This window comes from Miscanthus floridulus, chromosome 8, assembly GCF_019320115.1.
Source record: "Miscanthus floridulus cultivar M001 chromosome 8, ASM1932011v1, whole genome shotgun sequence".
Lineage (NCBI taxonomy): Eukaryota > Viridiplantae > Streptophyta > Magnoliopsida > Poales > Poaceae > Miscanthus > Miscanthus floridulus.
Window position 1 is genome coordinate 5977269 of NC_089587.1, and position 70502 is coordinate 6047770.

Here is a 70502-nt window from a genome sequence, read left to right on the forward strand (position 1 = left end):
GGGGCGGCTTCCGCCGAAGGGGGTGGCGTGCTGGATTCGTCTGTGAGGCGTTCTTCGGGATGGAGCCATGTGTGGACTTTCTTCGGTGGATCTTCATCGGGCGAGCCTTGTCGGAGGGGAAGTTGCTCAGGATCGTGCCGGTGGACGGTTCCATGCCTGCAGCTGCTCAGGTTGGCCAGTTCATAAAGTTTGATGAGATTTCTTCCAGCCATGGCGGTCGTACCTCGGTAGCGGCGTCCCTGCCTAGGAGCTGCCTCGACAGCATGAGAAGGTCAGGAGCTCCATGCTCTTCTGCTGAGCATCTATGGGTATGACGTCCTTGAGGTACCTGTTGCGTTCGCCGAAGTCAAGGGGCGGAACCAGGCGGGTCCCTTGAGGTACCCGTTGCGCTCGCCGAAGTCGAGGGAACGGAACCGGGCGGGGCCCTGTAGCGGTTGCTACGTCTGGCGGCGTGTGCCGTGGTAGTATTTGGAGTAGTAGTAGAAAATATAATAGTTAAGTTCGTGGGTTAGTCCCCGTGTGAACAGTTTTTTGTATCAATGAATACATCAGTGCTGCTTTCGTGATAGAATCACTATCCGTTCCTTGTTTTTATCCTAGCATAGCTATTGTTTTTGTCCTTTCTTTTTCACACCTGCCCGTTAATTCCGTAGGCTGCAGCTTTTTAAGAACCTGGGCATGGCCCGTGGGGCTCGGCTGCTCATAACCGTAGGTCGTGGCGGGGTGCATTCGGTTAGGAGTAAGAACAAAATTACGTAGGACAATCAAAGGAAAAAGGAATGCGCTTCCATTCGGGGATGAAGTTGTTTACCATGTGATAGTAAAAAAGAGAGTAAAAAAGAGAGGTAGTATTTAGTATTGTACCCTCATGGAGCCCCCGAGCGACCCGGGCTGAAAGTGTTCGGGCTGGGGTGCTTTACAGGGGCAAGTTTGACTAAAAAGTGGTAAGACTAAATTTTAGGGGGGAAAACGACGTAGCTGTTCAATGTTCCAAATGTTGGTGAGAACGTTGGCGTTGTTGTCCTCCAGTCGGTAGGTGCCCGGTAGGATTACCTCGGTCACCGTATAGGGCCCTTCCCATGGTGGAGAGAGTTTGTGTTTTTCCTTCGTTGATTGGGTCCTCCGGAGTATGAGATTGCCGACTTCGAGTATCCTCCCCCTGATCTTCCTTTCGTGGTACCTACGTAGGGTTTGTTGGTAGCGAGCGGAACGGATGACGGTCGTCTCACGGGCCTCTTCGAGCAGGTCGACTGCGTCTTGCTGAGCCTCCGTGGCTCGGTTGCGGTCGAAAGCCTTTACTCTTGGGGCGTCGTGGTCGAGGTCGGAGGGTAGTACTGCCTTAGCTCCGTAAGCCAGGAAGAATGGTGTGAACCCTGTGGATCGGTTTGGGGTCGTTCTCATGCTCCAGAGGATTGCTGGGACCTCTGCAACCCATCGCCCAGCGTACTTGTTGAGTCGGTCGAAGATGCGTAACTTAAGTCCCTGGAGGACCATGCCATTGGCACGCTCGACCTGACCGTTAGTTCGTGGATGTCCGACCGAGGCCCAGTCGATCCTAATGCCGTATCCATCACTGAAGTCTAGGAGCTTCTTTCCGGTGAAGTTAGTCCCGTGGTCGATGATGATACAGTTAGGAACGTCGAACCGGTAAATGATGTCGAGGAAGAATTTGACTGTCTCTTCCGAGCGGATGTTGGTGATAGGCTTGGCCTCTATCCACTTGGTGAACTTGTCGACTGCTACGAGTAGGTGAGTGAAGCCGCCTGGGCCCTTTTTGAGGGGTCCCACCATGTCGAGGCCCCAGACCGTGAATGACCAGGTGATGGAGATGGTTTGGAGCTCCTGTGCCGGCAAGTGGGTTTGCCGAGCGTAGAACTGGCATCCTTCACACCTACGGACGACCTCCTCTGCATCTCGTAGCGTGGTGGGCTAGTAAAAACCTTGGCAAAAGGCTTTTTCGACCAGCGATCTTAGGGCCGCTGATGTCCGTAGATCCCAGCATGGACCTCGAGGAGGAGCTACTTCCCCTGGTTGGTGGGGATGCACTTCATGAGTACCCCCGATGGACTCCGTTTGTAGAGTTCGTCACCGAGCGTGACGAAGGTCTTGGCGCGTCGAGCGATCCGTCGGGCTTCAGTCCTTTTGGTTGGGAGAACCTCCTCGAGGAGGTAGGCGAGTAGCGGCGCTCGCCAGTCGATTTGATCGAGTGCCAATACGGCGATGTTTGCGGGCGACGTCGTCATGTAGGTACTAGGATCGGAGCCCCCGAGCGCTGGCTTGGCTTGGTGTCGGAGCCCCCGGCTGCTGGCTTGGCGTCGGGGTCGGAGCCCCCGAGTGCCGGTTGGGCGTCGGGGTGTGTCTAGATCGGACCTTCCAGGATGCGGGCGGATGGCTCGTGGACATCATTGATGAAGACCCCGCTTGGGGATGGATCCCGCCTGGCGGCCAACTTCGCAAGAAAATTGGCGCCATCGTTGTCCCTTTGAGGGACATGATGTAGCCTGATCCCCTAGAATTTGTCCTCGAGCTTGCGCACCTCTTGACAGTATGCTGCCATGAGGGGGCTTTTGTAGGAAGACTCCTTCATGACCTGATCAACGACTAGCTCTGAGTCTCCGCAAACGTAGAGTCGTGTAGCACCGAGCTCGATGGTGATGCGTAGTCTATTGATGAGGGCCTCGTACTCCGCGACATTGTTTGAGGCTGAAAAGTGGAGGCGGATGGCGTAGCGGAGCCTACTCCTGTCCGAGGAGATCAGAACCACTCCAGCCCCCGAGCCAGGCACCATTATGGACCCGTCGAAGTACATCGTCCAGTACTCGTAGGTGACGTCCGGAGTCGGTAGCTGCACCTTTGTCCATTCAGCGACAAAATCCACGAGAGCCTGAGATTTAATGGTGGTATGGGGGATGTACCTCATGTCGTGGCCCATGAGTTCGAGTGCCCACTTAGAGATCCGTCCCGCGGCGTCGCGGTTGCGGATGATGTCCCCGAGTGGGTATGAAGTGACGATCGCGACATCGTGGTCGGTGAAGTAATGCAGGAGCTTCCGGGTCGCCATCAGCACGGCATATAGGAGTTTCTACACTTGGGGGTACCGGACCTTGGGGTCGGTGAGTACTTCGCCGACGAAGTATACGGGCCGCTGGACCTTAAGTTGGTGTCCCGGCTCCGTGTTGCGTCATGAAGCGTGTAGTGAAATGCATCACAACACTCCATGTTGTGTCACGAAGCGGCAGTTGCCTCATTCGACATGAGCAACAACAGAGCTAGGGGAGAAAAACGTAGATGAGCCCCGTGCGGCCCTCGCCCAGTCTGACAGACAGGGTCATCTCAACCTTCTTGTTCGATCCTGAACCTCTTGCCAAGCCCACAGAATCTCCATCGAGGGAAGGCCGTTAGGCCACCCAGGTTGGTCTCCGGAACAACCCAGGCATCTGTCGGATTACAGATAAAGGAGTAGTGGAATGTCACAAAGAGGGCTATGCCGACCCGTCACGAACGACGAACCCGGATTCCACTTGATCATACCCGTTAGCGAACTCACCGAGCGCGTCACTCGAGCCCGAGCGATCGGGGCAAGCGACAAAACTCAGCCCCTCCGGTTGTGAGGAATCGAGGACGGGGTAACACACACAACTCACACCGACCCCTAGTAAGGCCCAACAGGGCTCAGGGGCTCAAGACACAAAACGTCTGGGTCTACGACCCCCGAACTCGCCCTATCCGGCTACGCTCCGACTACGCTCCAAAACTACCTAGGTCTGTGACCCCGAACTCGCCGCATCCAGCTACGCTCCGACTGCACTCCAAAACACCCGGGTCTGTGACCCCGAACTCGCCCCATCAGGATCTACGAGCTTCGGCTCGCCCGATCCCAAACTAACTAAACTAACTGCCTCAGTTGCGCGGGTCGTACCGAGGCCAGGATTCACGACTCTGACTCGTTCGATCCCACAACGTGCACCGATGCCAGGATCCGCAAGCTCTGTCTCGTTCGATCCCTAAAAAATTGCCTCACCCGATCCCACGGCGCGCATCGACGCCAGGATCCACGAGCTCTGTCTCACCCGATTCCTAAAAACAACTAACCGCCTCGGCTGCACAACGACGCCTTGGTTGACGACTCCATCTCGACTGAAAAACACGCACACATGCCCGCTAACAAACACCCCCCAGACGGTTCTGCCCGAACCGCCCGGGGGCTCAGGGGCTACACCCGCGGGTGCGCTCGCGCGCACCCGTTGACAAAACGAAAACCTCCCCCACTAACAACACGGAAAACCCCCAGACGGTTCTGCCCGAACCGCCCGGGGGGCTACACCCGCGGGTGCGCTCACGCGCACCCGCCGTCAAGACAAAAATCCCCCAGACGATTCTGCCCGAAGGCCCGAATCGCCCGGGGGCTCGGGGGCTCCTGTCGGGTTCATAAACCCAGGGTCCCTCGCAGACCGACTTCCCAACAAAAGGCTCGGCCCTAGCAGATAGCAAGCAACTTATGGGCCGACCCAAGTATCTGAACAAACAGGTCAGGAGGGCAATCCAATCACCGACCGGAGCGCTCGCTCCGACTCCAGCCGCCTCCAGACAGCCTCTCCGACCGGAAGGCCTGGCCCAAGCACTACTTCCGACTCTGACCCCGCGTCTCCGACCGGGGTACGTAGAAGCCCTGCTCACCACTCTTCTCCGACTGGCGCAACCAAGCCGACTGGGACCAACCGACCGGTGACGCCCGCCCGGAAAGGAGCAGGGAACGAACGGAGAAAGCAAGGCAAGGCGCTCAAAGTCAAAACCACGATACCAGGGACCATACCCTATACACATACAGGAACAGTACTCTGCAACTGCCCTGACACAAACAGTATTGTAGGCGCCGATATTTTCCTCTACAGTATTGTGGGCGCCAATTAAACTCTCATACGGTAAGGCACCCACATGCCTCTAGGCATCGATAGTGTTGTGGGCGCCGAGATTTACCGTACCGAACGAACATGGTGAAACTCCTCACATGCCTCTGGGCATCAACAGTATTTGTAGGTACCGACATCTGCCATACCCAAACAAAGACAACGTAACCTCCCACGTGCATCTGATATCCAACAGTGTTGTGGGCGCCTACCATCATTCTGTACCCACCGGCATGGGCAACAAGACTTAGAAGCATACGTACTCTCTCCCTCTCACTTGTAAGGCCATCTTCTTTATCTATAAAAGGGGATGCGCTTTCTCCCAAGTTCATCCAAGTTAATCCAGATTCATTAGATCGATCAAGTTCACTAGCTCACAACCACAGAACCGCTAGGTTTGGACCTCAAGCACACGCTTGAACACTTAGCTCATAGCAGAGCCCCTGTCGCTCTCGGCCCTTCCGACCGGAGCCGACTGGACCTCTTGTGCACCCATCTTTCTCCTTCTCGTTTGTAACCCTACTGCAAACTTCGAGCACCTGGGCTCAGGAATAAAGTCACCGACCGACTCAAACTGGACGTAGGGCACGTTGCCTGAACTAGTATAAATCATATGTCATTGAGTGCTAGGCCACCTCCGATCACAACGTAAGGCAAAACTAAAAATATTTACTTGTTGGTCACTTTCTGCACCGACAATACCTCTTATCATGATGTTGACTTGGTCAACTCCATGACACGTGGTTCGTTGTGAAAAGTTTTGAAGTTGCAAATTTTGAATTTGGGACAGAAAGGGAAAATATTTCACTTAAGTTTGTCCTAACAACTACATGCAACGTGCATCATAGGAAAAAATTTAAAATGTTGGTATTTTTGTATTACAAAAAACAAGGAATGTTACATTCATCATGTTGTCTACTGTATTCCGCAACTACACATACTTAATACCGAAATATCCATCAACTGAGCAATTTAGAATGATCTCTGGAATATTAAGCCCTACTCAACCAAGGTGCAATAAAACATGGGTAAAGCCATGATCAAGGACACCGGCCCTTTCCTCGAAATCCTGTGTACCATCCTATAGAAGGTGTCAATTATAAGATGTATAATTTTTTTCACCAGTTGCAAACTAGTACATTACTGATGTCATAATGGCCGATACCTTGTTTACCAGTTTAGGCCGAGCTATTGTGCCATAAAAAATCACCACAATGTAAGACCTGTTCAGAACAGTTTTGGATTCCGAAACTCTGTAAAATACATGCCCGGAACAAATTCACCCCGTTCAGCTGTACTACTTTTAACTTATTTCAACTTATTCTCTCACAGAATACTATTGAATCATCCGAAATAAACCAGCTGTCCACTGTTGAACCTACCAGCCGAACGAGACGTATGCAACATTGAGACTGCTGCTTGGATGATCAGTTTTTCTGTATCAAATTCTGTCCGCGGTCCCACCTGAGGCGTTGAGGTCTTGATGAATCGGGGATTCAGGACCTCAGGTGAGGAGACGAAACGGACATATTTTTATCCGGCTGTAAAGTGGCCAAGGCGTGTAGCCAGATTCATGATTTCGTTTGCAGTGTTATTTCTTATTATATAATCAAATCTATATCATAAGATCCATGTGGACGTAGTGAAAAAAATTAGCGACATATGGATCCACATAATTTGTTTATGGACAGTACTAGCGTTCCGACGTCCCGACAGACGCCGATGGCTGTTGCACACCCGCGCCAGGTGGGGACCGCCCGCGCCGCTCCCCGCGCTTCCCCTTTCGCTTCCCGCGCCCGCAGCCACGCCGCGCTCCATCCCTCCGCTTTCCACACACATGCACAGCACCCCAGCAGCTGCAGAAGCGCGGCTATGGAAGGTGAGTCACATTGCAATATGTACAACACCCGATCTACTTTTCGAAACATTTGCAACATGCTTCTGAAGACAAATGAAACACTTGAAACATGTGTCTAAAACACTTATAAAAACATCCGAAAACACTTGTAAAGTCATTGCAAAACATATGCAACATTCAGATAAAAACACTTACAACATATATGTGAAACATATGCAACATCCAAATAAAAACACTTGCAATATATGTCTGAAAAAACATATGAAACATCTGAAACAGACTCTTTCAACATACGTGTATAGCCATTACAACATATGCAACATCCCGATCTACTTTTGCAATATCCATATGAAACACTTGCAACATACATTTGAAACATCTGAAATAATTGAAACTTACGTTTGCAACATAGGGGGGAGAGGCCGGGGCTGGTCGATTCTAGGCGTCAGGGTGGGAGCCGGCGGCGAGAGGCGCGCAAGCACCACCAGCACCGACCGCGCTCATGAGTGCCCCTTGGCTCGACCGGGGATGACATGAGGCACCCCGCACGTGTGCCTAACCGCCATCGGCAGGGGCAGTGGCAGCGGCCCGCGGCGGTGAGGCATCCCGACGGCACTGGGTTGGGGTCCTTGGCGAAGAGTCCGGGAAGGCACGGCCGAACTGAGAGAGGAGGCAGTGTGGTTGGCTTGGGCTCTGCTGCTGCCAGCGAACGAGAGAGAGTTCGAGAGATGGGGAGGGCGAGACGAAGCGGGGAGATTTTTTTTCTTGAGAGAGGCGGGCGAGGCGGAGCGGGCGTCCGAAGGAACATGGGCAGACAGACGCTCGTGTCGAAGCATTTCCGTTCGTTTATGTCTTCTTGCAAACTTTAGCTTGAAAACAAAAACCAAACAGCTTGTTATTACCATGATTTTTTATTTTATGCCCAGAATTGGGCTTGGTCACAAGCCACATGACGGGTTTTCAGCCCTGATTTTGGCCATGGCCAATTTTCTTCGGTGAGGCTTCTTGGATCACCAACCAAACCGAAAGGGGCTGGTCAAACGAGAAGACCCATCTCGTCATCGTCAACGGCAAGGCCTAATGGGCCTATAGACTGATTGTATGGGCCTCGGCCCAGTTTGCACCCGTAGTAATGCAGTCATCACATCAGTAAACGAACAGACGCATTGCGCAAAAAGCTCGCGAAATCGCAAGCACAGAACCTTGGAGGCGAAGGAGTCGTCGACCCCGATGCCGGCGTCGTCGTCGCCGGCGATGGCGTCGCAGCATGCGCCGCCGCGGCGGGAGCTGGACCTCGACGCTTTCCTTCCGTCGTCTCCGACCTCCTCCGCGTCCTCCGACGCCGACGCGGCCGACCCCGACCACCGCCGCGCCGTCGACGACCTGCTCCGCCTCCTCTCCTCCTCAGACTCCGACTCCGACACCGAGGAGTCCAGCCGCATCCCTGGCACCAGAAGCCGGACGCCGTCCCGCGTCCAAGCCCCTGCGCCGCCTCCCGTTGAGCCCTCGCCGTTGCCTTCCCCGTCCCCGCCCCCGAGGAGATCCGCATCGGCCTCGCCGTCGGAGACCCTCTCCTCCCTCGTCGCGAGAACCTTCTCGAGCAACGGCGCTTCCTCGTCGTCCAAGCCCCTCCCCTCGCTCTTCCGGGGCGTCCGCCCCAGCCCCAAGCCCGGCGCCGCGCTTGCCGCTGCTGCCGCGGCGTCCCGCGCGGTCCTCACCCCACACGCGGCTGCCATCAAGTCCCGCCGATCAGTCTCGGCGCCCGTGGATAAAGTTCTGGAGGAAGAGGGGAGTGGCTCCGAAGACTCCAAGGAGCTCCCTCCCACTGGGAGCTTGGAAGCAGAGGTAGAAGAGAAGGGTAATTCGGAAGAAGTTGCTGAGGCGACCAATCAAACTGCAGGTGGGAGTGTGGGTGTGGAATTGGGAGAGGATATACAGGCAGAAGTGGCAGGTGCAGAGAATGCTGAGGCTATAAAGCTGGTGGAGGCAAGTTCTCTGGACTCTGTAAACTCTGTAGTTGCGGAGGATTCCAGTGGGCATGAGCAAGGTGATGATGTCAATTTGGCCGACCAAGTTGGGAATCAAATTGAGGCTGTCAATGAGGAAAATGAGGATGACCAAACTGGAGATGATAATCATGTGCAATCAGGTCAGGGTGTGGATCTTATTGTGGTTGCTTCAGAGGAAAGTTCTGATGATGAACATGAATTTGAAAGATCTGACAGTATCATGGAAGAACAAGTGGAATCTGGGAGCTTAATTGACAAAGTGATTGAAGAGAGGGTAGAGCAGCTGGAGGCCAGCAGGAAGGCTGAGAAGAACACAGAGAAGAAGCTGAAGGTGTCAATGAAGCCGTTGGAGTGGGCAGAGGAGCTTGAGAAGAGGCAGGCCTCGTTTGGTCAACACTGGGAGGAAGGAGCAGCTGCGCAGCCCATGCAACTAGAGGGAATCGGAAAGGGCCCACCAGCTATCGGTTACATGCAAATTGAGATGGACAACCCAGTAACTCGTGCCATGTCCTCACCGTCGTTTAGGTCAGACCATGGCTCTCCCCAGGTGCTGGCCGTTCATAGGAGCTATATAGCAATGGGCACATCTAAAGGTGCTGTCATTGTCATTCCAAGCAAATACTCCATTCATCAAGCTGATGATACAGATGCAAAGGTTAGTCATTAGTGCTGGAGCGAATAAGGCATGTTTGGTTCACAGTAATCGGTATTGTTGTATATTTTGACTTAAATATGGCGTATTTATTATGCATTATTTTTGTGAAGTTAAAGATTGTTCTTTCAAAAACATTTGTTGCTGGATATGACTATATCATTTGGTGTCAACTTACTGGAAGTCTTTACTTTCGTAATTTCTTGTCTTAATAAGGAATAAACAGGAAGGGACTGAAGTATTGTTACATTTCTGTTTCTGCAACAGCTCTATGTGCATTTGTCCGTAATTCTGTAGATGAGTTCTGGAGATCAGAATAGCACTTGCACCTCTAAGAATTAAGTCAAGCTTACTCTGATTTTGGTTTGCTGCCAAAAATGTAGTGTCCTTTACCACCAGAATCTGATACAAAGACAACATTTAGGTAGAGTTTGCAGAAGTATCTCAGATTCTAAATTTGGAGTAGAATATGCAACAAATTCTTGTGAGGAAGCTGCTTAGGGAAATTCTTTGTTTGTTGTGCCATTTAGTGGACACCATACATCAGTGTGTCATTGGAACACCGCATTGTTTTCTCTTTCTTTCTCACTGATTGAAATGCTTTTATTTTTTCTTCAAAGATAACACATTGATTTGAATCAATGGCTGCACATATAAATCTGAGAACCCCATATGCAAACTCTTGTTGGACGAACTTCGAGAAACCAATACCTGTTCTAGTTTGGTGGCTTAAAAGTTCTATAAATTATGTGAATCACTTTGAGGGTATAAATACTTTTCAAAAAAATTTCAGATGCTGTTCTTTTGGAACCAAGGCGAGAGGACTCAGTCACCAGTGACTGCCATGTGCTTTAACCAACAAGGGGATCTTCTGCTAGTAGGATATGGTGATGGTCATATGACAATTTGGGATGTACAGAAATCTGCAGCAGCAAAAGTTATATATGGCGAGCATACAGCACCAGTAGTGCATGCTTGTTTTATCCGCCAATCTAAAGCCATCACTGGGGATTCAAAGGGGGTAGTACTATTGCACACGTTTTCCATTATCCCCGTAATTAATCGTTTGACTGTCAAGGGAACTCAGGTATGGACAAACATCATTTTACTCTACTATGCTCACTAGTTTTCGTATTGAACTTGTGGTCTGACAAAACCTTGCTACAATGTGACAGCGCCTTTTTGATGGGAATACTGGAATTGTGCTCTCAGCCTGTCCTCTTGTTATGGATGAATCTTTTGGTTTTAGTAACTCATCTGCCCAGGGAAATCAGACAACTTCCTCCAGTGGTGGTCTTGGCAGCATGATGGGTGGTGTTGTTGGAGGTGTGGTTGGAGTAGATTCTGGATGGAAGTTTTTCAATGAAGGCTCTTCTCCAATGGAGGATGGTGTTGTAGTCATGTTTATTATGCATCAACATGCTCTTGTGGTATGAACCAGTCATAATTTTGGAAACATGTTCTGTGATTTTAGTAGCTATTATATGTGTCATGAATTCTTATAATGAGCGTAATATTATGTGTCATGAATTCTTATAATGAGCGTAATATTCTATTTTTTTCCTGTTAGGTTAGACTCCGTACCAATATTGACCATGTTGACCATATTGAGACCTTCTCTAGACCAGATGGAGCACGTGAGGGCTCCATCGCGTATGCTGCGTGGAAATACACGTCATCTTTGAATGAATCGTCATCAGTAGGTAAAGTAGGCCTTCTTTCATGAGCATTGGTGCTTTCTTTAATGTGTATTTCAATTTTTGGGGACTAACATGATGATGCTATAGATGAAGAACGAGTGTCATGGCTAGCGCTTGCATGGGACCGTCAAGTGCAAGTTGCAAAGTTTGTTAAATCAAAGATATTTAAACACAAGGAGTGGAAGCTTGATAGTGCAGCTGTTGGTGTTGCCTGGTTAGATGACCAGGTATGCAAAAGTTTCTTTTCCGCTGTTCATTTAATATCTTCTATACTTGGTAACAAATTAAATTACTCTCTTTTCTCTTCAGATGTTAGTTGTCCTTAATTTGAGAGGGCAGCTCTGTTTGTTCTCTAAAGATGGCAATGAACTTCGCAGAACTACCTTTGTTCCTGATGGCCTTCTTTTCGATGACACCATATTGCACCATGCACATTTTTTTAACAGGTTTGGTAACCCAGAGAGGCATTTTAATAGTTCAGTAGCGGTAAGAGGTGCTACAGTGTATATTCTTGGGCCATCTTTTCTCACGGTTTCCCGACTTCTTCCATGGAAAGAGCGAATTGAAGCACTAAAGAGGGCTGGTGATTGGATGGGTGCACTAGACATGGCAATGAGGCTTTATGATGGTCAAACACAGGGTGTTGTTGATCTCCCAAGAACAGTTGATTCAATTAGAGAAGCCATAATGCCTTACCTAGTTGAGTTGCTGCTATCATATATAAGTTATGTTTTTGAATATATTTCAATTGCACTGTCAAATCATACTGGAAAAGGGGGAGAATCAGATGTTGTAATAGAGGCAGATCGATCCCTGCTTACACAAAGAGATGAGCAGTATGCTCGTGTAGGAGGGGTTGCAGTTGAGTATTGTGTCCACATTGGACGTAACGATATCCTTTTCGATACAGTTTTCTCTAAGTTTGTCGCTGCACAAAGTGGAGGTAGGCTTATTCTAACTCTCTCAGTAGAATCTGTAACATTTCCTTTTGGTTAAGTTCTGAACTTTATTATTCATGCCTTGTGAAACACTAAACATGTAGTATGTCCGATAGATCATTCCATCATATGATCTTTGTTGAACTTTGCCCATGAAACACAGAACCATCGAAAGATATTTTCATGCTTCTAATCTAAGTTGTTCACTTACAATGAATCCCTTTTGAATTCTGAACCAATGCAGAAGGTTTTCCACATTCCGACTTGTGCTCTTATATTTTGTGGCCCATTAGTCTTCCTTGTTATTTTTTCCTGTCTTGGAATATTTTGACCCCCCTTGGAATATGCAGGAGAGCTGTGTATTATTTCATTAAGAAGAAGAAAGAGTGCAAAAAATTAAAGACAACACACAGCACACACTCACCGGCATATACGTGTGTGCGCGCACACTCACTCCCTTACACACTGGCTTAGGCTTAGAACATATATTTTGATTTATGTATTAAAATTTCATAGGATTATATGTATTTGTAGTCTCTATTAGATAAACATTGCATATGTAAACATACTTGCAGGCTTATGGGACGGTGCATGTACATGTATCTGTTGTTAAACTGTTGCTAACTTGAAAATTGGAAATAACATGATGACAGGTATGTTTCTGGAGGTGCTAGAGCCCTATATATTGAAGGATATGCTTGGTTCTCTTCCCCCTGAGGTGAGCAGCACCAGGATTTATACTAGTGCTAGAATAACAATCTGTAAATGAATATGCATATAATCCAATTGTACTTGTAGATCATGCAAGCACTAGTGGAGCATTATAGTGGCAAAGGATGGTTGCAGCGAGTTGAACAATGCATCCTTCACATGGATATTTCTTCATTGGACTTTAATCAGGTATAGGAAATATTTGTAATTTGTTTATGTGACTGTGTAATAAATCCGTATGTATCTGTTAGAGTATTTATTTCCTACCTGTACATGCCGCCTCCTCCAGGCTGGCCTGGCCCTTTGGGCTACCCTGTATCCTCTATTTATATGTAACCCTCTTGTAATCTCATCATTAAGTGAATCTAAGCCTGTTGGCATTCCTCTATCATGGTATCAGACTAATCACGTCTTGGGGGCCTTTCACCTCCAGCCCCCCCCCCTCTGCCCCCCCCCCCCCCCCCCCCCCCCCCCGTCCCCTCGGCCGCCGCTTGACGGCTGCAGCGCCGATGGCCCCCGTGGCCCCTTCGGCTGCCGCGCCCCACTCCGGCGGCTCAACCTCCGGCGCCTCGGCAGCTTCCACCGCGACTCAGCTTCACGACGAAGCCCACGCCGCTGCCAAGACGCTGGAAGAGGAGGCCGTCTCCTTGCGCATCACCAACTCCGAGCGCAGTCAGCAACTCCAGGAGGAGGCTGACCTTCTCAAGTCAGCCGCCGTTGCCCAGGAACACGTCCGTGCCGCCGCTGCTGCTCTTGACCAAGAGCGCGCGCAGGCTGACGTCTTGGAACAGCAGTCCGCTGCCCTCCATGAGCGTCTTCGCACGGAATCCCTCCGGGACGACGACACCGTGGACGGCGACGACGACCGCTCCGAAGCTGCGGCCATTGCTCATCTGCACAGCCAGGCCGCCGCTGTCCAGAACATCAAGAACTTGATCCCCATCGTTCTTGATCTGCAGTCTTCCAACTACTCCAAGTGGCGCGGCTACGTCCTTCTCATCCTCGGCCGATTCGCTCTGAAGGACCACGTCCTCAGTGACGATTCCCGCTTCGCCGACCCGACATGGTCGCGCATGGATTGTGTGGTCGTCTCCTGGCTCTTCAACACCATCTCCTCCGACCTCCTGGACGTCATCCACGAGCGTGACGGCATCACTGCTCGGGCGACCTGGCTCGGGATCGAACAGCAGTTCCTGAACAATCGTGAGTCCCGCGCCATGCTTCTCGACGCCGAGTTTCGCACCCTCTCCCAGGGCACCCTCTCCATCGACGATTACTGCCGCAAGATAAAGAGTATGGTTGATGCCCTTGCCGATCTTGGCGAGCCCATCAACGACCGTACTCTTGTGCTGAATGTTCTGCGTGGCCTCAACGAGCGCTTCCAGTTCATGTCGCAGCTCATCACCCGTCAGCGGCCGTTCCCTTCGTTTGCTGACGTTCGCGCCGACCTACGCCTGGCCGAGCTCAACATGGCGCCTCCCTCGGTGCCTCCCTCGGCTCTCATCGCCTCTTCGTCCAGCAAGCCGCCTGCCTCCTCGTCGACACGTGGGCCTGCATCCCCGCGCCCTCCACAGGCCGCCGGGGGGGTGTCATCTGGCAGCAGCCGTGGCCGGCGTCGTCGCGGCGGCCGTGGCCAAGGCGGTTCGCACAGTGGCTCGCCAGGCGGATCGCAGTGGCCCTCCCTCCTCAACCCATGGACCGGGTCCATCCATATGTGGCCCGGGTCCGCCCCCAGTGGTCCTCGCGGTCCACCGCCTCGCGTCGGCTCACCTTCGTCTCCGCAGCAAGCTCTGATGACGGGCATGCCTCTTCCTGGAGCATACTGTCCTCCGGCTCCTGCAGCGTACTACCAGGCGCCCACCCAGACGTCCCCTTCTGCATGGTCACCATGGGATCCCCAGTCCCTCGCCAACGCCTTCAGCACCGTCACCCTCACCCCGCCACCAAGTTCCTCGGACTGGGTTGTCGACTCGGGCGCTACTTCTCACATTGCTTCCAACCCTGGTATGGTCACCATGTCGCCATCCTCCTCTTTTCCTTCCTCCATTGTGGTGGGCAATGGTGCCACCTTACCGGTCGTTGGCACCGGCTACTCTACTCTTCCTGGTCCCTTTCATCTCAACAACGTTCTCATAGCCCCTGACATCATTAAAAACTTTCTTTCTGTTCGACAGTTCACCTCTGATAATCTCGTTTCTGTTGAGTTTGACCCTCTTGTTTCTGTGAAGGATCTCCGTACCAGGAACGTCCTCCTTCGGTGTAACAGCTCAGGGCCCCTCTACACCCTGCAGCTCCCGTCGTCGCCCTCCGGTTCCTGCGCTCTTGTGGCCACTCCCTCCCCGGCTACTTGGCATCGTCGCCTCGGCCACCCCGGCAAGGCAACTCTTCAGAGCCTCGCCCAGTCTTCTTCGATTATCTGCAGCAAGCCTGATGATGACTCCCTCTGCCATGCTTGTCAGCTTGGGCGCCATGTCCGCTTACCCTTTACTAGTTCCTTGTCGAGAGCACCTCATAATTTCGATTTGATCCATTGTGATCTGTGGACATCCCCAATTATCAGTGTATCTGGATTTAAATATTATCTAGTTATTATTGATGATTGCTCTCATTTTCTTTGGACTTTTCCTCTTCGCTTAAAGTCTGACACTTTTTCTGTCCTCTCTAATTTTTTCGCCTATGTGCTCACTCAGTTTGGTTGCACCATCAAATCCGTGCAATGTGACAACGACCGTGAGTTTGACAACTTTGCGTCTCGTGCTTTCTTTCTTGCTAAAGGTGTTTCTCTCCGCATGTCTTGCCCCTATACCTCACAACAAAATGGCAAAGCCGAGCGCATGCTTCGTACCACCAACAATGTCACCCGCACCTTGCTCTTCCAAGCTTCCATGCCCCCCTCCTATTGGGCTGATGCCCTTGCTACTGCCACCCACATCATCAATCGCCTCCCCACCAAGACTCTAAACATGAGCACCCCTTTCTTCGCGCTCTATGGCACTCATCCTTCCTATCATGACCTCTGGACCTTTGGGTGCACTTGTTACCCCAACCTCACCGCCACCACTCCTCAGAAACTCGCCCCGCGTTCTTCTCTGTGCGTTTTCATTGGCTATTCTCCCGATCACAAGGGCTACAGGTGCCTCGACCTCGCCACCAACCGTGTCATCATCCCTCGCCACGTTGTTTTCGACGAAACAACGTTTCCTTTCTCCCTTCGTTCAAGCTTGCCAACACATTTCATTATGCTTCTGTTGTGTGCAGGTAGTCAGGCTTTGTCGTGAACATGGGCTATACGGTGCACTAATTTATTTATTTAACCAAGGCCTAAATGATTTCCGTACACCTCTAGAGGAACTTCTATCAGTTGTTCAGAACACCAACAGTAAAGATGATACTTCTAGTGGGTATGTAATATTCTGGCTAGCAGTAGTTCTATGAAACAATACGATACAATATTTTATATTCTGATTCAGTGAACACCATTTCTACATATAAAATGAAACAATCTTTTATATTGTCCATTAGTTGTGGATTGTGAATCGACCATGATCTTGTTAATTCTGAAATTCCTGGTAAAAATGTATCTTCAGGTAAACTTTTATTAAACAGTGTTTATAGTGAATACCGTTGTTGTTCCTTATCTGGCTATCATTTTTATTTGAGAATAGAACAAATGAATCTTGATATTTTCCCTCATTCTTCTGGTGCATAGATGGATGTAATAGTAATACGATGTAAAAGTTTCTCAATTCTTGTGAATATAAAGGGATAAGATGTGGTTGTGCTTGTTTAATTTTTGTTAGAAATTCCTGAAGCTACACATATAACAATATATGTTTGCTAGGTTTTAGTATACTGCTAGAATCAGATAGAAATATACAGTAATATCTTAGCCTCTAACCTGTTCTTTGTTCAAACAGATACAGGATGCTTGTTTATCTGAAATATTGCTTTCAGGGCTTGGCATTTCCTCCAGGTTAGTTCCTCCATTTGTGTCATACGATTTATCATTTACCAGTTAATTATATCAATGGCAGATTAGTATGTAGTTAGACCACAATCCCTGTTTTCCATGTGGTATTGCTTTTTGGGTGGGCCTAGAATCCTGTGTATTTTGTTAGTAAAACTTTGTTGAAAGCTTGATTATCAAATTGGAGAGATTGAATCTACCATAAGATGCTTTGTAAGTCATCAGAATGTCTGCACCACTACCAGCAGATTCTTACTACCAGCAGATTCTTTTGTAGAACTAGAAACAGTAAATATTGTACTATGTTGATTTATTCTTTTTATTGTAAATAGAACTCAGGTAGATGTTCTGACATGACTTTATTTTTAAGGGCATGGGATAATTCCCCGATCCCGGCTTCATTCAGTGAGGGAAGAACTCCTGCAATTTCTGCTTGAAGAGTCTAAGCCACTCACTTCTGAAGTATTTAAGGGTTTCAATGCTTCTTGTGGAAAGTGCCTAAACATATGCTATCTGCTATGGATGGATACTGAAGCTACTTTGGAAGTTCTCAAATGTGCTTTTGTACAGGATAACTTTGAACCTAGAGATGAACTTCCGAGTACTGTCAGTACATCTGTCTCAGACAATGAAGATGGTATTGACGCTGGAAGCCCAGAGGGCCAAAATACTATGGTACAAAATGTAGTTGATGCCATCATTGACATTGTTAGTTTGGAAAATGATGTGATTCAGTCCGTTGTCATTGGTAAAACTGAATCAGAATTTTGGCCTTCGGAGAAGGATTTTGGCTATTTAATGGAGTTTGTGTCCTTTTTCGTTTCCCACAAAAGGGCTAATGCATCTAAGAGAGTTGTTGTGCACATTCTTACTTATCTCATTTCATCATATGATGACACAAGAACAAGGACTCAGAAAGAAAAAGAAGTTCTTCAACTCTTCAATGCGGTTCCCCGAAATGATTGGAATTCGGATTTTGTCTTGAACCTTTGTTCAGATGCTCATTTTTATCAGGTTTGCTACCATTGCTCTGTTAGATTCACTCCTATGAAATTTATGTAGCACTGCTACTCGAAATTGCCAGCTTATGAATGAAAACATTCTTGTCCTTGTGCAGGCCTGTGGCTTGATATTTACGACCAGGAATCAGAATTTGGCTGCTTTAGAGAGTTACATGAAGGATAAAGAGGAACCTTTCCATGCTTTTATCTTCATTGATAAAAAGTTACTAGAATTGGTTGATGATGAAGCTTTGTCGTTCCATACCACAGTAATATCTCGCTTTCCTGAGCTAGTCAAGCTAAGCAGGTAAAGTTTTCAACTATCTATCAACCAAATCATATTATTTTCTTTCGTTCTTCCTCTCATGTTTGTCTTTCAACTGAATGTGCTCATTCTCTCTCATGCCTGGACTCTCAGGGAGTGTGCATTTGTCTTGGCCATTGATCATTTCTGTGATAAGATACAGCAAATATTAGCAGAGCTTCGTTCTGACCGACACAGCCTCTTTCTTTTCTTGAAAACTGCTATTGAAGTACACTTGACTGGAAAACTTGACTTCAGTAAGCTTGAAGTAAGAAGCAAACAAACTGTTGAACTCCAGTACTCTTCTACTGACGTTGAGGATTATCAGCAGAGGCTATCAAATCTCTCCAAGTTATGCCACAATCCTGTTTACATCGACGACGAGTTAGTTGAACTTTATCTGGAGGTAGTGATAGATTTTTGAACTTTAGTACCTTTCAAATGGTATGGAGCATTTGATAATCACTGAACATTTAGTGCTAGCCGCTATACCGTACATGAACTTTGTAAGAACAAGCTACAAATATATTGGCAGCTACGGCAGTGAATCACCAGAAATAATTAGGCATCACATAGCAATTTTCCTTTGCGGATATAAAAAAAAGTTGCACGCTGTTAGCTGCAAGCTTTGAAGTAACTGTCACAATTTTTTTCTTTCTGAAAATACATAATAGGAAAACAAAATTATCGCTGCATATTTCTCATGATCTTAATCAAACACATCTTCCTTTACAGCTTTTATGTCAGTATGAGCGAAGGTCAGTTCTGAAGTTTCTGGAGACTTTTGACAGTTACAGATTGGAGCGGTGCTTGCATCTTTGCCTAGATTATGGAGTTACAGATGCTGCTGCATTCTTGCAAGAGAGGGTTGGTGATGTTGGGAGTGCCCTAGACCTTATTCTGTCTGGACTTGATGAGAAAATTAGCCTATTTATCTCTTCTGTGGAAAATACTTTCTCTGGTGTCGCATCAAAAAGTATCTCTGAGATTAAGCAACTAGACATCGTTCTAGAAATGAGTGAGGTTTATTTCTCTCACATTTGAATTCTTGTCTAGGTTTTTAACTTCTGCTGTGCAGGTATTAACATTTTCAACTTTTTTGTTTAAGGCTCATCCAGTGCTTGATGCATTGCATGCCTCCATTGGATTGTGCCAAAGGAATTCACAGCGCTTGGACCCAGAGGAATCTCAGTCCCTTTGGTTCCAATTGCTTGACTCGTAAGTCATGCTATAATACATGAATACATAATTGTGTTACAAAAAAAATTATTTGTACGATGAATCTATTGGCACAGTTTCCATCTGGTCAGTCAGTGTTGCTACTTATGATCATAGCTAGCTGAGTTGGTCGAGGGTGTGGATGTATGCCTAGACCATCCAGGTTCAAGTCCTTGTCGAGGCGAATTTGTGTGCCTATTTTTCTTAATAAAATGCCAGCTGGTTCCTCCTAGGTTGGTGTAGTTTTTAAAAAAATATATATATACAGAAAACACCAATGTGTCCCTTTTCTCGAAAATGGCATATGGAGTATTTATGAGCAGAATGATAGCACATATAGTTAATGCCTTAGTTATGGTTGTTAACTTTTGGTAAAAAGTCGAGCAATAAGCCAATAACAGAAATATTTTGTCAGGAAATTATCTATTAGATTCAATAGCACATCTAGAAAGACAATGCGAGCCTATTGCTGTGGGATAATTTGGGGAAGTTTTTCCAAACTGTTCTCAGCTTTGTCGTGCTCATGGTTTGCTGAAGTCATATTTACATATTTATCTTTTGTACTGATGTATACCATTACTATTGATTCAGCTTCTCAGAGCCATTAAAAAAATTGTATGGAATCAAGGATGTAAATGGAAAAGGTGCCAGGTCAAATTGGAGTGAAGCACCAATGGAACATCTGAAGGAAAAAAGACTATCTCAACAAATGAGGATTACCAAACAAAAGTGCCTAAATGTTCTGCGAAAAGTATTTTCACAATGTGTTGGAGAAATAATAGAGGCCATGGCTGGGTATATACCCCTACCAGCAATCATGGCAAAACTGTTATCCGATAATGGGAATCAAGAGTTTGGTGATTTCAAACTTGTGATACACAGAATGTTATCTATGTATCTTTACGAAAAAAGAATACTGGTATGGCTATTTGTCTATTTCTTGTAGGTAAAGGCTGTAATTACATACTCCATTTACTTCTTTGTGGAACACTGTAGAAGTTCATTGGTAAATTTTGAATCACATGACCTACTCATTGCAATAGAGCAAAGGTTTGAAAAGGTTGCTCTGTATGGTCCATGTATTCTTGTTACTTTGTTAGTAACTCGGACCAAGTATGAGACCAGTTCATTAATGCACCCTTGAATTTTGTTATTTGATAATGCTACTACCTCATAATGTCCTAAACTAGATATATTCGTCCATGATCTGATATATGTCCCTGCATTGACTCCTGGAATTGATTGTTTGTTTTGCTCATTTAAATCTACCTCATGATTCAAGTGTTGAGCTCTCTACCTAGTATGTACCAGTTGACTTAATGCCAAATGACTAACATCACTGCTTTTAGTTTCTGGTAATCTCCCATAATTTTGCTGATAGAAAATAATTCTTAGCTACTCTGCTCTGATACCTAACTCACCTATCTGTAGGAAACAGCTAAGTCAGTAATTGAGGATGACTCATTTTATACCTTGAGTTTATTAAAGAGAGGAGTTTGTCATGGGTTTGCTCCACAGACTTTTGTATGCTGCATATGCAACTGCTCACTTTCTAAAGAAGGTGCTATTTCAGCTGTACGGTTGTTCAGTTGTGGGCATGCAACACATCTTCAGTGTGAGTCTGAGCAGACCAGGTCATCCAATCGGGAATCCAAAGAGGGATGCCCTGTCTGTCTCTCGACAAGTGATACACAAGCTCGAAGCAAATCACCTATGTTTGAGAATGGGCTAATGAAGTATTCTGGGGCTGAACATGAAGTGTCACATGGCATCCATCAGATTCATGAAGTTGATCATGCTGAGAGATCTTGTGGGCTTCAACAGATGTCACGGGTATGACTATATGATCTGGTCTTACCTTTTTTTAGGTTGTATCATAAATCTCGCAACTAAAACTGGACGCCTTTCTGACAAGTGGAAAGTGAAACTGTACCTAGTTCTAATCTTCTATTGTATCTCTCCTAATCGATATGTGATAATGCGGATATCATTTCTTTTTGCAGTATGAAATACTGAATAATCTTCAGAAAGCGCAGAAGTCCTTTCATATAGAAACTTTACCTCCATTGAAACTTGCACCGCCAGCTATATATCATGAGAAGATACAGAAGAGGACCACTTCAGTCGGTGAAACTAGCAAACATTCAGTTAGAAGTCAGAAACCCCAGAAAATATGGCAAATGAAGGAGCAAAAATCAAAACAGACTGGGAGTCGTCATCCACAAAAGTCAAGTTTTCTACGTGAGTTCATATTCCAGTCACTGACATCATAAGAATTAATGTCACTGTGCTGATTCAGTTATGGCTTTCTGTTTGCGTGCTTACTTTCTTTGATCCTCTGCAGGTTAATAGAAGAAAAAAAATGCTGCTTTGTTAAGTATGGTATGTAGTTCAAGCTTTACGCCTCCAGTAATCTTGCTTGTATCGTGTTTCTTGTTTTAATATATGTGAGATCTATTGAAAATGTCTTTAAGATCAATACTAAAAGAAGGATATTAACACTCCAGCCTATATATGGCTGATGCACGATGAGGCTGAACTTATCACTGCAGTAGCTCTTTCAAAGTGATGCTAAACCTCCATCTTTTGAATCTTAGCGAAACACCTGATGGCACAGTCAAGCATGGCACAACAAAGTTAGATACTGTTTATGTGAGGTTTGTTTTGATCCCTTGCTGTGACCAAATGGCTTGCATTTACTTATGATCAAGACAAAAGCTGGCAGGACTAAAAGGAAAGCATGTGTATTTGAAATTTTGAATGGAGTTCAGAATTTGTACTGAAATTCACTTGCAATGATTGATTGTTGGATAGAGTGTCAGTTTAGCATATATTGCTATTTACACTCTCCATTGACAAACAGGCAAACAGCTAATTTCATGATGTTTCTCCTTTGCTGGTTAATTTCTTACCTGGTATTGCTTGCTCAATTAATAGTGCATAGTTTTTTCTCGTTTGGTGCAGAACCAGATTCAAACTGATTGTTAATTTCATTCATGCAATCACCACAATTGAATCTTCAAGGACCACTAATTTGTCAGCGTGATCGAGCTGCTCATCAGTACATAATTTTTTGTCTTGGGGATGCATCTTGCTGACGAGATCCTCTCTCCCTGTACCATGGTCAGTGGTAGAGTAGCTACTTCGAACCAGTTTGCTATTTGCCTGGGTGGAATTCATCTTTGTTGCTTACAAGTTATCATCTTAATTCCAAGTTTTGTGGAATTTGGAACCAGGGTGCTTTGGGCTAGGGAGGAGGTACACTAAGCACTGGCCAGAGTTAGAAAAAAACATGAGGCCGTAACCTGAAATAGAGTAAATTGTGAGAAGAAATTTTCTTGCAGTTCATCGTGATTAGTTTCTGTACAGAGCATACACGTGGTGACATGATCCTTGTACAGACACACATTCACAGTAAAGTGGGATGCTTCAATCAATTCATTGTAAAATACATACACAGGATTGCTGGCATGTGTCGCCCTAGAGTAACTATGGCTAATTGGTACATCATGCCAAATATCCTTGCAGTTCATCGTGATTAGTTTCTGTACAGAGCTGCTATACTGTCAGTTTTGATATCAATGCACATGATCGACGTTTATTTCTTACATTACAGAGGGAGATACAGAACGGAATATTCGTTGCATCTTGCAATTATACATCTGCTACAATTTGGTATCAGATATCAGAACAGTTTGAAATCTGGGCTAACAAAGTCGTCAGACTCCTGCTGCTGCTACGAACAAACAAAAGGATGTTGTACGATTGTACTCAAACTTTGGTTTGATTCCAAGATGAATCTAGGCTAACAAAGCCATGGCTGATAGGGTTTTACATGGGTCTGATCCGCAAGCAACATGCTGCTAATCGCTGTCGCTAGCCCTAAGCTCTAGACGACAAGAAGATGTGGTTCGGGGAAGTCGCCGCCGCAAGCTCTTCAGAACACGTCGGGCCCGTGGAATGCCTGGAAGCGGCAGCTGTCGGTGCCGAGCATCCGGGCGGCGAGCGCGTAGTTGGCCGCCTCGAGCTCCGCCACCTTCTTCCTCAGCTCCGCCGCCTCGCGCTTGGCCTCCTCCTCGCGCGCCTTCGACTCCGCCACGGCGCGCCGCGCCGCCTCCTCGCGCCGGTGGAGCGCCGCCACCCCGTGCTTCAGTACCCCGTTGTCGCGCTCCAGAGCCTCCTGCCGCCTGTGCTGCTCCGCCACGCCGCGCTTCAGCGCGCTGTTGTCGCGCTCCAGCGCCTCCGCGCGCGCCCTGAGCGTGCCGTTCTCCTCCCGCCGTAGCCACCGCCGCCGCCGCCAACGCCTGCTGCTGATGCGCGGCGAAGGCCGCGGGCGCGGGTGAGAAACGGCCTCGCTTCGCGAGGTGAGGCGGCGCCGGCACAGCGCTTGCGCGAGGACAAGATGGCCGCCATCTGTGCTCTTCTTCAAATCTGTGGAACAGGAAGGCTTCGCGCCCCAAATTTATGGGGCCGGGCGTGGCGTTGCCGTGTCCGACTCCGACTCCGCTCTCAACTCCCTCGTGAGTCCCCTCAAAAAAAAAAAAAAGACTCGTGAGTCAACTCCGTCGTGAGATGAGATGCTTAAATTCACAGTAAAGTGGAATGCTTCAATTCATATTCATTGTAAAATACACAAAATAGGCTTAACAAAGGAGCGCAGCATGTACTCCCTCTTCCCAAAATAAATACATATCTCATTTCTCGAGGAGTCAAAATATTTTAAATTTTACTAAAATATAAAAAAATATCAATATTTATGTCTTCAAATATATTTATTATGAAAGTATACTTCATACTCGATCTAATGATACTTATTATATATCATAATAAATATTAATATATTTTTATATATATTTGGTTAAATTTAAAAAAAATAACATCTCAGAAAATAAGATGTGCATTTATTTAGGACAAAGGAAGTATTGCGCTAGAGTAAGGGGGCGCAAAGGACCCGTTTGGTATAGTTTGTGCTTATTATCAGCTCTTCCTCCCGAATTGAGACCCATTGTTTATAGATCTAGGGATAAAGTAGTGACTTCAATATTAATAAATATTATAACAGAATTATCCGCCGAACAACAACCTTTGCCTGTCTATTAAAAAGAAGTGCAGCTGTCAAACAACTGTACCTATGGCTTCTTTGATAAAGCACCTCATTTAGCTTTGGCTTGTCTGAAAAGAAAAAAAAAACGTTTGGTAAAAAAGTGATTGAAAATGGCAAAATATCTATAATACCCTTGCCTCTTTTTATTTTTTCTTTTCTTTCTTTCTTTATTTTCTTCTCTCCCCTTATCTCTTTTCTCTTGTGTGAGTTTAGGTGTATAAGCTCCACATAATATGTTCATATATTCTGTGGACAATGTTTTTTTGTAAAAAAGCTCCTCGTGATTGAAAATGACAATATATCTACCCTTGCCTCTTTTTTTTCTTTTCTTTTTTTTTTCTTTATTTCTTTTCTTCTCTTCCCTTATCTCCCCTCTCTCCTCTGAGCCGCTCGATGATGTTGGTCATGTGGGTTTAGGTGTATAAGCTCCACAGAATATGAACCATATTCTGTGCACAACAATGAGTGCAGACGCATCCACGTGAAAAAAAGTAATTATGATCAATTTTTCAGCGCATTCTTATTATATTATAAAAAGAAAAGAAATCCTGAGCTACTGGCTGCTTGGAAACGGCTGGATTCAGTCCACACGTAACAGGCGGGGTTTCCGAGATTCATCCAAATCGAGTCCGTCCATATAGATTCAAATTCTCTATGTGGAAAGGCTATGGAAGCAGGAACGCCGTCCATATAGATTCAATATCCTCATATATCTGTATAAGTTTCCAAAAAAAATTCGAGCGTTAGCATATATGGATTCCAATAGTCTGACCATAGTGCCCCCTTACCAAGAACAGCTAAGCATAAGCTACACAGAAAAATGCTTGTTCTTCTCATCTGCATAGTCATCTTATCTGGTATGGTCTGAGATACAAGATTACATGAAACAAATTTATATATATAGTAGGAATTCCTTTTCCAAATGGGAAGTACATTGTTTGCCCTATTCCCTCTTCCTCATTATCCGACAGCCGGCAGCACATATGTACACCAAAATGCTCTTCATCTGCTCTCTTCCAGTCACAATGGAATTAATGCCAATAAACCAAGCCACTGAATCACCTCTTTCCTCCGCTCGTCAGCGAATCAGGGCGAGTCCAATCAGCACATGAGCCAAGCGGAGGACGCTGGGAAAGATCAGAGGTGCTACAATGTCTTCCTCTGCCCAACGAATTTCCGCGCGACACCGAAGATGAGAGCCTTCGTTAGGAGCCCTTGATCAAGAGTACAGGCCAGAGCAACTGCTCCTCCGAGTACAAGGAACCTTGCCACATGGTTCCTCGCAGGCTTCTCTTCTGCTTCCACGATTTCTGATTCGTCGCTGTTGGACTCCAATGACCGAATAAAATTGTCGCCGACCTTAGTATTGATTCGGGCCATCAAGGCACTCCGTGACGCTGGCTCCCCTGCAGCTCTGGCTTCCTGATAGGCCCGGAGTCCAGGCTCAATTTTCTTTACACATCCCCACATTCCCTGCCGAATACCAAGCTTTGCAATCTCATATGGGATACCCATGTCCTCATGGTGAAACAAGAGAACCTCACAGGCTGTCAACCCTCCGCTCCCTCTCTTGGATTCCACTGTTCCAACATCAGTTCAAAAGAAAATTCCTAGTTAGAGAAGTGCAACAGAAAGAAAAGGGATTTTTTGCTTATTCAACTTTTATTACTCCCCGACCTCTAAGTAAAGTAAGCAAGGAAAATTATTACCTGAACGGATGCACCAGCTTGAATAATACAAATCAACTCTTCGAGGTTTGTTACGCCGTGGAATGGATGAGCATGGTATACCCTGAATCATGTTATCAATACATTAATGGCTGGGCATGAGCGCATGATATGAGTAACCTAATAATCTCTATGATTACATACAAATTTAGTGATCTGATCAATGCAAGTGGAACTAGCCTCAAAACTACTAATTGCTAACAAGATCATTAACAACTTTTTTACTTTGCATTGATGTAAAAAAATATCTAGGATTAGAGAAACATCCTACAAACCACTGTATATGGAATAAATGCTCAAAAACAATGTCAATATATACTAACTTTGTAAGCTTCCACTGCTATTTGGACCTAAACGATTTTCTCTTAGGCATACAGCCATTATATATAGGCTCAAACAAGAACCCTGAGGGGAAACCATCACCTGTATTGACTGATAGAAGAAAAAAATAGTGACTCATTCATACTCCTATATCAACTAACTGAAAGTTGATGCAGAAAAATAGCAAAAATATTTATATTGACTGAGTAAAGAATGATGGCTTAGGAAGGAGTAAAACTAAGGCAGCAGAGAAGTATACAGGCAGTCAAGGAAAACAGTAGTGAGATACCATTTATTAAGTGAAGGCACAAGAACGGATATTCTAAAATGCAACAAAGTGACCTAGTTGCAGAGAGAAAAATTTGGGTGAAATAGAAGATTAAATAGAGATAGTATAACAGGAAATTATAAAAATCTGAACACAGAAGCATAGGAAAAGGAGAAATACTGCTTAACAGTGTACATAATTCTCTAAGAGTGAAAAAAAAGAGAAACCTTAAGAAAGCTGTTGCTGTTTCAGGAATGGAATTGGACCAGACTAAAAACATGTGTAGAAACACAGTCAAGATATTAATTTAAAGATATGCTCTTGTGGCTTCTTTCAACAACAACAACAACAAAGTCTTTAAGTCCCAAACAAGTTGGGGTAGGCTAGAGTTGAAACCCAACAGAAGCCATCAAGGTTCAGGCACGCGAATAGTTGTTTTCCAAGCACTCCTATCTAAGACTAAGTCTTTGGGTATATTCCATCCTTTCAAGTCTCCTTTTATTGCCTCTACCCAAGTCAACTTCGGTCTTCCTCTGCCTCTCTTCACGTTACTATCCTGGCTTAGGATTCCACTACGCACCGGTGCCTCTGGAGGTCTCCGTTGAACATGTCCAAACCATTTCAACCGGTATTGGACAAGCTTTTCTTCAATTGGTGCTACCCCTAATCTATCACGTATATCATCGTTCCGAACTCGATCCCTTCTTGTATGACCGCAAATCCAACGCAACATACGCATTTCCGCGACACTTATCTGTTGAACATGTCTTTTCATAGGCCAACATTCTGCACCATATAACATAGCAGGTCTAATCGCCGTCCTATAAAACTTTAGCTTCTGTGGTACCCTTTTGTCACATAGGACACCAGATGCTTGGCGCCACTTCATCCACCATGCTTTGATTCTATGGCTAACATCTTCATCAATATCACCGTCTCTCTGTAGCATTGATCCTAAATATCGAAAGGTATCCTTCCTAGGCACTACTTGACCTTCCAAACTAATATCTTCCTCCTCCCGAGTAGCACTGCCGAAGTCACATCTCATATACTCAGTTTTAGTTCTACTGAGTCTAAAACCTTTGGACTCCAAAGTCTCCCGCCATAACTCCAGTTTCTGATTCACTCATGTCCGGCTTTCATTAACTAGCACTACATCGTCCGTGAAAAGCATACACCAAGGGATGTCCCCTTGTATGTCCCTTGTGACCTCATCCATCACTAAGGCAAACAGATAAGGGCTCAAAGCTGACCCGTGATGTAGTCTTATCCTAATCGAGATGTCATCCGTGTCTCCATCACTTGTTCGAACACTAGTCACAACATTGTTGTACATGTCCTTAATGAGCCCGACGTACTTCGTTGGGACACTCATCAGGCATCTTGTTCGATCGAAAAATATGGTTGAACAGCTTGGTTAGCCATACTATAGCTATGTCCCCGAGGCATCTCCACACATCGATTGGGATACCATCCGGTCCCATCGCCTTACCTCCTTTCATCCTTTTCAACGCCTCTCTGACCTCATATTCTTGGATTCTCTGCACAAAGCGCCTATTGGTGTCATCAAAAGAGTTATCCAACTGAAAGGTTGTGTCCGTATTCTCACCATTGAACAATTTGTCAAAATACTCTTGCCATCGATGTCGGATTTCATCCTCCTTCACCAAGAGATGCTCCCTTTCATCCTTAATGCACTTAACTTGGTTGAAGTCCCTTGTCTTTGATGGATAAGTCTCTGTGTTCTGTTGTGTTGGCTGGTCTGATCTTTGTGGGGCTCCTTGACTGGCTAGGACAGCATCTTAGCATCTAGGACTAGCATCTAGGACAGCATCTAAGACTAGCATCTAGAACAGCATCTAGGACTAGCATCTTAGCATATGCTTGGCTGGATAGCAGCCTATAAATATGTATCCCCAACCCCTTAGGTTGGCATGGCATTGAGAAATAAACCAGAAAATTGTCCCAACTCCTAGTGTCATCCTCTCTCGATGAGAGTAAGAATTATGCTACTACCAAGAGTGAGAATTCAGCGACTAACAACTGGTATCGGAGCCGTACTATCCTGTAGCCTGAGCATCTCCTGCTCATCTTCGTTCCCAGCCTCGCAACAGCCCCAGCTAGGAGCAGCAGCAACTCCGGCCGCTCCTGCTCACTCCTCTCCCTCTGCGCAGACGAGCAGCAGCTCGTCTGAAGCAGCCCTCTCCCCACGCAGCAGCCCCCCGGTAGCACGTCATGTCCGCAGGGCAGTCTCAGCGCTCGGTCGCCTCGAGCACGCGGCGTCGGCAGGAGGCCGAACTTGCCGCGGCAGAGGAACGCGAGCGAGCGGCGGCAGAGACCGCTGCGGCGGCGGCAAGGGCGTCGAGGTTGGCAGCGGCGGAGCTGGCAGCAGCCAGAGTGGCGGCGGCGGATGCAGCGCGTGCGGCGGCAGCAGAGGTCGAGGCCCTACGCGGCAGCATCAGCAGCTCCGTTTCTGCTGACGACAGCGCCGACACGGACCTCGAGCTGCTGGGGAGGGAGGCAGGACGAACGCGGGCGGCGCAGTGGGCAGCCGCGCACGCCCACGAGCGCGGCGGCAGCCCAGACAGGCGCGGACGCGCCGGCGGCGCTCCTGGAGAGGCGCGCACGGCGGTGGCGCTCCTGGAGGAGGCGCGCACGGCGACGGTGGCGGACGAGTCGATGGAGTGCGCGGCCTTCACAGGTAGCGTGGCTCTCTCTCCCCGGATCGGTACCGTGGTTACCACAGGCTCCAGGCTGTCATCAGGGACGTCGGCCCCGGCGGTGGGTGGCCTACCCTCACTAAGACCAACTACGTCGAGTGGGCTGCGGTGATGAGGATAAAGCTCCAAGTGCGGCACATGTGGGAGGCAGTCCGGTACGGCGACATCGACTATGACCTAGATCGACGGGCGCTGGATGCCCTCATCGCTGCAGTCCCGCCCGAGATGCAGTTCTCGCTTACCAACAAGCGGACTGCCAAGGAGGCTTGGGACGCCATCGCTGCGGCACGCATCGGTAGCGACCGCGCCCACAAGTCCACACTGTAGGCACTTCGCAAGGAGTGGGAGAACCTGGCCTTCAAGCCAGGTGAGGACGTTGATGACTTTGCTCTCCGTCTCAACACTCTGTTGCAGAAGATGGTGCAGTTCGGCGATGACACCTACGGCGAGGAGAGAGCTGTCGAAAAGCTCTTTCGCTGCGTCCCCGAGAAGTACAAGCAGATGGCTCGCTCAATCGAGTCTCTGCTGGATCTCTCCACGATGTCGATCGAGGAGGCGATAGGTCGCCTCAAGGTCGTCGACAACGATGAGCCACAGTCTCTCTCGGGGCCCATCACCACTGGCGGGAAGCTCCTTCTCACTCGGGAGCAGTGGCTTGCCAGCCAAGGTGACTGGAAGAAGGGGGAGCCTTCTTCCGCGACAGGCGGCCGCAAGCGTGGCAAGACGCGCAAGGCGCGCAGAGACGCCCAGGCCGGGGCGCGAGGACGTGCCGAGGGTGATGCCCGCGGAGGCGCCGCCGGCAAGCACAAGCCGGCACGAGACGACACCTGCCGCAACTGTGGCCAGCTTGGCCATGGGCCAAGGACTGTCGACAGCAACGACGTGGCCAGGCCCACGTCGCACATGCGGAGGAGGAGGAGCCGGCTCTGTTCATGGCACATGCAAGCATCGAGCTACCTCCAGCGGCACCGGCCGCAGCGGCTCTCCTCACCTTGACGAGCCAAAAGCACACGCCCTCCTCGGCGACGGCTCCGGCAACGACAAGACTGACGGGTTGTGCCTCGACACCGGCGCCACCCATCACATGACCGGTCGACGGGAGTTCTTCACCGAGCTTGACTCTAGCGTCCGAGGCTCCGTCAAGTTTGGGGATGCCTCCGGCGTGGAGATCAAGGGCGTCGGCTCCGCCATCTTCACCGCCGTGTCTGGTGAGCACAGGCTGCTCACCGGAGTCTACTACATCCCCGCGTTGAGGAACTCTATCATCAGCTTGGGTCAGCTGGATGAGAACGGTTCGCGCGTGGTGGTTGAGGATGGAGTCATGAGGATTTGGGATCGCCGTCGTCGCCTTCTTGCCAAGGTGACCAGAAGCGCAAATCGACTCTACGTCCTTAACGTGCAGGTGGCACAACCCCTCTGTCTCGCTGCTTGTCGAGACGACGAAGCGTGGCAGTGGCACGAGCGCTTCGGGCACCTTCACTTCGAGGCCCTGAAGCGGCTCAGTGCCACGGAGATGGTGCGAGGCCTGCCGTGTCTCGACCATGTGGAGCAGCTCTGCGACGTCTACGTGTTGACGAAGCAGAGGCGACTCCCCTTTCCCCAGCGGGCGAGCTTTCGAGCCAAGAAGAGGCTCGAGCTTGTGCACGGGGACTTGTGTGGCTCGGTGACACCGGCAACACCGGGAGGACGACGCTACTTCCTGCTGCTCGTCGACGACCTCTCCCGCTACATGTGGGTGATGGTCCTCGGCATCAAGGGAGAGGCTGCGGACGCCATCAGGCGCGCGTAGGCTGCTGCGGAGGCGGAGTGTGGCCGCAAGCTGCGTGTGCTGCGCACCGACAACGGCGGCTGATTCGCGTCGTATTGCGCTGATGAGGGCATTCAGCGCCACTACTCCACGCCGTACAGCCCACAGCAGAACGACGTCGTCGAGCGGCGCAACCAGACGGTTGTGGGGATGGCTTGGGCCCTCAAGCAGAGGGGGATGCCGGCTGTCTTCTAGGGAGAGGTGGTGGTGACGGCCGTCTACATCCTCAACCGCTCGCCTACCAAGACGCTCGACGGCAGGACGCCGTACGAGGCTTGGCATGGGCGCAAGCCGGCGGTCTCCCACTTGCGGGTCTTCGGCTGCCTCGCGTTCGCCAAGGAGCTTGGCCACATCAGCAAGCTCGACGACAGGAGCACTCCGGGAGTGTTCATCGGCTACGCGGAGGGCTCGAAGGCCTACCGCATCCTCGACCCGAAGACAGCGTGTGCGCACGGCGCGCGACGTTGTGTTCGACGAAGGGCGAGGATGGGTGTGGGACAAGGCGGTGGATGACGGCTCGGCTCCGACGTACGACGACTTCACTGTCGAGTACGTCCACTTCGAGGGAGCTGGGGGAGTAGGCAGCTCTTCTTCGGCGAGCGCGTCTACCCCAGTCCCTGACCTTCATCGACCCGACGCCTGCTACTCTGACAGCACCACGCTCTCCAGCCAGGACCTCGGCTGCGATGAGTCCTTCGCCGGCTCCACCACAGCCGGCAACGCCACGCACTCCAGCACCGACAGGCACCTCTCCGGGCACGTCTACTCCAACACCAGCTCGTGTCGAGCACAGCCCGGTTGAGCTCGCTACTCCGCTCTCTCACGACGAGGAGCGCATCGACGCGTATCACGACGGCGAGCCGTTGCGGTACCGTACGATGGAGAACCTTCTCGGCGACCAGCCGGTGCCGGGACTGGTGCCTCACGACCTGGAGGACCTGGAGGCGCAGTTGCATCTTGCATGTGACGACGGCGAGCCTCGGTCGTTCGCAGAGGCCAAGAGACACGCGGCATGGCGCGCCGCGATGCAGTTGGAGATGGATGCGGTTGAGAAGAACCGCACCTGGGAGCTTCCTGACCTCCCTCGTGGTCACCGCGCGATCACCCTTAAGTGGGTGTACAAACTGAAGAGGGATGAAGTCGGCGCCATCGTCAAGCACAAGACTCGCTTGGTGGCATGAGGTTTCGTGCAGCAGGAGGGGTCGACTTCGACGACGCCTTCGCTCCCGTGGCACGGATGGAGTCCATGCGACTCCTCCTTGCGCTAGCTGCCCGTGGCACGGATGGAGTCGGTCAAGCAGCAGGTGGTGGCCCTGTCCAGCTGCGAGGCCGAGTACATAGCGGCCTCCACCGCTTCGACTCAGGCGCTTTGGCTCGCTCGACTGCTTGGTGATCTCCTCGACAGAGACACTAGAGCGGTGGAGCTCAGGGTGGACAGCAAGTCCGCTCTGGCCCTGGCAAAGAACCCCGTTTTCCATGAACGGAGTAAGCACATCCGGGTGAGATACCACTTCATCCGAGGCTGTTTGGAGGACGGGAGCATCAAGGCGAGCTACATCAACACCAAGGACCAGCTTGCGGACCTGCTTACCAAGCCTCTTGGGAGGATCAAGTTCCTTGAACTCTGCTCCAGGACCGGAATGGTTCAACTTTCCCACAAGACGACATACAAGACTTAGGGGGAGAATGATGGATAAGTCTCTGTGTTGTGTTGTGTTGTCTGGTCTGGTCTTTGTGAGGCTGCTGGCTGTTGCTGCCACAAGGACTGTTGCCACAAGGACTGCTGGCTGTTGCTGCCACAAGGACAACATCCTTGACTGGCTAGGACAGCATCTTAGCATCTAGGACTAGCATCTAGGACAGCATCTAGGACTAGCATCTAGGACAGCATCTAGGACTAGCATCTTAGCATATGCTTGGCTGGCTAGCAGCCTATAAATATGTATCCCCAACCCCTCAGGTTGGCATGGCATTGAGAAATAAACCAGAAAATTGTCCCAACTCCTAGTGTCGTCCTCTCTCGATGAGAGTAAGAATTCTGCTGCTACCAAGAGTGAGAATTCAGCGACTAACAGTCTTTCTCTCACGAACCCTAGCCATCCTATAAATGTCCTTCTCTCATTCCTTCGTACTCAAATGTTGGTAAAGATCCTCATACGCTCTACCGTTTGCCACACTTACAGCTCGCTTTGCAGTCTTCTTTGCCACCTTGTACTTCTCTATGTTGTCCACACTCCTGTCATGGTACGCTCTTGTGGCTTCTTTGTTTAATTAATTTTTGCCAATGCTTATGGCTTCTTTCTTGAGATAACAGAGAGTGGAAGAACACATTACGCAAAGAAATATAGCCAGAACTGACATATTTCTAAGTTCAACATTGATATATCGTTACTTCCTAGCTTCTCCTTACTGTAAAAGGCAGTTGCTATTCAATGGAGGTTCCCTCCATAGTTTGCTTTCGAAGGAATAATGATGAAAAGAAAGAATTGGAGACTTCGCTGTCAACAACTCAACATTAACATGTCTATGCCTATTCCAAACTGAGTTAGTTGAGGGGGCAACAACATTACTACAGTCCATATGAAGCGTAAGCTACAACCACTGAACTTCTGACTTCTGAGCCGTACATCTGTGCCTATTCCTAACTGAGTTAGTTGAGGAGCAACAACATAAATTGTCAACATTACAGTCCATATGTAGCGCATGCTATAATCAACAGGCTATGTAACAAAATTCAACCAAGAAAGTATATATTTTGGATTAGGGATCAAGCATAAGTCCCATTACCTCCTGGAATCAATCCCCAAATAAGGAAGTATTACAAAAGAACAACGTGCTGTAGTTTTTCAAGTCTATTTTACCTTGGTGACACAATAATAGGCGCCCCCCAGTTTCCATATCCGACGAGCAATAATGTACTCTCTGTCACTGCAGAAGAAGGGGAACTGCAACAAGAGCAAGAGATCAAAGCATAAGCTGATAAACATAAAATCAGTCAATCTGAGAGACCTTAAAGCAAATCCCATGACCTGCTTACCTTCCGGACCCAATGTACTTTAATCGTCCCAGTGGTCTGGCACTCCTCCAGCGTCTTATGATAAATAAGCATATCATCCCACTTGTTGGACATTCGGAACTCATCATCCCCGAAGAAGTCCCTCACTTCCTCCGGAGTAGCATTTTCAAAGATACTGCTACTCTGATATTGTGGAGGGCCGGTCTAAATTCATCCAAATAAAATTCAATCATTACATGAACATGAAGTTAAATAAATAAACAAGTAAGCACACGACACTTGACATCTGCAACCAAAAGCTCATGAAAATCCGTTCACCTGCGCATCCCTCCTCCACGCCTGGTAGGTCATGGTGGGCAGCGACTTCTCCATCATCTTGAGCCAGGCTGGGCCGCCGTCCCTGCCCTCCACCAACCTCCAGAGGTTCACCAGGTCATCCCTCCCCACCGCCAGCTCCTCGTTCGCCATCTCCGACGACCTGCCAAGCACCACCATTCCGTGATTCCGTCAAAGCCTCAAAGGTAGCTCCTTTGACACGCCAAATCACCACCAAAGAACTAAGCCTTTGACCACAACCCCGCACCAAGAACCATCTAGCGCATTTCTCCGGATAGCCTGTCAGCATAAACAGTTACATACCCTTGCACGGCGTCTTCGTCCTCCTCCCTCTGCTGCACGGGGGCGCCGGCGTAGCCGAGCGGGGCGCGGAGACGAGCGGGGAGCTGGGCCTTCCAGAAGTCGAGCGTGGCGAAGGGCGGCTGCGCCGGCGCCGGCGCAGCAGCAGCGGCGCTGCCGCCGTCGGCGGTGGGGACGACGAGGCCGGCTGCCCAGCGCGGGCGCCAGGCCCAGCCGAGCAGGAGGCCGAGTAGGGCCGCCGCCCAGAGGGGCCCCGCGAGGAGCGCCATCTCCCAGGCCGCCCCCCACGCCGTGGGCTGTTCCAGCACCCTCGCCACCGCCGACAGCACGTACCCCATCGGAGCCGACCGGCCGGGCAGCGACGGCGTGGGGGGACGGACGCGGCGGTGCGTGTGGGGGGTGGGAGGGAGGGAGGGAGGAAGGAATGGGGCTTTGCGGCCTATGGCGAGGATTAAAGATTCGATTTTTTTTGGATTTTTGCTTGTTTGTTTGGGGAAGGGGAAGGTGTGGTGCACGGGCAGCGATGGAGCTCACTGAGGTGTGGACATGGTGCATGGACTATCTCACTCTTGACCCCCCATTTTTCTATTTTTTCAAATCTTTTTTTTTTTTTTTTGCAATTTGGAGAGTTTTGGGACTTGACTACTTGATGAGAGTCTAAATAGTCTCTCCCTCAAGTTTATTTGGACTTTGCAGAGTTGTAGGGATGCTAGGTGATATGGTAAACAAAAGCAAGTAGTTGGGTGGGCAATTGTTTATTGGTTAGGAATTTTAGCATTTTTGTAAAAGGTGTGGGTTGCTCCTTTAGTGTTCTAACTCGGGTACTATAGACTATAGTGTGCTGTTATTGTGTGCTTACAGCATCATCTCATTAGCGCTGTTGGTTGTGAAGTCGTTTTCCTAAGAGTTTTATGTTCCCATGCTGTTCCTTAAAGGTGCAAAAGGCATATAGCTAAAGAAATGTGGTATGGCTCTGGGCTTGCCAAACTACACAAACGACCCTGTATTGGGATCAACAAAATGAAGGCATATTAAAAGGTCACTAGTCCCTAGTAATATGCCATTTAATTAGGAATGGAAAAGAAGAACTTTCATATAAGGCTACTCCCAATCAGTGATGGATTTAAAGACATAGTAGGAGAGGCTCCTTCTACTTTATTTTCTATATTTAGTTCCTTCTTCTAAACTTCAGTGATTCCGTACTTCTAATGGCGGTATGGGAGACTCGAGCCCCGGCTGACATGTTGCTAGATTTTTCCTAGCTCCCAATGGGCTACACATTTATTAGATGTCATGTAGAATGTTTTGCTTATGTGGCAAAGAAATAATTAAGAGTAAAGCTCTAACACTAATTTTTGCACGAAGTCCAATAATTGAACATTAATTTCAATTGTTTGAGCTCACTTTCATAGACACAACATATGAAATAATTAATTGCTATCATAACATTGGTTACAGTGACATGATATCATACAATAACATAGAGGTTCTTTCTTCCTATGAACCCAATACTTCTCTTGCAATGCAGTAGCGGATATACCAGGAATTGGGGTTAACCTAACACCTTCTCTAAACTATATTAAACCTGATGAGCATTGAACCCAATAATTAATGCATGAAACTTATTGTATAACATGGAGAGTGTTGTTTAAGCATGCGAGACATTCTATTTTGTTTGATGTGCGGTCAACTCAATGAACCCTTCTTGTGCGCCTACATCATGTTTGCGGCTAATTGACTAATCACCCCGTAGTGTATGTACTCTTTCTCTATTCCCCTTCTCTCTCATATTGGGTATAACAGTTCATGGGATAAGAAAAAGAAATAATGTGAGAAAGAGAGAAAAAAAACACTCTTTTCTTCTTTTTCTTTTTGTTTTTGATGAAAGGGGCACTCTTTTCTTTTGGCCGGCCGTACGAAGCAACGCCGACAGCCGTGTGTGCGCGCCCATGGACCGGGCGCATGCAGTGCAGCAACATGGGGTGGGTGGCTGCCTGCCTGCCCTTCGCTGCGTCCCAGCCCCAAAGCGATAAGGGGATTTGGGCGCTGAGGCTGCTGGTGGCGCGCGTCGATTCCGGTGGGGGCCCAAATCTCCCCTCCGACCAACGCCGCGCCGCCACGTCGGCTCGCGCCTCGCTTGGTGCCCTGCCTGCCCTGGTGGGTTCGGCTGGCCGTGGCCGGGCGGGCCGGCGACCCCCCGCCGGCGGCGTCACATCGCCTGATCGCCTCCACTAATCGGGTCGCCGTCGTGAGTGGAAGGCAGGCGGCAGCCGTGGCTTTTGCAGTTTTGCGTGCTCTGTGGGGCTGCAGCTGGAACTAGCTGTTGTCGTTCTTGGTTTCCCCAAGCTGCTATAGTGCTACTACTATATTTTTCTGTCAAAAAAAAGCCTGCAATTTTTTGTGTTTTTTCCTTGTGCCTACAACTATTTTTTGGTGTTGGTACTTCTCCAACATGTACAATTCCCTTGCTGCACGAGTTGACACGTGGCAGGTAGTTATCCAAGCACATCTAGCGTGGTCAACGGCCTTCCTTCCAGTGTGATATGTCAAACAGGTTTTTACAGGCTGGAGAGGTTGACGGTTGACCCCGTTTCTTCTTCTGCGGTTCTGCACATGCACGTACTCCCTCCCTTCACACACAAAAATGCAATTCTCGCTTCTCGATAACTCAATCAATTTGAACTTTAATCAAAATTATATAAAAAATACTAACATTCCTCATGCAAAACTAGTATTATTAGATTAGTCGTAGAATATATTTTCATAATAAATATATTTAGAGATATAAATATTAATACTATTTGCTATAAATTTAGTCAAACTTAAGCTATTTTGACTAGCACGGATCCTATAATTACATTCTTTTCTAGACAGAAGGAGTACTGTACTAGCTGTACCTGTCAGTAACAGTCCCTTTTGGATAATTGCTGTAGCAGTAGTTAACCAAGCACTTAAACACCGGTTTGGAATTTTTTCCAGACAATCTTTATTTACTGGTACCTATTATTCTCCCTCGTAAATACAAGCGAATCTTATTTGTTTTTTTTTTTTACAAATCATAGTGTAGGTGCATCTCCAAAAAGATTGAAACCGAGTTCGCACATCTCAAGATTCACAAAGTTACCATATGCGTCTCGTTGGTCGAGGGCATGCCACCTACCACTAAAAGAGCAATGCCTTTAGTCCTGAAATAATTCAAAGAAAAATGTGAGGACTCGTGCTAAGTCTAGAATTTAAACTCGGTTGGATAGGTTAAAAAAAACACAACCAGCTAAGTTAGGCTTAGTTTACGGCACATTTTGGTTTCTCGGAGTCCATTTTTAATTGCTTTGAGCCTTTGACACTCAGCTAATAATAATTGATCATGAAACTCATAAATAGATCGATGAGTTGATTGTCATGAACTACGAATATCACTCTTTGTCTATCTATAAACTAATAGACAGAGCCAAAGTGACACATTTGTGATGTACCAACGGATTTATCTTTATAGAAAGTAGGTATTCGAATGTTATCTCAGCTCCATATATAGTGGCTATGGTGCTTGAGATCCTCTAGGCCGGCTACAGGTGCTTTGCTTCCCCACCGCTCGAGATGGATTCGCATACTGCAACACATTGGAAGGCCGCGGCCTCTCCCTTTGCCAAAGGACAAGTACATGAGTGTAATGGCTCTACAGCCTCTACTTCCGGCCCTCCCTCTCCTTTTTCTTGTTTCTAATTAGTCTTTTCTCTCCAACGGTTAGTATAGTTTATATATATATATATATATATATATATATATATATATATATATATATAAATGAATTTATTAAGCCTAATAATCCATGATCAACATATGTTTACTGTAGCATCTTATTCGCTAAACATGGACTAATTAGGCTTAATAGACTCGTCTCGCGAATTAGTCAGGGCTTATGCAATGAGTTTTGTAATTAGTCTATGCTTGATACTTTTAATTAGTATCCAACATCTGATGTGCCAGAGACTAGAGTTTAGTCACCTGTATGCAAACAGTTAATAATAATGCTATTCTTCGATGATAGACGATGTGTCCATCGAAGGCGAGACGTCTTTTGATGACTTCATCAATAATCTTGAGATATGTCGGGCCAATCGTTCCAAAATGCTCTTAAGGGTAGGAAGGATATGTACATGCTGTGTTCATATATGGGAAAGTATACTTGCGTGTATGTGAACGTTTGTGTCTATATTGTTTTCTAAATAAATTGAATTAGAGGACCTTACGTAAGATCATAAGCATAAAAATAGTAGAAACGTAGACTCTATTGAGTATAGGGTCGCAGAGTCAGGCCCCTTAACTAAAATCGTAGATGTGAAAGGGGTTGTAGCCTGGTGGTTAGAAGAGCCTTAGTATCACCTCAAATCCTGTTTTCGACTCTCCGTGGGAGCGGATTTTCAAGGATTTGGGACGTTTGTGCATTCAGTAGTAGGCGACATTCCCGTCGACAGCTATGTGTCTATGGTGACTTATGCATGCGTTCATAGAGGTAAGTGTGTATGCGTTTTGAGCGTCTGTGTTGTCTCGGTAATTTTCAAAAAAAAACCCTAAAATCTTAGATTAACAAGAGAGCTGCCTATCATAAAGGTTGCATTTGTCAAGAGTTCTAAACGCAAGAAACATCTTTAGTTAACAAAGCTGGCCTCATGGGCGGATCTAAGGGTATTCCCCAGTATTCCTGAGAATACCCAACTTTTTTTTGATACTTTCATGTATATATGTGTATGTACTTATATATAAATGTATATGTTGCAATATTCTGCACTATTTTCGTTGATTGCAGCCCGAAACAATCAAATAAACGGCCTTTCGGCCTGCTTTCCAAACTTCCACCTTCCCAGGCTAGCCCACTTTGTGGATACCTATGGATTCAATTATTTCTACGTGGAAGTGGGAATACCCAAGTTTGAAATTCTGGCTCCGCCACTGGCTGGCCTCTTTATAACTTTTGACAAGTTGCAACTATCCTTGCAACAAAAACAAATTTATCATTATGTTGACAAGTTGGTGAGACGCGGATCTACATTTATATTGATGGATGCATGTCTCAGGTCAAGGGACAGCTGCAAAGCTTCGCTGTCTGGCCGGCGCTACTAGCTCTCTCCGTCATCCCACCTTCTTAAACTTAAAACTCCCTCATCAGGGCCAGTGCGGCCGTGTGTTAAACGTTGCATTGACATGAAACTGACGACCACTAATAAGCAAGTAAGCTTTTGGACCACCACCGTACCGTCTCCACTAAGCACTAATGCTTGCTTGCTTTTTATTTTCACCGAAAGCTAGCATGTGAGTGAGATATATATATGCACCTCTAATTTCATGATCGTACGCGTAGCAGCTACTAGCCAGTCAACCAAATAAAAGTGACCATGTGTTCAAAATAATAAACCATGTGCTCTTCTCTGTTCGCACTGACGTCGTAGTTAACCATATGTTGACCTAGAATTCCTAGTTTTTTTTAAAAAAAAAACATATAGACATAAACACTACTGGATAAAAGGCCACCGCGGCCCAGGCTTGGGCAACCGGCTTTGATTCTACACGCATGTTGAATAGAATTTCTCTGTCGGTACTGCGACGACCGACAAAGAAAGCACGACCTCATTGTCCGTTCTACAATAACACACAATAATTAGGTTCTTCTGTCGGTCATTCAATTTTCCTGTGTGTTTTATGTAACCGACAGGATAATTACAATTTTTCTGTCGATTTATCCCATACCGACAGGAATATTTGGGTTTCAATAGTGTAAGTGTAGATGTGCACACGGTCACCTCGTTGAACATTCGAAAGAGACCGACACAACCCACTGTCGACCGGTGTGTATTTGAAATACGAGCCAAAAACAATACGAGCACTTGCTGAGTCAGAGACTGAAACTCGGTAGGCCGACCAAAACAAACCTAGCTTATCAAATTGCACTTTTTTTTAAAGTTCTTTTACGATAAATAATCATCATACCAGTGCTCCAAGTTTAACTAGTCATTGCATATTATATGTACGATCTTTTTCTTTTTGTCAGACGTCGTTGATCAAGCATCTGTTCTAAACATATCTCTTCATCGGGAACGAACCAACGACAATATAATACACACATATCTTTCCCCCCTGAATACACAATTTCTTTGTTTCTTTGCCTTGGCACTGCTAGAGCCCAAACGCCCAGACGGGCGCTCGCGGCTGTAGTCGGTTTTCCCTTTGTTTCGGCGTCCACGTGTGGGCCCGCGCTGTCCAGACGTCGCTCGACCGTACCTGCATCACCCGCGCCCACGCAAGGGCCATGCCGCCCGAACGTCGCTCGCGCGTGGATCGCTTGCGCCCTCTCCAGCTTCCCAGGCGCATCCCATGTGCAACACCCGATCTACTTTTGAAACATCTAGATGCAATACTTGCAACATACAAAAAAAAGATATATGAAACATTCGAAACATGCATCTGAAACACTTGCAAAAAAATTGAAAACCATTGCAAACATACGTAACATCCAGATAAAATATTTGCAACATATGGGCAAAACATATGCAATATCCAGATTAACACGCTTGCAACATACATCTGAAAAAACAAATGAAACATTAGGGACAGACGCTTGCAACATATGTGTACTACCATTGTAACATATGGAACATTGCTATATACTTTTTGCAACATCCGTGTGAAACAGTTGAAACGTGACTCTAATACATCTGAAACATTTCAGATGTACACTTCCATCATATCCCGGTGTGGCCTCCTCCGCCGTCTGCATCAGGACGCTGCAGCCGTAGCAAGAGGCGAAGCCGGAGGGCTTCCGCGCCAAGGTCCAGCGCTTCTCCTTGCGCTGGTGGCACCTGTCGGCATCGTTGGGCGGAGCGAGCGGCGAAGCAGGAGCAACAACAGGAGCAGCAGGATGAGCACGCAAAGAACAGCGGGCGCGCGGAGGAGCGGCACGAGCAGCGGCCGAAGCAGCGGGGCGGGCGCGCGGAGCAGCGGCAAAAAGCAGTGGGTGTGGGAGCAGCGGCGGGCGCGGGCACGAGGGAGCAGCGGCAGGAGGAGCGTGGCAGGCGGATGAGTGAGAGATGGATGAATTGACTAGATATTGTGGAGTGGACGATGGATGAATTGATTGGATACATTAATTGTCTCACATGGCCCCACGCCCACGTCCGTGTGGAGTAAAGAGTCATATGCTCAGATCGAAGAATTACCGTTCCCCCATGGTTCAGGGGGAACATCATGATTTGGTGGGAGACAAGTTTGCCTTCCAAAAGAAACAAGTGAAGATATCAAATGCAATAATCCTATGCATACATATATAAGAGTTGAGTGGTGGCAACTAATAAAGGTGCTTTCTTTCTTGAAAGACATTAAAATCACAAACACATAGTATGTAATATAATGTACACGTAGCTTTCAATCATAACCACTCATCATCATGATTAACTACACACATGCGTACAAATCTGAGGTGTCGTCGTCTTCTGCTTCCCAGAGATGCTACTCCTGCATACATATCTGAAACTGAAAGCATATATACACCAGCCGATTGCCGATCTTATCCACTATGGCGATCCATTGTCTCAATTACTATATGCATAGAGGTTGGATGCTAATTTAGTTGCTAACTAACTAGCGCGAATTATTCAGATTTGCCAGTAGCCTTAAGAAAATAGTCAAAGCTACACCTACCCATTATTGAGCTTTCTTTTTCCTTATGAGTTTTAATAAATCACCTAACATGGATGGATATCAAGTGCAATCTACTCCTTTGTACTACTTCACAAAAGAAATTGAACTTTCTTTTTTCCTTATGAGTTTTTAATATTTCTAGTTCGATTTACTTCTCTGAACTTTAAACTTAGTCCGATTTACACTCTCTAACGTGGCGCCATATTAGCAAAACCACTCAAGATGCAAAAATAACCGGTTTTAAAAGTTGAAAGGTGTAAAAGAAATTGGTTTTGTAATTCAGGGAGCAGATGTTTCAAAAAAAGAAAATTCACCGAGCAAAATCGGCCGACCGCAATAATCGAGGGAGTTAAATTAGATTTTCCTTTTTTTAGGGGAGTTAAATTAGATTTTCCTAATAATACTAGAATAATGCCTGTGCGTTGCACACATATGACATCCGTGATTTTGGACCCAAACCCATTAGCCTTCAGGTATCTCGCAAGGCTATTGTTTTGGTTAGTAATCGGATCCGACGAAATTGAAGCCCGAAATTGAAGTTTCGAATAAAAAGCTATTAATTTTTTAAGTTTGAAGAATTTAAAATATTATCGAAATATGTTTTTTAGAAATCTTTTTGCACGTAAAACATTATTTTTGACGTCAGCATTAATATTTGTAGTGTATATGGGCCGGTGAATCTCGGCGGCTGATCAAACGACTCGTGTGCATTGATTTGTTGTATTTGTAGTGTATTTCAGATTTTCTTTTCCAAGGGAAAATATGGTATATGGCGTCATCTTATGTCATGCTGACATCAGGCTCAAAGAGAAGAGGACGACCCCGCTCGGCCGGCGTTGGGCGGGGCGTTGTTGCATGCACGCACGCGTGCGCGGAGACGGCGCAGCCGCACAAGAGTCTGCGCAAGGCTCCTGGCCGGGCTTAGGACCTGGAGGTCCCGGGAGCTACCAGCGGCGTAGCACCGGTTGTCTGGGTAAGGGTAATTGCGCTTGGCCGGCGGGCATCATCAGCATCATCCCGAGCAGGTTGAGCAGCTGCGGGTTGAGCTGATGACTTCGGCGCAAGTTCTTGGCGACGGTCATGGTGGTACTGCGGCTGAGCCAGCTTCACCAGAACGTTTCTTTCTCGCAGGATCGGTCGATTCGGCCTGGCGTTTCATTCCCTTCTCTGTGTCGCCCTGCGATTCAGGAGTGGCATCTCTGTTTCCTCCGGAGAAGCCGGCACCACCGACGCCGTGAGAACCGGCGCCAGACTCTGCACCACCGTCATTACTTGGTCCGCAGCCTTCAGAGTCATCACGGACTTCCTGACCGACCGCGCTCTGTTGGCGGCTTCTCATCTCGATAAGTGCTACTTGCTCAGAGACACGATTCCTTGCCGTTGCGGGACCACCAGACTCGCCCTGGCTCGTCGTGTCCGCGCCTGGACGCCCGCTACCCGCGGTGGCATTGGCGTCAGGGGTGCTGCTGGTGCTGGCAACGTCGCCGGTGCCACGGCTCCTCGCGGCGGACACGAGACCACCGGACCCGCGCCGGCTCGTCGGGTTGGTGCCTTGGCGCCTGCTGCTCGCGGTGGCGTCAGGAGTACTGCTGGTGCTCGCGACGTCACCGGACCCACGCGTCCCGGCCGACACGAGAACGAGATCACCGGAACCGTGCCGGCTGCTTGTCGCGTCGTTGGCCCATTGCCAGCTGGTCCCGACTATGTCGGAGTCGGGGTGCCGGACCTGCTGTTGCTCGCGACATGAGGAGGGGTCGGGGTGCTGTTGTGGGGGAGCCATCCCCGGCCCAGCTCCTTCCTTGGCTCTCAACTCAACGCTGTCTTAACTAACTCCCTCGCCAAGGGCATTGATGCTCGCCGGCGAGGGTATGTTCTAATCGACAAACTATCTTCGTGTTTGAGGAGGTACCTCGAGGACCACCGCATCCATGAAGTGAGGGAGAGGCGAGCCTCAACGACAATGACGGGTGGACCCCCCGCTGGGAATGCGCGGAGGTCCAATGCCCGCTTGGGAAGGGGACCACGCCAACAGAAGGGATGCCCTTGGTCAGAGAGGCGGGCCCGGGGAGTTGGTGGCCAAGAGGATGAAGACGATTCATCGCCGTGTTATGTTCTCCTTTTTGGGGCTTTGCCCTATTGTAATTTCACCATGTACCTGAGTGCGACCTATAAATACCCGGGTAACTCATGTAAGAACGGATGATCTTTTTTGGATGAATTAATGGACATTTAATCCGCATTTTCATTGCTCCCCTACCTTCGCTACCCGTCGCAAGTTATCCCACCCTCATCACTGCGGGAAACCCTCGGTCTCTCCCCGCGTGCTCAAGCGAGGGTGAGAGGCCAAGAGTGACCCCACAGTTGGCGCCGACCGTGGGGACCCCAGTCCACCACTTTCCAAAACCATGGCGACAACAAGAAGAAACACTCAACGGGATCCGCAACCGCCGCGAGGGTCCAAAACGGCCACGGGGACCTCCGCAGCTGGAGGAAGTGCAGCCCTGGTACTCCAACCTACCGCCCAAATAGCGGGAGACCAACATGGTCCAGATGAAACTCCGCCGGCTAGGGCCCGTGTCGACTATCAACCCAGGCAATCCAAGATGGACGGAGATGGCTATGTACCGCAAGAAGATGACGAGGACGCGGAGGCGAGGGGCCTTGAGGCCCTAAACCAGATGCACGAAGAACTCCAAGAGAAAAGGCGCAGGGTTGAAACTCACCAGAGGCAAGCACGCCTGCAAGTGATCAGGCAAAAGGCAGACGAAGCCAGGAAACAACTCAGACGAATGGATGAGTACCTGGCCACGATCGAAGCTGACCCAAACTACCTACCCGAGCAGCACAACTTGCCACCCCCGCTTCAGCCAAACCCACCCCCACTCCATCCTAATCCACCCCCCCCACCACCTCCATCACCACCCCTCGCCTCCACCAAATCTACCTAGAATACATTCCTCCAGTCATACAACCACACCGCAGAAATCAACCCCCGCCAAATGTCTTACGATCCAAAATCCCCGTTAACCCAAATTCTGCAAACCAAAAGCTGACCACTCGAATACAAACCACAAAACTTACCAAGGTACGATGGGAGTGTGGACCCTCGCCAGTTCATAAATGAGTTACGAAGCGACAGTAGCAGCGGCAGGGGGGACGAATACACCATGGCAAAATCCTTCATCATCATAGCGCGAGACATCGCCCAAAGCTGGTACAGCAACCTTCCCCCAGGTTTGATCGACTCCCGGGGCAGTCTGCGCAAAAAACTGTGCAACCACTTCAAAGGTGTTAGCTCCTCAGCAAACAACCCAATGGAACTCTTCGCTTGCACTCAAGCCGAGCGAGAACCTCTACGGGATTTCTGGCGGAGGTTCGTTCAACTCAGAGCCACAACCCAGATATAACAGACGATACAGTGATCCTCGCAGCCGTCAACGGGGTAAGGCCAGGGCCGTGCTCCTCTAGGCTCGCTAGAAAGCCACCGAAAACCATCGCAGAACTGCACGAAGTCATAGAGAAGTACATCAGATCAGACACAGTACATTGCAGCCCGGCCCGGCCCACAAAGCCCACCTCGTCATCTCCCCTCAAACTGTCGGATAAGCCGCGCGCGGCCGCGCCGGCGCCGCAGAAACAGAACGCCGACGCCGTCGCCATGGCGTCCTTCTCCACCGCGCTCCTCCCCCGCGCCGGCCTGTCCCTCCTCCGCCCGCCACCCGTGTTCCGCGTCACCGCCTCTTCCTCGGGCTCGGGGAGCAAGAAGAAGAGCAAGAAGCCCAAGAGCGGCAGCAAGGGCAAGGACACCAAGGCGCTGGAGCCTCCGGCGCCCGTGGTCCGCCGCGCGCCGGCGGGCAGCGCGTCCATCTTCCAGCAGCAGCAGGAGGCGGCGTCCAAGGCCGGGGGCGCCGGTGGGAAGGGGCCCACGGAGGAGGAGCTGCGGCAGCGGCAGGCCAACGAGAACGCCTTCCTCCTCGCCTGGCTGGGCCTCGGCATCATCATCCTTGTGGAGGGCATCGCGCTCGCCGCCTCCGGTAATATCTGCAGTCGCAATTTGGTCTCCAATTTACAATGCTGCTCTCTCATTTTGCTTATGGTGATGTGATGGACTGTTGGTGAATTCAGTTCAGTGTCACTGTAGTTCCCCGAAAGAGGAACTTTAGTGTTGAACTGTGTGAGTACATATAGCTACATCAATAGAGGATGGCGCTTTATCTGTGGCAATTATTGATGAATCGACGAAAATTGCCATGATGGTGACCCTGTGGTAGCTTTTCAGCCCACATGGCAAAAGATTTCAGATCATCGTATAACTTCCTATGGTAAATCACACACATTCAAACATGGAAACGACCGTAAGTTTTAACGGATACTGCACCTAACTAAAATCACATTATAGTACTCAAGACATGAGAAATCTTCAAATGGAAGATGTTGGGTGCAGCAATCATCACAACTCTGTAATTGCCAGGCATGATTCCTGAATCCTGAACCATGATACGTTGAAGTAATCAGTGATGTGGAACTGAATTTACGTGTAGTATGATGCACAAAACTACCAAAGAAAATATTTACCTTTGATCATCTAAATGAGAGAGAATGTCGAGCACCAGAAGCAGTAATACCTATTGTAAGGCACATATAGTTATGTACGGGTTACCTAACTACTAGTTGAGTTGTGAGTTTGACCCATCCAGAAAATTATATGCCAAAGCTTTTGGTACTGCAGAACTGTTGAGCCAAGTAGTCATTGTTTTGAACTTGTATGTCATGCAGGTTTTCTGCCAGAGGAATATGACAACTTCTTAGTCAAGTACCTTTATCCATCGTTCACTCCAACAGTTGTTCTGTTTCTGGCTGGTACGGTTGGATATGGTGTCCTCAAATACTTTGAAAGTGAGAAAAGCAAAACCTAGATGACAGCACAAAAGGTGAGACTAAATATAATCATCTTGTGAATCTCTGGACTTTACTTCTCCTAATTTTGTTCACACATTAGTCTATACTGTATAATCTATGCTTCCCTAGAAAGTCAAGATTGAATAATTTCACGATAGAGCTGCTGGTGGATAAGTGTATCTCTTATTCTAGACATCACAATAGAAATATTGATTGATGAGTGAATCTCAGCTTCACCATAGGTTATTTAAGTTGCTCTAAACAGTTTTGTTCCTAGCATTTGTTTTAATGCATGTAATAATGCATAAAGATGCTATTGTGGTATCTACAAATTATAAAATGCTGCAATGTTGCAGACTAGGTACAAGAAGAGGCAAAAGAGAGGTAACACTGAATAGTAAAGTGCTTCATAATTAGGTTCTAGATGGTACACCTTCAAGAGTTTCTTTTAACGAAAAAGAGGGTTCATAATCATTACTAAGCCTTTTTTGCGTGCATATTTGATTTTTCTGAAAGTTTCACATTACAATTATCTAGACTGGTAGATAATACTCAAATATCATTAGTTTTATCATGATGTTGACTTTCATGATAACATTTATGCACACTAGTAGCTTCTAGAATCTAGATGTTTCATGTTTTTCCATAGGTCTATGTATGTCTCTGCCATTCATTCCCTGCCTCTGATGTTGTTGCTAATTTTATCTTCTTTGATGCAGCATGTTTGGAGCAAAGATGAGGGTAGAGTTAGCAAATATGCTTGTTATGTATGAAGTAGCTTAAAGCAGGAGATGGGTGCCAGAGAAGAGGCTGGTGTGTTTTTTTTCCTTGTATCCTGCATCCCAAATTCCTAATATTCTTTTTTGTATGTAAATTAACGATCAATGGATACTTTCCTGAATATGTATTAAGTTGAGTTGTATATTGGTTTTTGGCGATTAAATGGCTTGTTGAGACCATTTTGACCACACAATTTGCATGGTATATTGCTGTCAGAGTTTATCCTGAATTGGTTTATCCATTGATAACCATGTAGGAGCGTTTTCATGACTATGCTCTCTTGATATGTAATATGTGTGGGTTCTTTGCATAATATAACTAAGTAGCTAAGGCATATATGAATGTTTTTTTGGGAGTTGAAAGGAATTTTTTGAGCACCGAATCAACATGAAAGTTACCCTAAAAATAAATTCATTTTGGATATTGAACCTGTTGTTCTAGTTGGCAAGCACTTTCACCATTTTTTTTGACTGTCCCTTTTGATACCCATATTACAACTTAATTAACATTAACGTCCTATCTCATGTTAAATTTCTGAATCACTCTAGCTTCATGATAAAAATTTGAACATACAAGACACATGCATATATAGACACAAATTTGAATATAATATATGGCCCAAAATTGGTGAACCCTTTATAAAAAGAAAAGAAAAAGAAAGGGCGTGGCTAGCACCTGGACGCCCACGCCTGCCCGGCCTGATGCGCTTGCCTACCCGCTCTGTGCCTGCTGCTTCGTCTACCTGATGTTGGCGCGCTCGTCGGGTAGGGTTTCCCCGCGTGAGCTCGAGCTGCCACATCGAGATGGAGGGAAGGAAAGGGAGGGGAGGGACTGGAGAGGGCGAGGCGCGCCGTGCGAGGTAGGAGCCGAAGCCCCGTGGCAGGCCGCTGCGCGCCAGCCACTGACGCCATTGAAACATGTGCAACACCAGATCTACTTTTGAAACATTCAGATGAAATATTTGCAACATACGTTTGAAGCAGATGAAACACTTGAAAGATGCGCTTGGAACATGCGTTTATAGCCATTGCAACATGTGCAACACCAAGACTACTTTTGAAACATCCAGATAAAACATTTGCAACATACGTCTGAAACACATGAAACATCCCAGATCTACTTTTACAACATCCAGATGAAATACTTGAAATAAAAGTCTGAAATGTCTGAAACACTTCAAACACAGCGTTCGCCGTGCGACCATGAGCTACCTAGGAGGAACTGTGGTAGATCGGTGCGGAGGACAGGGAGCGTAAGGAGGCCGCCCTGGCGGAGGCGCTAGAGCGTCAACGATGAGGCCCAGCCGAGGAGGGCCGCCACCCAAAGGGGCCAGCGAGGAGTGCCATCACCTAGGCCGCCCCAATGCCGTGGGCTACTCTAGCTCCCTCGCCACCACCGACAACACGTACCCCATCGGAGCCAGTCGATCGGGCAGCGATGGCATGGGGGGATGGACACGACGGTGCGTGTGTGGGTGGGGGTAGGGAAGGACGAAGATGGGGCGTGCAGCGCGACGCAGGATGCAGCGTGACGCAAGAATGGGTTGCCAACCGTCGCGGGCGGGAGTGAGTGGCGGGGAAAGGCAGCAGCAGCGAGGCAGTGTGGGGTGCGCGACGTCCGGAAGGACGGATGCCCGCGTCAGAGCATTATCGAAAAAGAAAAGCAACAATAGCATCAAACAGTAAAGTGTTCAACACATTTCTATCTATACACACACGCATTTTGTACTAGGCACATGTTTATACATTACAAGTGTTGATTGCAAACACAAAAAGAACATATACATGTATAGAAAACATCAGGAACAAACACATGCCCAAATTAATTACCCAACAATGCAAAGAGATCTTGTCCATGTTTTCTTTAAGATTTTGGTAGCATAGATCACAGGATGTCTCTAAATTAAATTTGGTCTTTACATAAGTGGATGGATACGTTGCCTATTGGCAGCAGTAGCATATCCAAAACCCCCAACCTTGTATACAAGTAGCCAGGATCAATTGGATGCATGTCATAACCATGTCGTCGCTGACATGTTGATATATGCACATTTACAAACATATCCATGAATGAATCTTTAGAATCCAAAGCAAGACAAAACAATTGACTATAATCAATTTGCTCGGAGATCACTGATCTAAGGTATATTTATAATTACAAAACATTCATTAAACTCACCATTGTCGTCTAGCGCTGGTGCCATGTTGACTATGATAATTGTTTGAGCACCGAACAACATGAAAGTTAACCTAAAAAATAAATTTATTCCCAGATGTTGTTTCAGTTGAACCCTGCTATTCTAATTTCCAAACACCACTACCATTTTTTCTGTCCCATTTTATACTGCATCAGTAACTTAATTAATATTAACACCTGTCTCATGTCAAATTTCTAAATCACTCTAGCTTCATGATAAAAATCTGAACATTCAAGATGTATAGGCACAAATTTGAATATAATACATTACCCATAATTACAGATCCTTATTAACAAAAAAGAAAAGGAAAGAAAAACAACAATAGCATCAAACATCATAGTGATCACCTAATTTTTACCTATGCACATACGCATTTTGTACTTGGCACACATTTATACATTACGAGTACTGATTATAATACAAAAGGAACATATACATATATAAAACATCATGAATGATGAATGTAAGCCCTAATTAATTACCCAACATTGCAAAGCGATTTTGGCCATGCATGCTTACTACATTTTTTAGCATACATCATGCGATGCCTTTGAATTAAATTTGCTCCTTACATGAGTGGGTGTATATGTTGCTAACTTCCAGAATATCCAAAACCCATGCCAAAAATATATATAAGTAGCCACGATAAAATCAGTTGAATGATGTCATAACCATGTCATCAGTGACATGTTGACATATACACGTTTACAAACATATCCATGAATGAATCATTAGAATCCAAAGTAAGAACAAATCATAGACTACAGTCAATTTGCTTGGATGTCATTGACCCAAGATATATATTTATATTTACAGAACATCCACAAACTCACCATCGTCGTCTAGTGTTGGTGTCATGCTGACTATGAAAGTAGTTGTTTGACCACCAAATCAACATGAAAATTATGTTAAAAGATAAATTTATTTCGGACAATGTTGTTTTAGTTGAAGATATTGTTCTACACTACCGGAATCCTGAAATTTGCCGAGTGTTTTTATGTTTGCCGAGTGTATTCCCTCGGGCACTCGGCGAATAAGTGATTTGCCGAGTGCTGCGCTAAAAACACTCGGCAAAAAAAAAAACACTCGGCAAAATAGGGGGTTTGCCAAGTGTAAAAAAAACACTTGGCAAAGAGCAGGTTTGCCGAGTGTAAAAAAAAAACACTCGGCAAAGAAATAAAATATTTTTTCTGGAAAAGAAGGAGAAGAAAAAAAATCTTTGCCGAGTGCTAGATCTACGACACTCGGCAAAGAAATATAAAATATTTTTTCTGGAAAAGAAAGAGAAGAAAAAAAATAAAAAAAAATCTTTGCCGAGTGCTAGATCTGCAACACTCGGTAAAGAAATATAAAATCTTTTTTCTGAAAAAAAGGAGAAGAAAAAAAATAAAAAAACCTTTGCCGAGTGCTAGATCTACAACACTCGCCAAATTTTTTTTCCTGGAAATAAAAGCCGCACACCGCCCCCTCGGTCACCCCGCACACCGCGCCCTCCGTCACCCCGCACGCCGCACCCCCCTCCCTCCCTCCCCTTCTAGCTCCCCTCTCCCTCCTCCTCCTGTGGCGCCCTCCCCTCCTCCCTCTCCGCCCCCTCCTCCTCCCTCTCCCTCTCCGGCGCCCTCTCTCCTCCCTTCAGTGGCGGCGTGGCGCGGGGAGGCCGGATCCGGTGGCGGAGCGGCGCGGGGAGGTCGGATCCGGCGGCACCCTTTCTTCCTCCGGCGGCACCCTCTCTTCTCTCTCCCTCCGGTGGTGGCGCGACGCGGGGAGGCTGGATCCGGTGGCGGGCCAGCGCCGGTGCGAGCGGGGTGGCCGGATCCGGCGGCGCCCTTTCTTCCTCCGGTGGCTGATGCTTTTTTTATTTTTTTTCAAAAAATGTTCGCCGAGTGTTTTTGGGGCACTCGGCAAAGTCTTCGCCGAGTGCCGACAAAAAACACTCGGCAAAACAGCATTTGCCGATAAACCAGTTGCCGAGTGTCGTTTACCGAGTGTAACACCCGGCAAATAGTTTGCCGAGTGTTTTTGGGCTTCGCCGAGTGCCCCTGACACTCGGCAAAGTTCCTGAATCCGGTAGTGCTAGATAGTTGCCAAGCACCATCACAATTTTTCCCTGTCCCATTTTATACCACATTTGCAACTTAATTAATATTAACACCCTATCTCATTTCAAATTTCTGGATCACTCTAGCTTCATGATAAAATTTTGAACATACAAGACATGCACATATAGCCACAAATTTGAATAAACACACTAACTATAATTGGCAAACCCTTGTAAACAAAAAAGAAAAGAAAAACAACAATAGCATCAAACATCATAGCCATCACCTGATTGTGGCTGATTTTTACCTATGCTCACATGCATTCTGTACTGGACACATGTTTATGTATTACAAGTATTGATTACAAACATAGAAGGAACATATACATATAGAAAACACCAAGATCGAATTGAAAGCCTGAAATAATTATCCAACATTGCAAAGAGATTTTGTCCATGCATATGCTTATGCGTATAAGATTTAATTTGGTAGCATACACACCAGAGGTGATGTTTCTGAATTAAATTTGCTTTTACATGAGTGGTATCCAATACCGCAACCAAAAGCATATAAGTAGCTATGATCAATTGGATGTAACCAATGTCGTCAACGACATGTTGATATATATACACATTTACAAACTTGTCCATGAATGAATCTTTAGAATCCAAAACAAGAATAAAATAATAGACTACAGTCAATTTGCTTGATATCACCGACCTGGTGAAACATATATTCACAAATGATCCATGAATTCACCACCGTCGCCCGGCGGCGCCGGTGGCATGCTGACCACCGTGTCTTTTGCGTTCCTCTCCCTTAGCTTGACCACCTTCCTATGGCGGTTCGAGTGCTGGTCGCTCTGGAAGCTGGGGCTCGTCGACGGCCGGTACTCCGGCAGCAGCTTGTTCAGGCTGTACCGTAAGCCACAAGCGTTGCACAGGGTGCCTGGCCCGTCCGGTCCCGCACGCCACTGCGGCGTCTCCGTGCTGTCGCAGTGGCTGCACGCCCTCTGAACTCGCCGCCTGTTCGTCGGCGGCCGCGGCACTAGGCCCTGCTGCCGGACGACTTCACTGCCGCCGCTGCTGCTAGGGTTAGCTGCGTGAGGTGTAGGGATGTTTGGCATGTCCAGCGACCACGGTCGCCTGCCGCGCACGACGGACCTGTCCCGTTTCCTCTTCGGCACGACGAGCCGCGAGACGGCCGGCGGTGACGGCGGCGGCGGCTCGGCCGCCAAACTGGACGTCCTATGCCATGTCGTCCATGAGCTGTTGCTGCCCGACGACAGCGGGGAGCGCACCGGCAGCCGTGGCGCGCCATCTCCGGAGGAAACGCCCTGGCACCAGTGCTCGGCGGCGGGCAGCAATAGTTCCGTTCCCGGCGGCAGCGAGGCGGCTATGGCAAGGTCCTCCAACAACTCCTCGTTGTTGATGAATTCTATGACGACGGTGTCGTCCAGCGAATCGGCGGGGCAGCAGAGCCCGCTGTGGAGGAGGCACGGGCCGCCGCCGTCGAGGACGCACGAGCCGTCGCAGTCCGCGACGCCGCCGGCCTCGAGAAAGCCGAGACTAGAGAGACACGAGAGTTGAAGCATGCTACGCGAAGCCGCCGCTAGTCTCCTGTTTAGGGTTTTTTTATTTGGCATGGATATGGACCGGGTGTACGTGTGAAACGGTGCAGTCTATACTGGACGGGAGAGATAACATCGTGCGCGTGAACTTAAAAGTCTCTTTTTTCTTCCTTGTTAGGGAAGGAGAAGAGATATTTACTGTTAGGATTGTGTGTACACATTACACGTCGATAAGATCTTTAGAGCATCTTCCGGAGTTTAAAAAAAATACTCTTTAAATTATTATTTGAAGAGGTATTTGAGTAAACATCATTTTCTATATCTCTATACCCTCCAATAACTTTTCTATTTTTATGCTCACTCTACAGAGTAGTCCTTTCACTTCTTGTCTTTGCCTAGCAAGAAATTTGAAATAGATAATGTCTATATCTAGAGATCCAATTAAAGGTTGTGGAGGATATTTTTTTAACCAAAATCTCTATTCTGATATAGAGAGTCTCTTAGAGCTGTTCTTACGATAGTTGGATTGGCATTACATGGGATTGGGTTGAGTATGAAGGAAAATAATAAATGAGTAAAATGCATGAACGACTCTTACACTTGGCTCGTGATACGTTGCTGAAGTTCCGGAAGTTCAAAATACATTTTAAATGGCCAAACTTATCTTGGGGTGTCATATAGGTCCAAAACTCTCAAATTTCTTTTTTTATGTCCTCAAACTTGTCACAGTGTGTCATCTAGGTCCAAACAAACTCCAACCAGCCCACATGTTGGTCTCTAGCGTTGCATCTACATGTTCTTCCTCTCTCTTGTACCTCCATCTCCATGCTCTTCCCCTCTCTTCGCGTTCCAATCTATCATAGTCACCAACTTGTCGTCCTCAATCCATGCCTTCATCTTCCACATCAAAGGCCATGACGTCTCCAGTAATGGTGTGCACGTGGCATGTGGTGTCATGATGCGGTAACACTATATGGCAGGTTCGGGAACGTGGATGGCACAATGAGACAAGTTCGGAGACCTAAAAATAACATTTCAAAAGTGTGAAATCTAGATGACACAAAAAAGACAAGTTTAGGACCTAAAAAGCATTTTAAGAGTTTTGTACCTTAATGACACCTTAGGACAAGTTTAGAGTCTGCTCATGCACTACGGGAAACGGGTTCTTTGCCGAGTGCAAACTGCTTTGCCGAGTGTCAAAAATCGGGCACTCGGCAAAGAATTCTTTGCCGAGTGCCGGGCACTCGGTAAAGAAGGGCACTCGGCAAAGGACTTCTTTGCCGAGTGCCAGGCTCTCGGCAAAAGAGCGGCACTCGGCATAGGCTGCCCCGCGTAATGGTGTTCGGCCACGTCCTTCTTTGCCGAGTGCCTACTGTTAGGCACTCGACAAAGATTTTTTTTTCAGAAAATACTTTGCCGAGTGCCCCTGACACGGCGCTCGGCAAAGTTTCAATATTTTTTTTGAAATGTCTTTGCCGAGTGCCTTATTCTTGGCACTCGGCAAAGACCCCCTTTGCCGAGTGCCATGCCCCGGCGCTCGGCAATTTTTTTTTTGTTTTTGGCCTCTAAATTTTTTGTGCAGCCCTTTTAAAGTACCAGAAACTCCTCGTTAGAATTTTGGGATTTTTTGTGGCTTTTTGATATATTTAGTTACTTTATTTCATTTACTTGAATGTTTTCGAAAAATATAAATTTGATCTGCACGTGGTACGAATAATGGAATTTAATGATTCAAAAAATGATAGTCATGTTACCGAGTGTAGTGTGAGGCCGTATCCAGGAACGGACCCGAAATTTCGGACATCTTGTTCACGAAACATGACCGCGAACTTGCGTGCGAAGTGTTTTTAAATTCTATAAAAAGAAAACGAAGTCCAAAAATTATGAAACTTGTTGAGATGTCGTGATATCGTATGTGGAGGCTATGATAAAAATTTCAGAAGATTTCGTGCACGTTGTCATGTACGATGCTTACAAACCAAGACATCTCCCGCGCCGCCGCCCGACCGCGCCCACGCCGCCCGCACGCCCGCCAGCCATCGGGCCGCCGCCGCCGCCACGCGCTGTCGCCCTTCCCCACGCCGTGCGCCGGCCGCCGCAGCCCCTCCCTGCACCGCGCGCCGGCGTCTGCCCCCGCCCTCGCGCCCGCATGTGGCCGAGCGTGGTCAGCTCACCCACGTCGGCCCGCCAACGCCGGCGGGTGGTGGTGGTGGAGGAGGAGGAGTAGGAGCCGGCCCTGCCCTCGGCCGCGCCCTGTGGACCACCTGCCCCGACGCCGCCCGTGCCCGACCCCGTTCCTGACTCCGGCGACCCCAACCCCGACCCCAACGCCGCCCGACCTCGACCCTCGACGCCCGTCAGGTATGGCCTCTCTCTTGTTGTTGTCGTGGTAGTGATAGTTGTAGTAGTATTAGTTGTAGTAGTAGTACTAGTGGTAGTAGTAGTATTAGAAGTAGTGGTAGTAGTAGTAGAACTAGTGGTAGTAGTAGTAGCAATAGTGGAAGTAGTAGTAGAAGTAGTGGTACTACTTGGATATATTCTTCTGTATGGATTGATATCCAAACTACATGGCTTCTGTTGAGACATATGTGCTTGTCGGCCATCGTGCCGTTGTTGTTTGCAGGTTTTGGAAACCTCACCGTGCAGGGGAGGTTCTGCCGATTTTTTTGAAAATGACAGTATTTTGTTCCATTTTTGTAGAGAAGAGCCCATCGGAGATGAGTCGGAGTTCCCGTCGCCGTGCCGGTCTGCCTGCACCACGTCGCCTTGTCATGGCCCCGCTAGCCTGACTCCACCGCCACCCTAGGTATAACCCCTCTTTCCGTATCATGGTTGTAGATCACGTAACCCAGTTAGGCGTCTCCCGTTCGAAAGAGATACGGTTGGAGATATGCAGATCTTTGCATATCTATGACCGTATCTGTTTCGGATTGTCCATGTTTTTTGGATAGCCCGTGGATGCGTAGATGGGTTAGTTTCCATGGTCTGCTTTGGTCTGAGATAGAGTTTCGGCATCACCTCCCTGTTGTTCTCCGGATACACACTCTTCTTTGGCAGGACGTGTATCTGGAGAACAGCGGGGAGGTGCTACCAAAATTCTGTCTCGGATAGGAGTAGAGCATGGAAACTAACCTCATCTACGCATCCGCGGGTGGGATTAGGACCTATCCTCACCTATTAGACAGTAGGAACACCATGTAGATGCAATTGATGGTTACATTACTCGCTGATACATATGTTAGAGGATGGATGACCATCAGTGAATGTACATGGACCGGAGAAGTCAGAGTGATTACACCACGGAATGGATGAACAAGACCGATGCTTTCTTGAACAGTGCATTTGGCAAGGCTGCTAAAGGACATTGCCTAGTTTTGTGTCCCTGCAGCAAATGTGGAAACAGGAGAAGGGTAAACAAGGTGGAAATGGGTAAACATCTTATGAAGAATGGATTTACGCCGGACTACACTCGGTGGGTCCACCATGGTGAAGCCCATCGTATGAGAGAGGAGGTGGTGAGACCACGGGTGGAGGCTTTTGATGCTGATGCCAGGGTAGCAGACATGTTAGATGACTTTCACCAAGGACAGTTCGATGAGGGACATGAGAAGGAGGAGATGGAGGCAGCCACACAGGCGTTCTACGACATGATGGACTCGGCACAGAAACCCCTTCACGATCGATCAATGGGATGCCATTGGACGCTTAATGGGGTTGAAGTCCGAGTTAAACTTGAGTCGAGAAGGCTTCGATAAGATGTTGGCCGTGATTGGCACCCTGCTTCCAAAGGGCCACATTCTGCCAAAGAGCATGTACGAGTCACAAAAACTCCTTCGTGCATTGAAGATGCCATATGAGTAGATACATGCTTGTTCGAAGGGGTGCGTCCTATTTAGGAAAGAACACGAGCATACAAAGTTCTATCCAAAGTGTAAATCCTCCAGGTACCTAGAGGAAGACTCTGATGATGGCCAGAAGAGGCAACTTACGATCCCCGTGAAAATCCTACAGTACCTTCCGTTCTTACCGAGGATCCAACGGCTATACATGACCGAGGAATCCGCGAAATAGATGACATGGCACAAAAATGGCAAATGGTACAATCCTGATAAGATGGTACATCCATCCGATGGTGAAGCTTTGATCCGCTTTAATGACAAACATTGTGACAAAGCAGATGAGGCTCGTAATGTACGTGTCGCGCTGGCAACAGATGGGTTCAATCCTTATGGAATGATGGCTGCCCCATACACATGTTGGCCTATCTTCGTTATCCCCCTTAATCTCCCCCTCGGTGTCTCCTTTCAATGACATAACGTATTCTTATCGTTGATAATTCCTGGACACCTAGGGAGTAATATGGGTGTGTTCATGGAGCCCGTGTTTGATGAATTGGTCCGTGCTTGGGATAAAGGGGTATGGACATACGATCGAGCTATAAAGACAACCTTCAAAATGCACGTTTGGTACCACTACTCCCTGCATGACTTCCTAGCGTATGGGATATTCTATGCCTGGTGTGTTCATGGGAAGTTCCCATGCCTAATATGCAAGGAAGGTGTGAGGTTCATTTGGTTGTAGAAGGGTGGCAAGTATTCATCGTTCGACAGACATAGTCAATTCCTACCTCTTGACCATCCATTCAGACAAGACATCAAGAACTTTACGAAAGGTGTCAAAGTGACAAACCCTGCACCGCGGATGATGACTGGTGCCGAGGTTCATGCTCAGATAGATGCTCTCGTGCCCAATGAAGAAGGTGGTTTTGTGGGATATGGTGAGCAACATATGTGGACTCATATCTCGGGCATGACGAGGCTCCCCTATTTCGACGACCTTCTTTTGCCACATAACATTGATGTAATGCACACTGAAAAGAATGTTGCCGAGGCACTTTGGGCAACACTCATGGACACTAAAAAGTCTAAGGACAACCCTAAGGCTAGAGTGGACCTGGCAATGTTGTGCGATAGACCAAATCAAGAGATGTAGCCTCCTAGTCGTGGCAAGACCTGGAGAAGGCCTAAGGCTGATTTTGCCTTGAAAAAGGACCAAAGGAGGGAAGTACTTGAATGGATCTAGACGCTAATGTTCCCTGATGGGTATGCAACAAATCTAAAGAGGGGAGTGAACTTAGGCACTCTGCGGGTCAACGGGATGAAGAGTCATGACTACCACATATGGATTGAGCGGCTTCTTCCGGCGATGGTTCGAGGCTATGTCCCGGAGCATGTCTGGCAAGTGCTGGTAGAGTTGAGCTACTTATTCCGCCAGCTTTGTGCCAAGGAGCTCTCTCGAACCGTCATTGATGACTTAGAAAAAGCGGCACCCATGTTGCTCTATAAGTTGGAGAAGATCTTTCCACCCGGCTGCTTCTTGCCGATGTAGCATTTGATTGTGCACCTCCCGTATGAGGCATGGATGGGGGGGGGGCATGCAGGACCGTTGGTGCTATCCAATCGAGAGATGTCTGTAGACTCTTTGCAAAAATGTAGAAATAAAGCCAAAATTGAGGCTTCCATTGCAGAGGCATACATTCTAGAGGAGGTGTTGAACTTCACAGAGAAATACTACACTGAGAACATTCTTAGCGTTTATAATCCACCCCCTTGTTACAATGCTGGCAAAAATGAATCGAACCTCAGCCTTTTCCAAGGGCAACTCGGAAGCGCAAGTGCATCGACCACTAAGCAATTGAAAAATGAAGAGTGGCGCAGTATCATGCTATATGTGTTGACCAACCTTGTCGGGGTGCAGCCGTTCATTGGGTAAGTTCTGAACAAACTTGTTTCATTTCGCCGTATGTCCTTGTTTCTTCGTCCAACCCCCTTGTTTCTTGTTGGTACATGGAATTTCTTCGTCAATCCTGGCATGGATCAAGGCAACCTACCCCGCAAGAAAATGATACCCTTCTTTCACAGGGTGCGGGACCAGAGAGCCCTGATTTCATTTGTTGGTTCAAACAGGAAGCCCAAACTGATGCGCCTATAAGTGACGAGCTAAGACAGGTTGCAAACGGCTGTGCCGTTAGGGTCAAGTCATTTACAGGTTATGACGTGAATGGATATCATTTTTACACAGCAAGCTATGAGCAGAGTCGGCCCAATCGAAAACCACAAACAGCGGAGTTGTTACGCCCGGCACTGATGGACTCGACTATTATGGAAGAATTGAAGAAATCTACGAACTATCATTCTATGGTTCCAAACCTCTTACTCCTGTCATATTAAAATGCCACTGGTTTCATCCTGGAGTAACAAGACGGACCCCTAAGCTTGGGCTGGTCGAGATTCGACAGGATTCCGTCTATCCAGGAAAAGATGTCTACATTGTGGCTCAACAGGCCATCTAGGTTTATTATATGTCATATGCGTGCAAAGATGCCGAGCATCTTAAGGGTTGGTCTATTATGCACAAGGTATCGCCACACGGTAAACTACCTGTCCCAAACGATGAAGATTACAACTTCAACCCAAACACATATGATGGAGAGTTCTATCAAGAAGAGGGGCTACAAGGGAGGTTTGACATAGACTTAACCAAAGAGATAGGAATAGAAGTAGACAATGAAAGGGATGATGACGAGGACGCTGGAGACGAGGTGCGAAATCTGAAGAACATACAAATGCTTGAGCGATTACATTTAGGCAATGACAATGAAGACAACATTCCTCCTTCGGATAGTGTTGATGAGTTGGACAATGTTGATAGTGATGACGAGACCTATGATCCAGCTAATCTCAATCATGAAGATTATTTCTAATACATGTAATACTATGTTTTTTGTAATTATGTTTTGTTCATTTTTGCACCTATTTCTAATTATGTCTTGTTTTTCTTTTTTATTGTAGGTGATTGAACAAAGATGGCGGGCGACCGTCATAGGTCTGTGAACTCGATTTACCAAAAACCACGCCGGCTGCAGGAGGAGGCGGAGGGGGCGGCAGAGGGATCGGACAAGAGGAGGAGGACCGCCAGCCATAGGAGGAGGCCGTCTCCTCCCATGCCGCACAAGGAGGAGGTGGCGCCCGTGGACGAGTCGGACGAGGAGCTGGTTCGACAGACGGACAAGGAGGAGGGGCCGCACAAGGATGATGAGTGCGAGGCGGCAGGCACGGGTTCCGCTTCCTCCGACTCCTCTTCGAGTGTCTACTTGCGAGGTCCCGCGAGCCTCCCACAGGTTCCGCTTCCTCACCAACGCCTAGTGATTCACCCCGAAGGGCAAAAGTAAGTAACTTTATATGTTATCACCACTACTTCATATGACATGATGAAAAAACTAATAATTTTTCTTAATCACTTGTGCAGGAACTGGGTGGTTGTGTTGGGTGGTAGCGCACGGCTAGTCAACGGCATCCTGGGTCTTTTGTGCATGCAACACTTCCCTAGCATTGTCACGTACGCATCGAAGACAGAGCCGGCCTACTCGTTTGACCACTACGCCGTCACCATCGATGCGGAGTACCCCAACAAGGCGGCGTGGGTGAAGGCAGAGTTTTGGGTAAGTCTCCCTCGCACAATATTGCTCAACACGTCGCATTCATTGGACTTTTCTTGAAATAATGAATTGATACTTCGATTTTTGTATGCAGACTTATTACAGATGCGAGGAGGGATTTGAGGCTAGGGCGGAGCAGGTGACTACCAAAGCCAGTAAAAAACTCGTCACCGACATGCATCACGAGGCGCACATCCAGGCCATCGTAACCTACTACGGGTCGAAGCTTGGAGAGAGGAAAACTAAGAAAGACACAAGAGAGATGCAGCTAACCCGGTGTAGGGTCGAGATGGCGGACTAGAGGGGGGGTGAATAGTCCTTTCTAAAATTAATTGCGTCGGCTAACCGAAACAAGTGCGGAATTAGAACTATCGGTCTAGCCAAGACTACACCTCTCTTTCTATGTTCTCTAGCACCTTCCAAAGATACTAATTAAGCAACAAAGGTGCCGGGCTAGCTAGAGCTCACCTAACCAATTCTAGGAGCAAGGTCACACAAACCTATGCCACTAGTACTTTAAGCAACAAGGGAGCTCCTACACATGCTAGTAAGCAAAAGCACAAAGCCAACTAAGCTCACTAGCAATGCTCAATAACAAGGCAACCAATGCCAAATTAGAGAGCACAAATACTTAGCTACACAAAATAAGCAAAGTGACTAATAAGGTTACACAAACCAAACTAGCCACGCAAGGGAGCTACTTCTATGCTACACAAGCAAGAAGGTAACTAGTAAGCTACACAAGCTAACTAATTACAAGAGCAACTACACAAGCACAATGTATATGAAAGTAATTACAAGCTTGTGTAACGAGGATGCAAACCAACGGGAAGAACAAGGTTGACACGGAGATTTTCTCCAGAGGTTCACGTGCTTGCCAACACGCTACGTCCCCGTTGTGTCGACCGCTCACTTGGTGGTTCGACAACTAATTGGCATCACCCGCCAAGCCCGCACGTCGGGCACCGCAAGAACCTACCCCAAAAGTGAGGGTAGCTCAATGACACGCTCAACTAGAGTTGCTCTTTGCGGCTCCCGTGGGGCGAGCACAATGCCCCTCACAAAGCTCTTCTCCGGAGCACCGCACAAGCTTCTTGCGGGCTTCAATGGAGACCACCACCAAGCCGTCTAGGAGGTGGCAACCTCCAAGAGTAACAAGCACCACCGGCTTGCAACTCGATCACCTAGTGCCACTCGATGCAACCTCACGATGCAATCGCACTAGAATCGCTCTCTCACACAATCGAATGATCACTATCAAGTATATGTGAGATGGACGGCTCCCAAGCACTACTACACAAACCACCAAGGCTCTAGTGTGCTCAGCTACCGACCCAAGGCCAACCATGGCTTCTATTTATAACCCCATGAACAAATAGAGTCGTTACCCCTTCACTGGGCAAAAGTCGGGACGACCGGACGCTCCGGTCCGATCGACCGGACACTGGACTTTAGCGTCCGGTCGTGCGATGCACGCCACATGTCCCCTGCTTCAAATACTGTTCCCCCGATCTCAACGGTCATCTGTCGACCGGACGCTCCAGCTTGAACTGACCGAACGCAGCAACCCTAGCGTCCGGTCATTTCCAGTAAGGTACCGGACATGATCGGACACGTCCGGTCGATCGCGATCAGATGCAGCACTAGCGTCCAGTCACTCTCTGGCCTTTCTGCTCTGCCTGCGTCACCACACGTCTCCCTGACCGGCACACACAGTCAGCGTCCGATCACTTCTAGCGCCAGCGTCCGGTCGATGACCGACGCCTGCACGCTGTCTGCCATCACTGACCGGACGCTGGAACCCAGCGTCCGGTCACTGCGTGACCAGAGTCCGGTCCACTCTGTGGGACCTCTCTTTTTAGTATAGGGCGCCGGTGGCACCATCGGACTATCCGCACTCTACGGGCGGACACTCCGCCGGTCGAGTTCCTAACCCTTCTCGCCACCGTTCCATCGCCGAGTTGATCCACATCAACTCCAACTTCATCTCCTTTGTAAATGTGTCAACACCACCATGTGTACACCACTATGTGTATGTGTGTTAGCATTTTCACAATCATTTTTCAAAGGATTAGCCACTCAACTTGCCACGCCACTCAATCCTAGCGACGATGCAAAGTTAGATCACTCGAGTGGCACTAGATGACCGATATGCAAACAAGTTTGCCCCTCTTGATAGTACAACCATCTATCCTAAACATGGTCACAAACTTCTCTACACACCTATGACCGGTGAAATGAAATGCCCTAGGTTATACCTTTGCCTTGCGCATTCCATTCCATCTCCTCCAATGTTGATGCAACACATGCACCAACATGATCAACAATGATATGATCCACTTCATATCATCACGTGATCATATTGGTTCATCGATCTTGACATCACTTGCTTTTTACCGTTGCCTTCATCCATCAGCACCAAGTCTTGCTCAAGCTTCACCGCCACGCGGTCCATCGCTCCAAAGCCTCCGACTTGCCCTTCACGCTTGCAACTAGTCCATCAAGCCAAGTCTTGTCTTGATCTTCTCCACCTTGATCACATGACTCAATGTCATGTCTCATGTGCAATGAGCTCATTCATCATCACATGTGTGAGCTTTGCAACATCTCCAAGCCATTTTCACCTTCATGGCATATGTTGCTCACACACATGTACCTATGGACTAATTACATGTGTATCTCATATAAACACAATTAGTCCACCTAGGTTGTCACCCAATTACCAAAACCACACGAGGACCTTTCAATCTCCCTCTTTTTGGTAATTAATGAGAACTCTACAAAGATATGGAAATTAAGCTCTTTTGGATTCATGTTGCTTGCCCAAGCAATTTTACCATGTGAAAATGATTTTGGACAAGTACCACAAACCCGAAATGGTAGTATTAGCTCCCCCTACATATGTGCTAGAGTGTTTGATTTGAAGGTCGCACATATGCATAGATTAAAATTGTGGGAGAGTAATTACTACCAAATGATGCTAAGGTGTATAGAATAAACCTTTGAAGCGTGTACCAATCGGAGTTGCACCTTTAAGTTCATCCTTAGCATCATGGTTAGCTAGATATCACTTGGAAATAAAAGTACTAGATACCTTGTGAGATCAACATTAAAAGCAAGGTACTAGCATTACTTGAAAAGCATACAAAGTGTCTAGCTATCATCCTATGCATGCTAGTTATCAAATCATCATTCAAGTTCTACAACTATCATACACCACACAAGCATGCATATTGAATTTGAAAGCTTATGCAATGCAAGCAAGCACATGAATATGCACATATCAAATGCAATCAATCAAAGTTCATGAGCTTGTTCCCCCTACTTGTGTGCTTCTCTTGTCCAAGAAATTTTGATCTATCTCTTTTCTTCAATGTTGCTCCCTCTTTGTCCATATCCATGTCCAACCTCTACTTCTTTGAGCTTTTATATCTTATCTCTCCCCCTTGTATAATCTCAATCTCAAAGCTTTCATATCTTTGTACAATCTCTCCCCCTTTGTCATCAATTTCCATAAAAGGTGAGCTTCTCATTGATGCAAAGGTATACGTTTGGGGTAGATTGTTGAGGCTTGAATCTTGCATTTTTTATGGACATCACTTGATTGTTGGAATGACACCACTTATAGATACCACTTGTAACTCATACCACTTGTATCTTGTGTAAGGCTTCTTGAGATACAACACATAGGATCTTTGATCTTGATACCAATTTGTGTGACACCTCCCCCTATGTGATAGCATGGGTCATCCATTTGATACACTTGAGCTCTTGTAGGTGAGGGATGCATTCTTCATTTGATGATCACTTAAAGTTGAGGATCACTTGTGGAACCATTTTTTTGCATGATTGATATTATGTGTAGATGTAATATCACTTGAAAGAATCTTCTAGTATGGAACCACTTGTTGGATTTTTCAATAAAAACCATTTCTTGAACATTTGCTATTTTCATGAGTGCCACTTATAGGATATCACTTGTGAGTTGATCTAGACATCATTTGTAGATTCTTGATAAAATACTTGAGTCTAGATACCATTTGAAACAAACAAACTAGATATCCATTTGTATTGTTGTCTTGTGCTTGTACTCTTATCACTATCATGAGCTTCTATGATTGACTTGAACTAAATTGTTTTGCCTAAGCTTACAAGTCCGGTTTGAATCAATGACAAGCTTCTTCACACCTCTTGTAAGGGTTATCTTGCCAATGTTGTACTTGTCACTTGTTAGCAATCCAAATTGAGTCAAGTACTTGGGTTCACTAGCTCATGAACAAATTCATGTACTAACCACTAGATCAAGTAATCATTCAAACAATAGTGGTAGGCTATGAATTTAAGCATTTCATTTGTTATGCATGATCCTATGAAGCATGTACTATATGCACTAACCGCATACTAGTAAGGGATGAAATGATCATGCACATTACAATGATACCTTTGCTATGTTGGAGTAGAGGATAGTCACATAGATTTCAATTCATTACTCCAATAGCAATGTGAAGTCCAATTATAAGCTTGGTGAAAACCAATAGATACCATGTTGAATTTCATTCTTCACCCATATGAAATGAATACCACTTATGATCAAGTGCACTTTCTTGTTGTGGTTGGCTTACTTTATCTTTTGATCTTTGCTTGTATGAGAGTATCAATTTGAGAATACCACTTGAAATATCATGACTAGCTCTCTTTTGGGTGTTGCTTGCTTTTCTTGATCAACCCTTTTGATTGCTTCAACTAAGCATCTTAAATGTTCCTCGGATCACCACTTCCATGTTAGCCTTCCAAGTACCACACTTGGTTCACCTACACATAGGCGGCAAGCCCCTACACTAGGGAGAAGTGACCTCTCTCCAAGAATCATTCTTGATACTCACTTGAAATGACTTGATTGATTGATCTAAGTGATGGACTTAACTTGGTGAGTAACCTTGATTCCTTCTAAAAGTCCTTTTCTTTCTTCTTCTTTAAGTCCTTTTCTTTCTACCAAATCATTTCTAATAGTCACTAGAACTTCAACTTCAACTTTATCTTGAGTTTGATCTTGATCTTCCAATTTGAGTACCGAAGGTGTGCAAAGTACACTCCACAATCAAATGACCTTATACTCTTTGCTTGTCATGCTTCTAGATCATCTCAAAACCAAACTTAGGTACCTCACACACTTGTAACCATGTTTCCAACTTGAGGACCTTTTAATCAAAGTGACTCTAGATCAATACAATATTTATCACTTTTCTGGTAGATTTTGTACCCTTCAAAGAAATAAGCATATTTTCCAAAGTACAAATCCAAATACCACGAAATTTGGTGGAGGTGTGCAATACTAAGTTATCTAGCAGATGTAAAAATTTGAGCTTCATATGACTTCTAGATTGCTACTAGATTTCAATTCTTCCACCACTGCTACATGCTAAAAACAGCTACACTATAGCTGACAAGATCCACTCCAAAACCGAAGTATTTCTTATCCAATTCTCATGAAAATTGTACAGCATCTTATACCATAAGTCTAGAGCATGTATACTAATTTTTATGCCAACCCAATAAGTTTTGATTACTCAAACATGGCTAAGATCACAGCTCACTCAGATTTTCAATATAGGACAGATTTCAACAATTGAGCTATACTTCATCAAATGTGAATCAAACTTGAAACTAACTTGTTTGAATACTTCCATAAGACATATCTATTCAAATCACTTACTAAAAGTCATCTCGTGAATTTATCCAACACAAATCAATCCAACCTTGATTACTTAATCAATTATCCATTCAATCAACTCATAGCAAGCAACATTGCATATTTATCCAATTCAATCAACTCATATGCATCCAAATGAAATGATCAACAAGAGATATACCTTGGTTAGCTCATGATCATCCAACTAGCAAGTTTCAACTCAAATATTTTTGCAAGCCATCAAATATTCTAATAAATCACCCCAACTTGAATATGACACTTGTATGTTGATAGCACTTGGACTTCACTCAATTTTCACTTGGTATTGGGTTTGGATGTGCACTAGGCTTCATATCTTGACTCAACATATGATGATCAATATGAAATCAATTGAATCAAGTCTCCAATGCCGATGGTACCTACAAATAATCATCCACTTTTTGATGGTACCCAAACAATTTTGGGTCCTCTCAAGTTAGGTGTAACATACTTAGGCAACGCCTTAGTATGAGTAGCGGGATGTTTTGCAATAGCAACCATAGAGGTACCATTACCATCCTTTCTAAGCACATTATTCTCAACAATTGAAATAGGCTTAGAAATGTCACCTAGGGGACATGAATGTGCCATGTGTCCCCTTTCACGGCATGAGTAGCACTTTCTCTTTGCTTGAGCCTTCTCTTCTTTGCTCATGTGGTGCTTCTCATTGCCTTGCCTCTCATGGATTGCTTGAGCCTTCTTCTCAAGCTTGGCAGGACACTTAGAGGCAAAGTGTCCCATACTTCCACACTTAAAGCACTTGATGTGAGCATAATCTTTCTTCTCATCTTCATTCTTGCTCATCATCTTGGCATCTTGAGTTTGCATTGGATGCCTTGCCTTTCCACCCCTTCTTGTTTTCTTCTTCTTTATCATCAAATCACCACCATCTTCTTGGTTGATCTTGATTTGCTCTTGGGGTGTCTTCTCTTGCTCAACTTGCGGCTTTGGTTGAGGCTTCACTTGTTGCTTCACCAATTGCTTGGTTGGGCACATTGAGGTAAGATGACCCCAAGTGCGGCACTTGAAGCACTTAACATGCTTTAGCCTCTCTTCTTCTTTTATCTTCTTAAGCTTCTCAATGTTAGGGCAACCATTTGCAAGGTGTCCCGCTTCATGACACTGGTAGCACATGGTATGAGAAAGCTTTCTTTGTTGTAGCTTCTTCATCTTTCTTTCTCTCTTTCTTTCGCCCTTTGTCATCTTCTTCTTTAAGCCAAGGCCACACTTGTCACCGTAGTTTCTTTGAGCCTTCAACATGTGCTCAAAGGTGACTTTTGAGTTGTAGCACCTCTCTAGCTTGTTGCTCAATTTCTTCACTTTATTTTTGAGCTCATTGTTCTCCTTCAAAAGGTTAGTCTCACAAGACATAGAAGTAGAACAAGCATCTAATTATGAAGAGCATGGTATATCTAATAAATCATCACAAGAGGTGGATACATGCTTCTTGCCTACATCACAAGGGTTAGCAACATTTTGCAATTTATCATTTGATCCATGTGATGAGCTCTCATTATTTTTAAGTTTCTTTGTAAACACTTTAATGAGAGAAGCATGTTGTTCTAATAATTCATCATGAGATGCAAGTAGTGTCTCATGATTCAATTTTAGCTCATCATGTGAAGATTTATAAGCATCAAGTAATTTCTTATGTTCTTCACAAGAGTTCTTTAGAAATGAGTTTTCATTTTCTAAGTTTAATGTTTTAGCTTTCTCATTTTCTAAAGATATGGTCATGCTAGCAAGTCTACTAACAAGCTCATCATATGAATCAACATGATCAACCACATTATCATTTGTTACCTTGGTGTCACCTTGTGACATGAAGCAATGTGGTGATGTAGTTTGAGAGCTTGTAGTAGCATCTTCATCGTGGCTTGAGCATGAACCATCATCACCATCAAGTGTGCATGGGGTAGCATCATCACTTGCAACACTTGTGGCATCATCATCAACCTTGTTAAGTGAACTTGCAGTAGATCGATCATCATCATCATCACTTGACCACGAGGTGGAGCAATCTTCCACAATCACCAAATTGTGGTTATGCTCAACACACTCATGCACCTCCTTCTTGGGCTCATCCTCCTTCTTGAATTTGCCATCATCCCATGTGGAGGAATCACCGAAGGTTTCCTTGATGGACTCCCATATCTCACGAGTGGTTCCCTTGATGTTTACTTGTTTCATCAAATCAAAGCTTAAAGCATCCATTAGAAAACAACAAGCATGTGCATCAAATTCATAGAGAACTCTTTGAGCTTTGGTGAGATTTCTATGGTCCAAGACATGGGTGAGACCACTTGTGACAACCCACCAAAATTTAGGTCCATTTGCACGAAAATGATCAAGCATGTGATTTTTCCAAAGTGCAAAGTTTGTGCCATAAAAAATGTGTGCCTCAAATATCTAGCCCATTAGACGCCATCCTCTCAGGTCGGTGAAGACCACAAATGAGAGACTTGGCTCTGATACCACTTGTAGGGTCGAAATGGTGGACTAGAGAGGGGGGTGAATAGTCCTTTCTAAAATTAATCACGTCGGCTAACCGAAACAAGTGCGGAATTAGAACTATCGGTCTAGCCAAGACTACACCACTCTTTCTATGTTCTCTAGCACATTCCAAAGATACTAATTAAGCAACAAAGGTGCCGGGCTAGCTAGAGCTCACCTAACCAATTCTAGGAGCAAGGTCACACAAACCTATGCCACTAGTACTTTAAGCAACAAGGGAGCTCCTACATATGCTAGTAAGCAAAAGCACAAAGCCAACTAAGCTCACTAGCAATGCTCAATAACAAGGCAACCAATGCCAAATTAGAGAGCGCAAATACTTAGCTACACAAACTAAGCAAAGTGACTAACAAGGTTACACAAACCAAACTAGCCACGCAAGGGAGCTACTTCTATGCTACACAAGCAAGAAGGTAACTAGTAAGCTACACAAGCTAACTAATTACAAGAGCAACTACACAAGCACAATGTATATGAAAGTAATTACAAGCTTGTGTAACGAGGATGCAAACCAACGGGAAGAACAAGGTTGACACGGTGATTTTCTCCCGAGGTTCACGTGCTTGCCAACACGCTACGTCCCCGTTGTGTCGACCGCTCACTTGGTGGTTCGGTGGGTAATTGGCATCACCCGCCAAGCCCGCACGTCGGGCACCGCAAGAACCTACACCAAAAGTGAGGGTAGCTCAATGACACGCTCAACTAGAGTTGCTCTTCGTGACTC

General features: G+C 46.9%; 5 protein-coding genes and 1 long non-coding RNA gene across 12 annotated transcripts; 2 read left to right on the forward strand and 4 right to left on the reverse strand.

Annotated features, from left to right (window-relative positions):
* Positions 1-7918: 7918 nt before the first annotated feature.
* LOC136475571 (uncharacterized) lies at positions 7919-22581 on the forward strand. 6 transcript variants are annotated; one of them, XR_010763211.1, is made up of 20 exons: positions 7920-9429; positions 10220-10513; positions 10602-10856; positions 10997-11129; positions 11214-11353; positions 11436-12069; positions 12718-12782; positions 12863-12964; positions 16034-16176; positions 16693-16748; positions 17113-17756; positions 17860-18050; positions 18162-18453; positions 18783-19070; positions 19156-19265; positions 19857-20184; positions 20697-21098; positions 21269-21506; positions 22230-22388; positions 22502-22581. XR_010763211.1 is itself a non-coding variant. In XM_066473072.1 (20 exons), exons 1-19 carry the CDS (start codon positions 7996-7998, stop codon positions 21612-21614), a joined length of 5754 nt encoding a protein of 1917 aa, XP_066329169.1. In that variant the 5' UTR covers positions 7920-7995; the 3' UTR covers positions 21615-21647; positions 22210-22581. The 6 variants fall into 6 exon arrangements, 5 of the variants coding, with proteins under 5 accessions (XP_066329171.1, XP_066329169.1, XP_066329167.1 ...); XM_066473072.1 differs by adding an exon at positions 21610-21647 and having other exon boundaries at positions 22210-22581; XM_066473070.1 differs by adding an exon at positions 21610-21647 and having other exon boundaries at positions 22230-22581.
* A 104-nt stretch (positions 22582-22685) lies between these two features.
* LOC136475572 (uncharacterized) lies at positions 22686-24007 on the reverse strand. The gene is made up of 2 exons (XR_010763212.1): positions 23380-24007; positions 22686-23337 (listed from the first exon to the last, which is right to left on the reverse strand). It is a non-coding gene; the product is annotated as an uncharacterized lncRNA (long non-coding RNA).
* A 1171-nt stretch (positions 24008-25178) lies between these two features.
* LOC136475573 (uncharacterized) lies at positions 25179-35286 on the reverse strand. 2 transcript variants are annotated; one of them, XM_066473075.1, is made up of 6 exons: positions 34868-35286; positions 34547-34706; positions 34250-34432; positions 34074-34157; positions 26079-26160; positions 25179-25949 (listed from the first exon to the last, which is right to left on the reverse strand). In XM_066473075.1, the coding sequence occupies exons 1-6, from the start codon at positions 35200-35202 to the stop codon at positions 25516-25518; spliced, it is 1278 nt and encodes a 425-aa protein (XP_066329172.1). In that variant the 5' UTR covers positions 35203-35286; the 3' UTR covers positions 25179-25515. The 2 variants fall into 2 exon arrangements, 1 of the variants encoding a protein (XP_066329172.1); XR_010763213.1 differs by lacking the exons at positions 34074-34157; positions 34250-34432; positions 34547-34706; positions 34868-35286 and adding an exon at positions 26420-33616 and having other exon boundaries at positions 25892-25949.
* An 8345-nt stretch (positions 35287-43631) lies between these two features.
* LOC136468477 (uncharacterized) lies at positions 43632-44333 on the reverse strand. Its single transcript, XM_066467039.1, has one exon. The coding sequence runs from the start codon at positions 44331-44333 to the stop codon at positions 43632-43634; it is 702 nt and encodes a 233-aa protein (XP_066323136.1).
* A 1747-nt stretch (positions 44334-46080) lies between these two features.
* On the forward strand, positions 46081-48411 carry LOC136470983 (protein LPA2-like). Its single transcript, XM_066468713.1, has 3 exons — positions 46081-46587; positions 47330-47484; positions 48172-48411. Exons 1-2 carry the CDS (start codon positions 46212-46214, stop codon positions 47467-47469), a joined length of 516 nt encoding a protein of 171 aa, XP_066324810.1. The 5' UTR covers positions 46081-46211; the 3' UTR covers positions 47470-47484; positions 48172-48411.
* Positions 48412-53204: 4793 nt separating this feature from the next.
* LOC136468478 (GATA transcription factor 1-like) lies at positions 53205-54062 on the reverse strand. Its single transcript, XM_066467040.1, has one exon. It carries the CDS (start codon positions 54060-54062, stop codon positions 53205-53207), a length of 858 nt encoding a protein of 285 aa, XP_066323137.1.
* Positions 54063-70502: the final 16440 nt, after the last annotated feature.

What these genes read in the sequence shown, in the direction of transcription:
- LOC136468478 (XM_066467040.1), bottom strand. Translation starts at nt 54,062, where the DNA reads ATGCTTCAACTCTCGTGTCTCTCTAGTCTCGGCTTTCTCGAGGCCGGC.
- LOC136475573 (XM_066473075.1), bottom strand. Translation starts at nt 35,202, where the DNA reads ATGGGGTACGTGCTGTCGGCGGTGGCGAGGGTGCTGGAACAGCCCACG. An exon ending in CGTGGAGGAGGGATGCGCAG is followed by an intron (nt 34,433 to 34,546) that starts GTGAACGGATTT and finishes GGATGAATTTAG; the next exon opens with ACCGGCCCTCCACAATATCA. An exon ending in AAGTACATTGGGTCCGGAAG is followed by an intron (nt 34,158 to 34,249) that starts GTAAGCAGGTCA and finishes CTCTTGTTGCAG; the next exon opens with TTCCCCTTCTTCTGCAGTGA.
- LOC136468477 (XM_066467039.1), bottom strand. Translation starts at nt 44,333, where the DNA reads ATGGCTCCCCCACAACAGCACCCCGACCCCTCCTCATGTCGCGAGCAA.
- LOC136470983 (XM_066468713.1), top strand. Translation starts at nt 46,212, where the DNA reads ATGGCGTCCTTCTCCACCGCGCTCCTCCCCCGCGCCGGCCTGTCCCTC. An exon ending in CATCGCGCTCGCCGCCTCCG is followed by an intron (nt 46,588 to 47,329) that starts GTAATATCTGCA and finishes TATGTCATGCAG; the next exon opens with GTTTTCTGCCAGAGGAATAT.
- LOC136475571 (XM_066473069.1), top strand. Translation starts at nt 7,996, where the DNA reads ATGCCGGCGTCGTCGTCGCCGGCGATGGCGTCGCAGCATGCGCCGCCG. An exon ending in GAATGAATCGTCATCAGTAG is followed by an intron (nt 11,130 to 11,213) that starts GTAAAGTAGGCC and finishes ATGATGCTATAG; the next exon opens with ATGAAGAACGAGTGTCATGG. An exon ending in GAGCTAGTCAAGCTAAGCAG is followed by an intron (nt 18,051 to 18,161) that starts GTAAAGTTTTCA and finishes CTGGACTCTCAG; the next exon opens with GGAGTGTGCATTTGTCTTGG.